This window comes from Cannabis sativa, chromosome 9 (assembly GCF_029168945.1).
Source record: "Cannabis sativa cultivar Pink pepper isolate KNU-18-1 chromosome 9, ASM2916894v1, whole genome shotgun sequence".
Lineage (NCBI taxonomy): Eukaryota > Viridiplantae > Streptophyta > Magnoliopsida > Rosales > Cannabaceae > Cannabis > Cannabis sativa.
In genome coordinates this window covers 33,217,306-33,289,394 of record NC_083609.1, presented here as the reverse complement: position 1 = coordinate 33,289,394, position 72,089 = coordinate 33,217,306, and the positions used below count along the sequence as shown (strand labels likewise).

Sequence of the window (72,089 nt, the reverse complement as noted above, 5' to 3'; positions counted from 1 at the left end):
CTCTAAGACTTTGTCTATGTAGGTTGTTTGAGAGAGAGCAAGAGATCTGTTCTTCCGGTTTCTGATAATCTGAATACCAAGAACATAGGCTGCTTCACCCAAATCTTTCATATCGAATTGAGTGTTGAGCCATTCCTTTATGTGAGTCATTTTCTTGACATTGTTTCCAATAATCAAAATGTCATCAACATAAAGGCCCAGGAATACTACTATTTGGTCTTCCTTGAGTTGGTAAACACAAGGTTCATCTTCATTCTGAAGAAAGCCATAGGTCTTGATGATCTCATCAAACCTTTTGTTCCATGAGCGAGAAGCTTGCTTAAGTCCATAGATAGACTTATTTAATTTGCAAACTTTCTTTTCCTGCCTAGGAAGAACATAACCTTCTGGTTGCTCCATATAGATGGTTTCTTCAAGTATCCCATTAAGGAAGGCAGTCTTGACATCCATTTGCTAGATTTCATAATCGAAAGCAGCAGCTATGGAGAGAAGAATTCGGATGGATTTGAGCATGGCAACGGGACTAAAAGTTTCCTCATAGTCCACGCCTTCTCTTTGGGTATAACCCTTGGCTACAAGTCTAGCTTTAAAAGTTTCGACTTCGCCTCCAGCTCCTCTTTTCTTCTTGTAAACCCACTTGCATCCTATCGGATGATAGTCGTCAGGTGCGTCTACATATTCCCAGACTTTGTTCTTTTTCATGGAATCCATTTCTGAATCCATGCCGGCCGACCATCGTTTCCGTTGCGGACTAGCCATTGCCTGTTTATAGGTTAATGGATCGTCATCAATACCGTCACCAACGACCATATTGATTTCACCATCCAAGCCATAACGAGCTGGTTTTCTTGAAACCCTCCCACTACGACGAGGTGTGGTGATCTTCTGAACAGAAACTTTAGTAGTAGATTTCTCAGTTGGTTCAACTGAGGGAGTGGGATTGTCCTCTTTACGTGTGGAGGAGGACGGAACATTGGAAGGACTTAAATCTGATAACAATTCCTCTAGAACAACTTTACTTTTCGGTTTGTTGTCTTTAATATAGTTCTCTTCAAGGAAAGTAGCATTTGTAGAAACAAACACTTTATTATCCTTGTGACTATAAAATAGTCCACCCCTAGTCTCTTTTGAATTTCCGACAAACATGCATACTTCAGTACGTGATTCAAGTTTGCCTTCTTTCTTTCTTAAGACATGAGCAGGGCAAACCCAAATTTTGTAGTGGCGTAAACTAGGTGTACGACCATTCCAAAGTTCGACGGGTGTCTTAGGGACTGCTTTAGATGGAACAACATTTAAAATGTCATTTGCCATTTGAATAGCATATCCCCAGAAGGACGTAGACAGAGTTGAGTAACTCAGCATAGACCTAACCATTTCCAAAAGAGTGCGATTTCTTCTTTCTGCAACTCCATTTTGTTGTGGAGTGCCTTGGGCAGTGTATTGGGATTCAATTCCAAGTTCAATTAAATGATCTTTGAACTGGATATCCATATATTCTCCACCCATATCAGTTCGCAATATCTTTAATGATTTACCTAATTGGTTTTGGGCCAAAGCATGAAACTCCTGAAACTTTTCAAACGTTTCAGATTTCTTTTGCATTAGGTAAAGAAAACTATATTTAGAGAAATCGTCAATGAAAGTGACAAAATACTCATAACCACCTCGAGCTTTGACATTCAAAGGTCCGCAGACATCGGAATGCACTAACCCTAGGCGTATTTTGGCACGCTCTCCCTTTGCAGAGAAAGAACGTTTAGTCATTTTTCCTTCTATGCAGGACTCGCATACTGGCAGTTCACCTAAGACGACATTTTTCAATGGACCGCCTTTGGTTAGCCTATTGAGTCTATCAAAGCCTATATGACCTAAACGTAAATCCCATAGATAAGTTTGATCATCATTATCAATATCTTTTCTTTTGAGGTTTCTAGGTCTAGCTGCATTGAAAAGTTCACTATTTAGTGAGATTTGAGTATTCGGTCTTAAAACATAGAGCCCTTGTTCCATAGTAGCAACACATATTTGAAATCCATTACGAGAAATTGTACAATTTGTACTCGAAAAATTCAATATATAAGATTGTGTTTGCAAACATGAGACACTAATCAAGTTTCTACTAAAGTTTGGAATAAATAAAACATTTTCTAAAATTAAAAATCTTTGTTGAAACTTGATGCGGGCTTTTCCTCTTGCTTTGACCGATACTAACTCGCCATTGCCAACTTTAAGCTTTAACTCTCCTAGAAGTAGATTTTCACAAGTTTCAAGCAACTGCAGTGAAGAACATACATGGTTAGTAGACCCAGAATCAACAATCCAGACGGATTTGTCGTTCTCTAAAACACATGATTCAAAGACAAAAGCATTACCTTCGTTTGAATTGTTTAGAAGCCTGGGACATCGTTCTTCATGATGTCCCTTTTCATTACAATTCGAACATAGAAGATTATGTCTGATAATTGTACTTGAAGAAGCAGCTTTGTTAGATCCTTCATACCTAGTCATTTTCCTTTGATTATGAATTACAAACCCAGGGAGACCTATTGCAATCAAATTCCGTTCATGGGCTCGTAATTCTGCTTCGAGCTTGTCCATGTCGGAGGAGTTGGAATTGTTGATCATGTAAGAGATTACAAATTCATTATACTCCGGAGGAAGACTATGAAGGATGAGTTGGACCCATTGTTCTCTTGATAAATCAATTCCTAATAGATTTGCCTTTTGGAACTTCAGATTCATCATCAACAGGTGCGAGTTTATGCAACTACCAGGATGCATTTTCACATTATAGAGTTCTTTTTCTAAGATATTAACTAGGAGAGGATCGGGGTGAGGGTTATTCATAATGACACTACAACACATCAATAAAACAGAAGTAAGGTTTTGGTTCATAAATTCATACACAGTTCAGAAAATAACAAGTAATGACATATGTTATAGAAATACTAAATCTAACATAGTTTATTTTCCAAGGTCTTTCAACAAACTGATACAGTGTCCCGTTTAGGCGAGAGTCAAAGCATCATCCATTGAATAGAGTTGTCAGCTCATCTAAAATGATAACCATTCTAGCAACCTTTTATTCGATCAAGATTGGAATTCAGCATTGTCCCGTTTAGGCGAGAGTCAAGGCAATTCTATCTTATGAGCTTCCACCATTGTTTCATAATTTGCAAGTCAAGTATGGTCGCCACCATTAGGGTGATCCATACCATAAAAAACACTTACAAACTACTTATCTTTCAAGATTAAACGGTGCGAAATTGCTAATGAACGTTCCTCCATTAGGGAGGATTACTCACTAAAACAAACGCGATGTAAAACCAACAATGGAGATCGAATGTCTCTTGATTAAAAGCTCATTATTTAAAAAATAATATATGTATTTTGTATAATCATTTATTCGATATTATAATAATGATAAATTACAAATTAAAGTCGGTTTAAATAAAAAAAATCAACTTTAATTAATTTTCAATTATTATTTAATTCGAAAAATAAATTCGAATAAATATCGAACAAGTTCCATATTATAATAATGAAAAATTACAAATCAAAGTTGGTTTAAATAAAAAATCAACATTAATTAAATTTCAATTATTATTTCAATTCGAAAAATAAATTCGAATTAAAAATGGAACAAATTTGAAAAAATCTTGTTTAAGTTGTTTTAGAATAATCTAAAAAATCAGCTTAAATATCTTTCAAATCAGATTTAATTAAATTAAAATTAAGTTGTCACCACTTAATTTGAAGATATTCCATTTTAAGTTAATATTCGAAAAAGATATTAACTTAAAAAATATCTATAATATTCTATTTTAAGTTAATATTCGAAAAGATATTAACTTAAAAAATATCTAAAGAATCTTAATAAGCAATGCCTAAAATTCCTCAACTTAATTTTGAAATTTTAAAACCAAAAGATATTCAGATTTAAGTTGGTTAGTTGTTGTTGCCCCTGATTTTTCCCAATATACGTGGACCAACCAAACAAGGACACGTGGATCAAGCAATGTACAATCCAAAATATTTGCTAAGTCTTTATGCTGTAAGGTAGCTTCCAGGACGTAGCTCCCGGAGAAAGCATATGGAACCCCATGTGCTCCCGGAAGCTCGAAGTAACGTTAAGGCATCTCCGTGACGTGTCAGGCTTCTCCTGAGCAATCAAGTCGCATTTAATGTCGCATGGGAGGAAGCGTGTTGGGACTGCTACACGCAATAAAGTCTGACGGCACAACCTCCAACCAGCAGCTACAAAGTAATGATCATTTAAGTCTAGCGACGGCTACACTGTGAAGAGTCACATCAGTCAAAAGACAATAAGGACATTCCACATAAAAACCCTACAGCACCTAGGGATTTGACCATGCATTACCCATGGTATATTCATTGAGAATGACCAACTTTATGGATACTTACAGATACACTTGTAAGGATAATTCTGGGGATCACCCGACCAAAAACACTATAAATACCCCCTCAAAGCTCATTAAATGGGATCGAGAAACTTGGGCTGCATATGAGCAAGTAGAGTAAATACTCACCAAGAACATTCTCTGTATTGATTAGAGTGAAACACTCCCCAAATACATTCTCTATATTAAATACATCCATAAATAACAAAGACTCGTGGACTAAGGCTCATTAACGCCCCAACCATGTAAAAATCCTTCTCTAATTTTCTTACAGCTCTCTAACTTTATAATATTTTATTAGTTGCCGAAAACCTCGGTCAACATTTTGGTGCTTTCATTGAGAGCTGTAGAAAGCCACTATAAACGAACTTCACAAGCATGGTGGAGACTAGAAGTACTCGTCAGCCTCGCCCTCTGGAAGATGCTCAAGACCCAAACGAGGAAGATGTAGCCTCAAGAGCAGCTGAGGGTTCCGAGGAAGAAGAAGGAATTCCAGATGATGACTACGAGGGAAACCTCGATGAGTATGCCTACGACGATGGTAGTTACTCGGAGTTGGTGCTTCTCAGACAAAAAGCTATCGATCACGAAGTCGAGATCGAAGCTCAGAAAGCACAAAACCAGAAAATGCAAGAAGTGATGCTGGCCAGGCAAAAAGCCATGGAGGTGGCTGGCATTCACATGCATCCCAAGGCAATGACTGCTGGACTTGGCAAGGAACCAGAGACGTCCTCGCCTAGTTCCCAACAGCAGAAGTCTAGGGAGCCTAGCCCTATAAGGTACCCTGCTGAAGGGAACTAAATAAAAAATCCTACCTCTACCCCAGGGCGAAAGAAAAAGGCGCAGGATCCGTGAAAGGTCCGCTCAGATTTCCCTAAGGGGAAAGGTCCGCAGAGGGGCAAGCCCCAAAAAGGGAGCCTTGGCCCTCAGGATCGAGAGGACTGAAAAAGCGTTTCCGTGCACCAAGAGCCCGGGGGTAGAGGAAGAAGAGGACAGAGGTGTTCTCCCGTTGATCTGAGAAATCAAATCAATGGGAACCAAGGTGATCTCCGGGATCACCTTGACCAAAAAAGATACGGACCCGCGGTCTCCACGAGTACGTTAAATGAAGGAATTATGGCAGAACTCGCCATACTTCGAAAAGACATTGCCCGAGTCTCCCGAAGGCAGAAAGGGGACGACTCCGACTCAGATAGCGAGGACCGGGAGCCATGTGCTAAGCACATCCTGGAGGCGGAACTCCCTGAGAACTTCAAGATGCCCGAAATGGCAGCTTATACCGGGAACTCCGATCCTAGCGACCACTTATCACGGTTCAACCGTGTTATGACGGTTATGAGAGTCAGCAATGACGCCAAATGCCTGTGCTTCCCACTTACTCTAAGTGGGTCCGCGGAGGAATGGTTCAAGAAGCTGGAACGAGGATCAGTGGGTTGTTGGAACAAGTTACAGACCAATTTCTGGAGACAGTTTGTCGCCGCAAGAAAGGTCAACCTAGAGGTCAGTGCCTTGACTAATATCAAGCAACTGCCCACCGAGACCTTGAAGAACTATATAAAGAGGTTCCGAGAGGAAGCCTCGAAAACCAAGAAAGTTGACGACGGACAACAGCTTGCGCTTCTCCAAGCAGGCATCCGTACGGGGACTCCTTTTTGGAATAAATTACAGCAAGAAGGAGCTGCTAGCCTTCAGGACTTCCAGAAGAGAGTCCAAAAATATATCAACCTCGAAGAAGCCCAAATAGTGGCTTATGGAGGATACTGTCCCACCGGGATAGCAGGGTACATGCCCGGAGTATCGCCCTCGGGTACTGCCCCGACCGCAACTCCACAAACAAGTGGCATACAATTCTCTGCTACCCCCGGATATAGTTAGGGCCAGGCCTTGGAGCCAGCATCATCCCATTTCGGTAATCCGTCCGGAATGAATGGGCAAACTCCTTCGCACTCTGCCCCGGCTGCTAGCCTGGCAGGCCCTTCCCAGGGCTCGAGGAGTAAAAGGTCCTCCAAGAGCAGCACCCGGACTGGGGAGAAGCGCCAGAAAAGGGGGTACACCCCCCAGTACACTCAATACACGGAGCTGTCGGACTCCCAAGAACGTGTGTACTTTGCTACTAGGCAAAATACACACTACCAGAGACCGCAACCGTTGTACAAGGATAGCTCTCGGAGAGATCCGAGCAAAAGATGCGAGTACCACACGACATTGGTCATAGCACCAATGAATGCAAGAATCTCAAGGACAAGATTGAGAACCTAATCCGGTTGGGCCACCTCTATGAGTGGATCAAAAATAGGTTGCCTCACCTTAATCCGAGCCAGGCGACTGTGGGTGTGCCTGAGGGAACACCGGGGAGTACAGCAGAAGTGCTAGCTCCAACGGCTCCGGCGGGCGACGCCCAGCACATCCCCGGTCTACCACCCAGACCTAACGGGAGGGTAGCCATGATCTTTGGAGGTCCCCATATCGGAGGAACTACTCGTAAGGAGCTCAAGCAATACGCAGGGGCCGTGAAACATAATGAGGTTTAGGAGGTTACTCAACTCCCAGCTCAAAGGCCCCGGCTGATGGACCAACCCATCACGTTCAAGAAGAAGACACCAAGACGGTGCGCTTCCCTCATCATGACCCATTGGTCATAGAGACCCCTATCACTAATAAAGTGGTGGCCAGAGTCTTAATTGACAATGGAAGCTCCGTGAACCTACTCTTCAAGGAAGCCTTCACCGCAATAGGCTTGACGGACCGAGACCTCTCGCCCAGTGGGTCCCAACTCACAGGGTTTAATGGGACGACACTTATCCCAATGGGAAAAGTAAGGCTCCCAGTCACCTTGTGCCCGGACACCCCCCAGAGCACATTTAAATACTGCACTTTCGTGGTAGTGGACTGTCCAACTGCTTACAACGCGATCCTCGGCCGACCGACCTTGGTAGATTTTGGCGCAGTCACATCCATTCGGCACCTGTGCCTGAAGTTCCCTACCCAGGAAGCTAGGAGCGGGACGGTGAGAGGAAACCAGGGGGAAGCAAGGCAATGTTACAATGTCGCAACCCACCTACCCGTACTGATGGTCCGGGAATCCATTGAGCCAGAAGTGGCCAAAGAAGATGAGTTAGACCCCCGTGTGGGGTCCGAAAGAATTGTGGAGCCGATGGAGGATGTCGAGGAATTATCAGTGTGCGACCTCGACTCCACCAAAGTACTCCGGCTGGGGAAGAACCTAGACCCGGAGGAAAAAGAGAAAATAATAAAAACACTGAAGGGCGCCATCGACATCTTTGCATGGCGCCAAGAAGACATGACTGACATAAGCCCTCATGTCATCACCCACGTACTCAACGTCAATCCAGACATGCTGCCCGTCCAGCAAAAGCGACGCCCGCTCGACTCGGTGAAAGCCGAGGCTCTGGAGAAAGAGGTGGATAAACTTTTGACTAACGGCATGATCCGCGACGTATACTATCTGGAGTGGCTAGCCAATCCGGTCCTGGTGCCCAAGCCGAACGGGACTTGGCGAGTTTGTATAGATTTCACAGATCTAAACAAAGCTTGTCCGAAGGACTGCTTCCCGCTGCTCAGGATCGACCAGATGGTAGACGCCACTTCTGGATTCAAACTACTATCCTTCATGGACGCCTATGCTGGGTACAATCAAATAAAGATGCATACGACAGACCAGGAGTGCACTAGCTTCAGGACCGATAAGGGGGTATACTGTTACCTAGTCATGCCCTTCGGACTGAAAAACGCCGGAGCAACCTACCAGAGAATGGTCAACCGGATGTTCAAAGGTCTCCTGGGACGAAATATGGAGGTTTATGTAGATGACATGCTCGTCAAGTCCAAAGCATGCAACAGCCATGCAAGCGACTTAGAGGAATGTTTCGAAGTAGTCCGGAGGTACGGTATGAAGCTCAACCCAAAGAAATGCACCTTTGGGGTCAAGTCAGGAATGTTCCTGGGCTTCATCGTCAGTCAAAGGGGGATTGAGGCAAACTCAGAAAAAATCCAGGCTCTTCTGAGCATGCCATCCCCCAGAAAGCATAAAGATGTGCAGAGCCTGACCGGAAAGGTAGCTGCCCTAAGTCGCTTCATCTCACGGTCCACGGACAAGTGCATACCCTTCTTCAACATATTGAAGAAGTGTCAAGAGTTTGAATGGTCGGACGAGTGCGAGGAGGCATTCAAAAAACTAAAAGAGCATATGGCGAAGCCTCCTATCCTGTCAAAACCCGTTCTCGGAGAAGACCTATTTCTATATTTGGCTGTCTCCGAACACGCGGTCAGCGCTGCCCTAGTTTGGGAAGAAGAGAAAACTCAGCATCCTGTGTACTATGTCAGTAAGCGCATGATAGGAGCCGAAACGAGGTACCTCATCATTGAAAAGCTGGTCTTTTGCCTCCTGATGGCCTCAAGGAAATTGAGGCCATACTTCCAAGCACATTCGATCAAGATACTGACCAACCACCCGCTCCGTCAGGTCCTCCAAAAACCTGAAGCATCCGGAAGGCTCCTCAAATGGGCAATGGAGCTAAGTCAATTTGACTTGCACTACATGCCTCGAATTTCTATAAAAGGCCAAGCCTTGGCGGACTTCATTACTGAATGCAACGAAGCCGAGGCAACCGCGAATATGCCGGTACCGCCAATCCCCACATGGAGAGTATTTGTGGACGGAGCCTCCAATGAAAATGGGTCCGGAACCGGAGTGGCGATGATATCACCAACCGGACTGCGACTCCAGGCGGCCCTACGGTTCAACTTCGCAGCTTCAAACAATGAGGCCGAATATGAAGCCCTAATAGCAGGGCTGAAATTAGCAAAAGCTGTAGGAGCCAAAAGAGTGGAAGTCTATAGTGATTCCCAACTGGTCGTAAACCATATATCAGGAGAATACCAAACACGCGGCGAGCGAATGGCCGCGTACGTAGCAATAGCCCGGGAGCTGCTCCACGAGTTCACGGACTACAAAATAGAAAGAATCCCCCGGGAAAAGAATGCTCACGCGGACTGTCTGGCTAAGTTAGCTTCAGATAACAAAATCGAAGAGTTGGGGGTAGTACCAGTGGAACGCTTGGCAGAGCAAGAATCAAAATAAAAGAGAGCACAATAACGGTTGGGCAAGAACCCAGCTGGATGGTCCCCATCATAAAATACATAACAAAAGGTGAGTTGCCCCAAGAAAGGGTACTGTCTCGGAAGATTCAGTATCAGGCTCATCGTTATGTAATGATGGATCAAATTCTCTACCGAAGAGGACTCAGCATGCCTTATTTAAGGTGTGTATCGGACCCTGAAGCTAGACAAATCATGCTAGAGGTCCACGAAGGGTTCTGTGGAGATCATACGTTAGGACCCAGTCTCTCAAAGAAAATATTGAGACAGGGATACTTCTGGCCAACAATGAAAAAAGATTGCATAGACTACGTCCAAAAGTGTGATTGTGTCAAAGGTTCGCGAACATACCGAGAGCCCCTCCAAATGAAATCACCCTGATGACTAGTCCCTGGCCCTTCGCGGTATGGGGAATAGATCTTATTGGGTCCCTGCCAACAGGAAAAGGAGGAGTAAAGTATGCAATAGTAGCAGTAGACTACTTCACCAAATGGATGGAGGCTGAGCCCATGAAGACCATAACTGCTAAAAAAGTACTAGACTTTGTTATCAAAAACATAGTGTGTCGATATGGCCTGCCTCACAAAATAGTCTCTGACAATGGAAAGCAATTCCATTGCGAGGAATTTACTGACTTCTGCAACCAACACGGAGTAGTGAAAAGCTTCTCCGCAGTGGCCAGACCTCAAATAAACAGTAAAGCGGAAGCAGTCAACAAAATCCTAAAGGTCACCATGAAGAAAAAGTTGCTCGCCTGCAAAAACAACTGGCCTGAAGAGTTGCCAAGAGTGTTATGGGCCTACCGGACGACCCCCAGAACCACGACCGGTCACTCGGCCTTCTCAATGGCGTACGGTTGTGAAGCGATGGTCCCGGTAGAAACGTTATTCCCGTCCCACAGGAGAACGACTTACGATCCAGTCACGAATCAAGCTCTGCTTCAAGAAGCCATGGATCAAGTTGAAGAACTCCAGGACGAGTCTCAAATACGGATGGCAACTTATCAAAAGAAGGTGACCAAGTATTTTAACTCTAAAGTTAAAAACAGAAAGTTTGCTATTGGGGATATGGTCTTAAGAAGAGTTTTCCCAGCCACCCAAGAACCCGGAGTGGGGGTACTTGGGCCAAATTGGGAAGGACCATATGAAATCGAGGACGAAATCGGCTCAGGCACTTACAAGCTAAAAAGAATGGATGGAACCATTGTGCCAAGGGCTTGGAATGCCGATCACCTTAGAAAATATTACCAATAGCCAAGAATGTAACTTAGACTTTGTTTAAAGAGTGTGTACCGTCTAAATGTATACAGCCTCCGCATGTTAAGTAAAACTGAGTGCCTTAAAAATAAAGTTTCTATGCCACTTAGGGGGGTACTAGGGTATACCGCACGGACAGACAAAAAACAAACTAAGTAAAATATCCTGACCCAAAGGGCAGGTCACTAAGTAAAATATCCTGACCCAAAGGGCAGGTCAAAAAGAGTATGCACAAAAATAAAAAGCATAAGTATAAACATCCTGATCCAAAGGACAGGTCTAAAAGAGAAATATGTGCATCAAAAAAGATCACGTATAAATCTCCTAGCCCTAAAGGGCAGGTCAAAATATATACAAATGGCCCGAGGACAGGCCTTAGAAATTATCTCCCCTTTAAATAAAAACAGCTATATAGATATTGTCTTAAATAAAACAAAAAATAGCTGTATATAAACAAATATATATAAAGAAAAAAAAAAGAAGTGAGTGAAATCCTGGTTCAATCTCGGAGCGGCCTAATCGATGCGCGGAGGGAGACGAGGTCCGATGCGTGCCTCCACCATGGCATCAAGATTTTTCTTCTTCTCCCGGAATTTGGCAATCATCTCCTCAGGTTTGTGGTAGAAGGTAAGCTTGATGTTCTGGTCGTTGGTAGACCAAGCCCTGAAAACACCATCGTCAAAACGCTTGGTGCACCGGCTGCAGGAGACGGGGGAAAGAAGCTCATCCCTTTTTTCCTTCTTCGAGGCTTGTTCCTTGAAGTCCTTAAGCTCCTTCAACTCCGCAGCCAGGGTGGCCTTGGATTCTAAGTTCTGGTGAGTTTCCTCTAAGGACCTCACCTTGGCAGCCATCTCATCCAAGGCTTCCCTGGCCTCCCGAAGCTCCCGCCTGGCCTTTGCAGTGGCCTCGCCTTCCGCCCTCAGCTCCTCTTGGTGCCTGGCCTCCAGCCTATCTCTCCGCAGGGCCTCCTCCCGGATCATCGCCTCTGCCTGGGCTTCCCTCCGCTTAGCCTCTTCCTCATTAGCTTTGGCAGCAGCCTCCCGGCACTCAGCAGCCTCCTGATAAAGCCGCCTCTCAACAGTAAGATCCTGAAGAATCTTCCTGACTTCGTCCATGTCCCCAAAATCAGACAGGACGAAGCCATGGTTGATTATGTTCTTGGAGAGACGGCCGGCTTCAGCGGCAAGATAAAAAATAATGCAAGTATAAGTAAGAATCTCCAAAAAAGAAAACACTAAGGGGAAAAGCAAACCACAAAACACTTACCACAGTGAGGGAATGGCTGAGATCCTGGACTTGGTAGATGGAGTTCAAGGATGCACAAGCGGCGAACCACTTAGGTGCACACCAGGTAAGCTGAGACGCAAACTTGCCAGTCATCTCCGCAGTAAAGGGAGCTAAGGTGGGCCCAAGGAAGCGACCGAACCAGTCCGACAGGGGGTCCAAATTTAGGTCCCACGGATTTTGGTATTCCGGGTTGTTGAGAGTGTTTTGCATCTCAACTCGCAAGACCCTCCTAAGGGCTTCCACCTCAGCATACCCCCGAGAGTATTCGTCCATGGCATAGTTGTGTTTAGCTATCCGGAGCTCCTGTCTCGCCTCGTCTCTAGGAACCGGAGTTAGCACAATATTGGGAGGGGCAGTATGCTCTTCCATGGGAGAGACCCCACCATCGAGACCGTGGGCCGGAGTATCAGCTCTGCGAGGCCGCTTGGGCTCCTCCTGGGCAATCATTTTGCCCTTACGTTTGTGAATCAGAGCAATTTCTTGCCCTTCTTCACCTTCTTCAGCTTCCTCAGGAAGAGCCCGGTGCCCTCCTGCACCTTCTTCAACTTCCTCAGAAAAGCCCCATTGCTTTTCTTGACCTTCTCCCGGGAGCACCTCCTCATCATCCACTAAGTCAATAGTGTCTGGAGGAGCACTGGAAGAGATCTTTAGAGGGGGGCCATCGGGGAAGAAGTAAAGGGAGGAGGAGCCTCAGGAGTGTGAACCCCGGCAAAAATGGCATCCATGGAAGCACCTGCTACAACAAAACAAATGAAAAGAAAGTGTTAGAACATCCGTGGGAAACCACCAACACAAAGATATGACAAGCAAGCTAGTGCTACCCTGACTCTCTAATTCGGCCCTAGCAAAGTTCCGAATTTTGATGCTGGCAGCATCATCTCTCAGATAGCTATCCGAAGGCCGGAACCAGTTGGATGTAATATAAGCTGAAGGGCCTAAGGGAACGGGCTCCGGAGGACCAGAACCCATCCAGGACCGACCAAGGAAATCTCCTAAGTTGGAAAAATAAAACTCCTTCAAATGGTCTCCCCACAGGGTCGAGGGCATCCTAAACCTATAAAGACGCTCGTCAAACCCTACGGGCCTAAGACTGGCATACTCGCCAACAGAAGGGACATAATGAACTGCTAAAGGAGACTTACCACCGGAGCCAGAAGTGCTGGCACCAGGAGCCCCAGTGTTCGGCTCCTGAGCTGAAGGCTGTGGCCTGGGAGCCCTTCTCTCCGTTGAGTCCCCAATGTGAAGGGGCTTCCTGGCGATCGCCTGGCTTCTTCTCTCGACCGGGCTCCCCACGCGAAGTGGCCTCCCGGAAGCTGCCTGGGCCTTAGAGTATGCCTTCTCCTGAGCCTTCCGGTAGAGATATTCCTGGTACTTCTTCTCGGCAGTGGCGATGATCTCATCCCGGAAGGTCTTCTCCGCGACCGGCGCCCTCACGTTGGGACAGATAACCCGAGAAAGGTTAGAGTCCTCCACGGATTGGTGCGGAAGGATGAGTTTTGCCTTCCTGCAGTTCTCCGTAGTGACCAGGCCCCTGACGTCAAGATCAGCCTGGTCATAAGAGGCAAAGGCATGGGCTCTCCGAAGAAAGACCTGAGTAGGTGCAGTCCGTTCATAAGGAGGAATCCTAACCCACTCAGTGAGGAGCTCCGGATGGTCCACTGCCCGGAACCCGGAGGAGAAGAAAAAACGATGGTGATACTCCTTAACATGAGTTTGCCTGTTGTACGGGACCACCCCTTCATTAGCAGGGTGGGCCCGGAACCCGTAAAAACCGTCCTTAAGTTTGTCCCCCTTCTTGGGGACGGAAAAAAGTTCGTAAAAATACAATATTTCCGTCGGGCGGGGAGAGCCCCATCCCCGGGCGGAATAAAAAATAAATAAGCTTGAAAGCAGGCGGTATGGTTGGGGAATAAGTTGGTATGGCGCAAGGCCGACAAAAACTAAGAAATTAACAAAATAATCTTGAAGAGGAAGCATGGCCCCGGCCATCAAATGCGTCTGGCTCCAGGCCCCAAAGCCGCCGTAGTTGTGATTGGGCGTCTCCGCATCGCGAGGTGGCCGGTGGTAGGTCCCTGACGTGGAAGGCTTGATTCCAGCTACCTCCACGATGTTCTCCAACTGATGGGGACAGGTTAGAGTGGAGTGAAGCTCGGCCGCCTCCCATCCGGTCGCTCGAGACTTGTACCCCTCCTGGGCAACAGGACCCAGGGAGACCTCCTCGAGGGTAGCCAGGCGCTTACCGCTCTTCTTAGATGATTTTGAGCCAGAAGCAGACATTTTTCGATTCTGTAAAAAGAGTTAAGATTCTAGCAGTTAGGCCCCATACCAAACCATAAACCAAGAAAAAGGGAATGGGGGTCCCCTAACCGCTGGAAAGAGGCCCCCTCCGGACACCTGTCATACAGGGTACCCTAGGAGGATTCCCTGGACAAGAGTCGGGTGCAATAAATTCATAGAAGACGGCATTGCGCACTAAAGAAAAAGAAAAGGCAGAAAATAGAAAGAAAACAGTCTATCCTATGCCCTAAGCGACCATTATACAAAGAACGTATGGTCTTCTACAAAAAATAACAACAAATGCGTGACAACAGTAATCCTATCACTAGAGCAGTAAACTCAAACCGATTATATGAAGGATCTAAACATTTGCATTCCCAGAAACTTCGAATACAAACCCAGAAAAGAACAAACAGATAAGTAACAGCATGCCATGCATATTAATAATGAAGCAAAGGGTGCAAAGAACTTACAATGAAGTGTTGAGACTGGGGGTCCTGCTGTGAATCGAATGAAGACAAGAAGGACTAACAGTAACAAACGAAGAAGAACTGGAGAAAACTGCAAAGAGTTTAAAGGTGTTTTTCTGGGTCTGAGAATTTTTCTCTCTGGGATATTTGAGCAAAGTTGGCAAGAAATGGGAAGTAACCGAAGTGAAGGAAAGGTGGTGGCTTTTATAGGCAAAGCTGCATGAGGAACAGGCGTCATCACCTACCAATCGAACGGTGGGGGAGGCGCACGATTCGAATTCTAAGAAACCAACGAACCAGATTGGTTTGCAATAAAGGCGGTGGAAACGTTTGAGTATCCCTCTGACACCATTAATGTGCTGTATCAATCAATGGGCGTGAAACGAATCGACCTCTGTAAAAAGTGAATTGCTGCATTAAAGGCCATCATTAAATACACCCTCATGCGCTCAAAGCTCGTGCCAGGAAACCGAGGAGTCAACCGGAAGCACTTGAGCAAGCCTTGTCTTATTTTTTTCAAATAAACAAGGCTTGGGGGGTAAATGTTGCCCCTGATTTTTCCCAATATACGTGGACCAACCAAACAAGGACACGTGGATCAAGCAATGTACAATCCAAAATATTTGCTAAGTCTTTATGGTGTAAGGTAGCTTCCAGGACGTAGCTCCCGGAGAAAGTATATGGAACCCCATGTGCTCCCGGAAGCTCGAAGTAACGGTAAGGCATCTCCGTGACGTGTCAGGCTTCTCCTGAGCAATCAAGTCGCATTTAATGCCGCATGGGAGGAAGCGTGTTGGGACTGCTACACGCAATAAAGTCTGACAGCACAACCTCCAACCAGCAGCTACAAAGTAATGATCATTTAAGTCTAGCGACAGCTACACTGTGAAGAGTCACATCAGTCAAAAGACAATAAGGACATTCCACATAAAAACCCTACAGCACCTAGGGATTTGACCATGCATTACCCATGGTATATTCATTGGGAATGACCAACTTTATGGATACTTACAGATACACTTGTAAGGATAATTCTTGGGATCACCCCACCAAAAACACTATAAATACCCCCTCAAAGCTCATTAAATGGGATCGAGAATCTTGGGCTGCATATGAGCAAATAGAGTAAATACTCACCAAGAACATTCTCTGTATTTATTAGAGTGAAACACTCCCCAAATACATTCTCTGTATTAAATACATCCATAAATAACAAAGACTTGTGGACTAAGGCTCATTAACGCCCCAACCACGTAAAAATCCTTCTCTAATTTTCTTACAGCTCTCTAACTTTATAATATTTTATTAGTTGCCGAAAACCTCGGTCAACAGTTGTAGATAACTAAATATCAACTTAAATAGGAATATTTAATGAAAAATTCAAATTAAGCTTCAGAAAGAATCTAGTTATAATTCTATATTTAATTAAATACAAGAAAATACATATCGTTTAGCTTAGAATATAAAATTCTTTAAACTATGGTTTTCTTAAATTAATTTCAAAATAAATGAAATTAATTATGTTGCTAATCAATTTTATTAGGTTAAAGTAATTTAATTAACCTAGTACAGTTGTTCAAATCAGGCAAATGGGCCTTCACAATTGGGGTGGTTCATGTGAGGGGGTGCTGGGTTCAGTATGTCGTACCCACTTCTATGGCTCCAAACTCTCACACAAGGCCCAAAAGAGAGGAATTTGACCTTAAAATGAACAACTGTTATTAATTGAATATGCCCAATAACTAAATGGGCCTAAATAAAATCTATCAAGGACTATGACATTTTATTTAGCAACAACAACCTATATGCATCTATAATGAAATTAAACACATAGGCTCACACAGGCACACTTTGGATGGGTCCTATCATGTTGCTAGGTCATACACAGATGAAAGAAGATTGTAAATATACCTGTTACAAATTATTTATTTGACCAAGGGAGCCATCAGATCATTAGATCTGGCAAAAAGGTAACCATGGGTATTTGTAATCAAGCAATAATAGGTTTTGAAAACTTACAAACAAGCTAAAACACACATACTCCAGCAACAAGGTTAGTTGGATAGTTGGATGTAGGATTTATTTAATTTTAAATAAATAATTTCGAAAAAAATAAATAATTAATTAAATAATAAAAAAAAATTATTTTTGAAAAATTAAAAATTTAAAAAAAAATCGAAATTTTAAAATTAATATTTAAAATTAAACCTACAATTTTGAAAAATTAGGTTTCAACCAACCTAAATATCATTTCAAAATTTGCTAACTACTTTTAAAAATTTAATGTTATTTTATAAATAAAAATTAAATAAAAAATTAAAAAAGATAAATGAATATCTTTTTCAGATTTTAAATGTAATTTAAATAAATAAAATAACAAATTTTAAAAGTTAGCAAAATATCTTACATCTATTTAAAATTACATGATTATAGTTATCTTATTTTAAATTTAAATAAGGTCAAATTATTTAAAAAAAAATTATTTTAAATTTAATTTCTGACCTTAAATTTAAAAATAAGATAAGATATAATCAAATTTAAAAATAAGATAGATAATTAAGCAAAAAAGATAGATACTAACTATTTTTAAATTCAAATTACACTAATATCATGAATTAAAAAAAAATTAATAAATTTAATTATGATAATTAGAATGGAATTAGGAATAGTAAATGTATAAATACAGAACTACACAAAAAATCGGAAGTTAATTCCATGAAAAAGCATGAAAAAACGAAGAAAAACGAAAAAAAATTGTGAGTTGTACGGACGGTATGCGTTGCATACACGTCCGCGCGCGCACAGATGGGTGCTGGCCGAGAAACCTATTGGGAACACACAGGATTTCCGCGTGCGGGGAAGGGTGTCTTCAGACACCCGTGCGTGTTGCTTCGGACAGGAAGCTATCCAAACACGCGTGTGACTGAGATGCACTCGGCTCCGCGCGTGCGTGTGTGTGTCAGCATCCTTATCTTTTTTTCGAATCTTCAAAAAATCATAACTAATTCAAATTAAATCGAAATTGAGTTCTGTAAAAAAGGAACTTGCTTAATTTTTTCCATACTATCCAATAAAAATAATTCCAAAAACAAATATTCAATTATTTTTCACGAAAATTCACAAACATCAATCAATCATCAAATAACAATCAATACAATATGATACCATCCAAAACATCAAACAATCGTTTTAAAGTCCAAATTTCTTGCAAGCAAATCAATTACCATGGCTCTGATACCAGTTTTTGGAAATTATTTTACTAGGATCTTAGATCTACTCACAAGTATGTTGATTAACACCCTAAATATGAACTTTCTAAAACGATGAAATAAACACATATAAAGTTTAGGAAACCTTACATTGGGTGCAGCGAAATTAAATGACCCCTTCCGTTCAGATCTCTAACCCTTGTATCCTTTCTGTCACAGAGTATTATCAAGATCTGAACCTGGATCTCTTTCTCTGAATCTTTGATGCTGAAACTCCTTTTGCTGAAAATCTTTCTTCACGATCTTCCTCACTATGATTGAGGTATTGCTTGCTGTGTGTGGGCACTACTCTAATCACTAAGGGGTTTCGAAATTATCAAGGAAGAAGAGAGAGATAGAGTGGCGGCCAAGGTAGAGAGAGAGGCTTAGGTTTTTCTGAATGAAAAGTGTAATTTTCCTAAAGCCTTCACTACATATTTATAGCATTCCACTAGGGTTAAGTTTGAATTATTTGGCATTAAAATAATGAAAATATCAGAGGTAAAACTCCTATAAAAGTGGCCGGCCATGGCTTATTGGGTTTGGGCCTCACTTTTTGCAATTTTGCAGTTTTATCACTTTTGTATCTGATTTTCTCAAAAATGCCAATTTTCTAATTCAACCATTTAAATGCCAATTCTTACTTTTTAATAACTATAAATAATTATTAAATAATATTATCATTTATCATATTTATTAATTGAACCATACAAAGTATCATAATTAACAAATATGCCCCTAATAACTCTTTCTTTACAATTTCGCCCTTACTTAGTGAAAATTTCACAAATAGACATAGTCTAATTTGAGAATTATAATTGATTAATCAAAACCAATTACATGAGTCTTACAAACAATATTATCTCAACTAGTGCGGGGACCATGGCTCTATTTAACCGAGCTTCCAATAAGTAGATCAAGAATTTATCACTAAAATTCACTAACTTATTAATTCTTCGTTGAATCCACGCATAGAACTTAGAATTGCACTCTCAGTATATAGAATGCTCTATATGTTCCACCATATAGACGCATCATTAGTTATCCATTGTTATAATCCTAATTTGATCAATGATCCTCTATATGAATGATCTACACTGTAAAGGGATTAGATTACCGTAACACCCTACTATGTATTTTATCCTTAAAACACTTGACCCCGTATAAATGATATTTCAGCTTATGTAAAATGAGTACTCCACCATTTATGTTCGTTTGGTCAAGCTCGAAGGAGATCATCCTTTGCTTACTATTCGCCAGATAGAAGCTATAGATTCCATGTTTATGTTAGCGCTCCCACTCAATTGCACTACCGTGTTCCCAAAATGTACGTATCACCCTGACCTAAAAGTAGGCTTAACTAATAAATCAAAGAACACGAATAGCCTTTCAAGATTGAGCCTAATCATAACAGGATTAAGAACATTTGATCTAGGATCAACTAGGTGATATTGACTTGAATAGATTTTACAGTAAGTTTAATTAAATCTAAGTCAAAGTTCAATATCGGTCCCTTTCGATGCATACTCCATGCATCCAACCTGAGCTTTACTTTAACCAATGTTCTGGAAAGAACATAGCATTTCTCCAAATGCAAGTAAACTCTTGTTGTAGATTATCATATCAGTAAAACCCTGTGTCTGATAAATTTAGGAAACTTTATTCACATAGTCATGTTTACTTTCCAATGTGATGACAACACAATAAACAGGATCAAGTATGTGAAAAGGGTTTAAGATGAATTTATAAATCAAATAGACAAGCAATTGATAAAGTTGAACCAAAACATACACAAATGAATGAAAAATACTTCTGTTTCTTTATTGATGTTAAATAAAATAGATTACATTGAAATGGGGTTTTATTTAGGGCATAAAATCCAACAACCTCGACAACCACCCCTGAAACCCCAAAAACTTCAATTTTTCATGCCTTTGATTTTACCCAAAACTCAAACCAAATCTCAACCAAAATCATGCACAAACTAAACTTTTAATCAAAACCAACCCAATTTAACATTAGTATGGAATTGAGCACAATAGAAAGCTCAAGATCAAAACCTAAAATACACATAAGGCATGCTACACAAAAATTAATATTGTACAAAAATCCACAAGCTTTGAAAATCAAAGCTTCAAAGCACAAACCCAGAAAATTCAAGGTCAAACCCAGAATTCAAACATCAAAAACCAAATCAAAAACTACCCTAAACATCAAGAAGATTCTAGCATGAACCTAATAACAAAATCATACTATAAGCACCAAAAATTCTCTCAATTGCAATAACATGCAACATTAAATATTCAAGCAAGAAAAAGGAGATCAAGATAGTACCTAATGCTCTCCAAGTTTCAAGCAAGAGAACCCACACAATTGTACACCGAAATTCAAGCTTTCTTCCACAAAATAAATTTGAAATCACAAATGGAGAAGGTGTAAGAGAGAGAGATGGTTTGGGGTTTCCAAAACCCAGAAATGAAATTCTATTTTGTTAAAATCTGATTTTTTTTTGTTAAAAATAGATTATTTGGTCAAATGACTAAATTTCCCCTAAAGCACACATATAGGCATAAATACATAAAAGGGGTAAGTTTGTCAATTCAACTCATACACATATATCACATAAATCATATTATCTCATTTACACACATATAAGCCATAACAAAATCCTAAAAATGTATTTTGGCTCCCGAACCCGGTTCGGCCCAAAATACCCGGTTGTGACTATACTATGCCGACCTGTCAAAAATCACCTATAAAAAGACATAATAAACATACTATATAGTAATATAGTTCATAAACACAATATACCATAAAATTACAATTTTACCCTTCTTAGGTCAAAATTACAAAAATGCCCTTAAAACACCAACGGGGTCATAAAATGCAATAAATCATAATAATTCCACATATTAAATCATATAATAATATAATTCCTCATCAATACTTAATTAATTTAGTTAGGTTTGCTAATCCGGTTATTAAACTTTAGGGTATTATAGTCTTATTGCCAAGGGTTATGCTCAAACCTATAGAGTGGACTATTGTAATACTTTTCTCCTGTTGCTAAATTCACATCTATTCGACTGTTAATTTCTATGGCAGCTACTCATCATTGGCCTTTGCATCAGCTTGATATTAAAAAAAAATCTTCATGGAGATCTTGAGGAAGAAGTGTATATGGAGCAACCTCCTGGGTTTGTTGCTCAGGGGGAGTTAGCGCGAGTTTTTCGTCTTCATAAATCTTTATATGGATTGAAACAAAACCCTCGTGCTTGGTTTAGTAAATTTAGTCAGGATGTTGAGAAATTTAGTTTGTTGAAAAGTAAGTTAGATCATTCTATGTTCTATAAAAGATCATCTGCGGGTATCATTTTGTTAGTAGTGTATGTTGATGACATTGTTATTACTGTTGTTGCCCCTGATTTTGCCCACTATACGTGGACCAACCAGATAAGGACACGTGGATCAAGCAATTTACAATATTTGCTAAGTCTTTATGCCATAAGGTAGCGTCCAGGACGTAGCTCCCGGAAAAGGCATATGGAACTCCATATGCTCTCGGAAGCTAGAGTAACGCTAAGGCATCTCCGCGAGGTGTCAGGTTTCTCTTGAGCAATCAAGTCGCATTAAATGCCGCATGGGAGGAAGCGTGTTGGGACTGCTACACGCAATAAAGTCTGACGGCACAACCTCCAACAAACAGCTGCACAGTAATGATCATTTAAGTCTAGCGACGGCTACACTGTGAAGAGTCACATAAGTCAAAAGGCAATAAGGACATTCCACATAAAAACCCTACAGCACCTAGGGATTTGACCATGCATTACCCATGGTATATTCATTAGGAATGCCCAACTTTATGGATACTTACAGATACACTTGTAAGGATAATTCTGGGGATCACCCCACCAAAAACACTATAAATACCCCCCTCAAAGCTCATTAAAGGGGATCGAGAATTTGGGGCTGCATATGAGCAAGTAGAGAAAATACTCACCAAGAACATTCTTTGTATTTATAAGAGTGAAACACTCCCCAAATACATTCTCTGTATTAAAGACATCCATAAATAACAAAGACTCGTGGACTAAGGCTCATTAACGCCCCAACCACGTAAAAATCCTTCTCTCAATTTCTTACAGCTCACTAACTTTATAATATTTTATTAGTTGCCGAAAACCTCGGTCAACATTTTGGTGCTTTCATTGAGAGCTGAAGAAAGCTACTGTAAACGAACACTTGACTTCACAAACATGGTGGAGACTAGAAGTACTCGTCAGCCTCGCCCTCTAGAAGATGCTCAAGACCCGAACGAGGAAGATGTAGCCTCAAGAGCAGCAGAGGGTTCCGAGGAAGAAGAAGGAATTCCAAATGATGACTACGAGGGAAACCTCGATGAGTATACCTACGACGAAGGTAGTTACTCAGAGTTGGTGCTTCTCAGACAAAAAGCTATCAATCACGAAGCCGAGATCGAAGCTCAGAAAGCGCAAAACCAGAAAATGCAAGAAGTGATGCTGGCCATGCAAAAAGCCATGGAGGCGGCTGGCATTCACGTGCACCCCAAGGCAATGACCGCTGGACTTGGCAAGGAACCAGCGACGTCCTCGCCTAGTTCCCAACAGCAGAAATCTAGGGAGCCTAGCCCTATAAGGTACCCTGCTGAAGGGAACCAAACAAAAAACCCTACCTCTACCCCAGGGCGAAAGAAAAAGGCGCAGGATCCGCGAAAGGTCCGCTCAGATTTCCCTAAAGGGAAAGGTCCGCAGAGGGGCAAGCCCCAAAAAGGGAGCTTTGGCCCTCAGGATCGAGAGGACCGAAAAAGCGTTTCCGTGCACCAAGAGCCCGGGGGTAGAGGGAGAAGAGGACAGAGGTGTCCTCCCGTTGATCTGAGAAATCAAATCAATGGGAACCAAGGTGATCTCCGAGATCACCTTGACCAAAAAAGATACGGACCCGCGGTCTCCACGGGTACGTTAAATGAAGGAATTATGGCGGAACTCGCCATACTTCGAAAAGACATTGCCCGAGTCTCCCGGAGACAGAAAGGAGACGACTTCGACTTAGACAGCGAGGATCGGGAGCCATGTGCTAAGCACATTTTAGAGGCGGAACTCCCTAAGAACTTCAAGATGGCCGAAATGGCAGCTTATACCGGGAACTCCGATCCTAGCGGCCACTTGTCACGGTTCAACCATGTCATGACGGTCATGAGGGTCAGCAATGACGCCAAATGTCTGTGCTTCCCGCTTACTCTAAGTGGGTCCACGGAGGAATGGTTCAAAAAATTGGAACTGGGATCCGTGGGCTGTTGGAACAAGCTACAAACCAACTTCCGGAGACAGTTTGTCGCCGCAAGAAAGGTCAACCTGGAGGTCAGTGCCTTGACTAATATCAAGCAACTGCCCACCGAGACCTTGAAGAATTATATAAAGACGTTCCGAGAGGAAGCCTCGAAAACCAAGAAAGTTGACGACGGACAACAGCTTGCGCTACTCCAAGCAGGCATCCGCACTGGGACTCCTTTCTGGAATGAACTACAGCAAGAAGGAGTCGCTAGCCTTCAGGACTTCCAGAAGAGAGTCCAAAAATATATCAACCTCAAAGAAGCCCAAATCGTGGCTTACGGAGGATACTATCCCACCGGGATAGCAGGGTATACGCCCGGAGTATCGCCCTCGGGTATTATCCCGACCGCAACTCCACAAGCAAGTGGCATACAATTCTCTGCTACCCCCGGATATAGTCAGGGCCAGGCCTTGGCACCAGCATCATCCCATTTCGGCAACCCGTCCGGAATAAATGGACAAACTCCTTCGCACTCTGCTCCGGCTGCTAGCCTGGCAGGCCCTTCCCAGGGCTCGAGGAGTAAAAGGTCCTCCAAGGGTAGCACCCGGACGGGGGAGAAGTGCCAGAAAAGGGGGTACACCCCCCAGTACACTCAATACACGGAGCTGTCGGACTCCCAAGAGCGTGTGTACTTTGTTACTAGGCAAAATACACACTACCGAAGGCCACAACCGTTGTACAAGGATAGCTCCCGGAGAGATCCGAGCAAAAGGTGCGAGTACCACAACGACATCGGTCATAGCACCAATGAATGCAAGAATCTCAAGGACGAGATTGAAAACCTAATCCGGTTAGGCCACCTCTACGAGTGGATCAAAAATAGGTTGCCCCACCTTAATCCGGGCCAGGCGACTGTGGGTATGCCTCAGGGAACACCGGGGGGTACAGCAGGGGCATTAGCTCCAGCTGCTCCCACGGGCGACGCCCAGCACATCCCCGGTCTGCCGCCCAGGCCTAATGGGAGGGTAGCCATGATCTCCGGAGGTCCCCATATCGGAGGAACTACTCGCAAGGAGCTTAAACGATACGCAGGGGCCGTGAAACACAATGAGGTTTGGGAGGTTACTCAACTCCCAGCTCAAAGGCCCCGGCTGATGGACCAACCCATCACGTTCACGGAAGAAGACGCCAAGACAGTGTGCTTCCCTCATCATGACCCATTGGTCATAGAGACCCCCATCGCGAATAAAGTGGTGGCCAGAGTCTTAATTGACAATGGAAGTTCCGTGAACCTACTCTTCAAGGAAGCCTTCACCGCAATAGGCTTGACGGACCGGGACCTCTCGCCTAGTGGGTCCCAGCTCACAGGGTTTAACGGGACGACACTTATCCCAATGGGAAAAGTAAGGCTCCCAGTCACCTTGTGCCCGGACACCCCCAGAGCACATTTAAATACTGCACTTTCGTAGTGGTGGACTGTCCGACTGCTTACAACGCGATCCTCGGCCGACCGGCCTTGGTAGACTTTGGCGCAGTCACATCGATTCGGCACCTGTGCCTGAAGTTCCCTATCCGGGAAGCCGGGATCGGAACAATGAGGGGAAACCAGGGGGAAGCAAGACAATGTTACAATGTCGCAACCCACCTGCCCGTACTAATGGTCCGGGAATCAGTTGAGCCAGAAGTGGCTGAAAAAGATGAGTTAGACCCCCGTGTGGAGTTCGAAAGAATTGTGGAACCAATGGAAGATGTTGAGGAATTATCAGTGTGCGAACTCGACTCCACCAAAGTGCTCCGGCTGGGGAAGAACCTAGATCCGGAGGAAAAAGAAAAAATAATAAAAACATGGAAGGGCGCCATCGATATCTTTGCATGGCGCCAAGAAGACATGACTGGCATAATCCCTCATGTCATCACCCACGTACTCAACGTCAATCCGGACATGCCCCCGTCCAGCAAAAGCGACGCCCGCTCGACTCGGTGAAAGCCGAGGCTCTGGAGAAAGAGGTGGACAAACTTTTGACTAACGGCATGATCCGCGACGTATACTATCCGGAGTGGCTAGCCAATCCGGTCCTGGTGCCCAAGCCGAACGGAACTTGGCGAGTTTGTATAGATTTCACTGATCTAAACAAAGCTTGTCCGAAGGACTGCTTCCCGCTGCCCAGGATCGACCATATCGTAGACGCCACTTTAGGGTTCAAACTACTATCCTTCATGGACGCCTATGCTGGGTACAATCAAATAAAGATGCATACGGCAGACCAGGAGTGCACTAGCTTCAGGACCGATAAGGGGGTATACTTTTACTTAGTCATGCCCTTCGGACAGAAAAACGCCGGAGCAACCTACCAGAGAATGGTCAACCGGATGTTCAAAGGCCTCCTGGGGCGAAATATGGAGGTTTATGTAGATGACATGCTCGTCAAGTCCAAAGCATGCAACAGCCATGCAAGAGACTTAGAGGAATGCTTCGAAGTGGTCCGAAGATATGGCATGAAGCTCAACCCAAAGAAATGCACCTTTGGGGTCAAGTCAGGAAAGTTTCTGGGCTTCATCGTCAGTCAAAGGGGGATTGAGGCTAATCCAGAAAAAATCCAGGCCCTCCTTAGCATGCCATCCCCGAAAAAGCATAAAGATGTGCAGAGCCTGACTGGAAAGGTAGCTGCCTTAAGCCGCTTCATCTCACGGTCCACGTACAAGTGCATACCCTTCTTCAACATATTGAAGAAGTGTCAAAAGTTTGAATGGTCGGACGAGTGCGAGGAGGAATTCAAAAAACTAAAAGAGCATATGGCCAAGCCTCCTATCCTATCAAAACCCGTTCTCAGAGAAGACCTATTTCTATATTTGGCTGTCTCCGAACACGCGGTCAGTGCTGCCCTAGTCCGGGAAGAAGAGAAAACTCAACATCCTGTGTACTATGTCAGTAAGCGCATGATAGGAGCCGAAGCAAGGTACCCAATCATTGAAAAGCTGGTTTTTTGCCTCCTGATGGCATCAAGGAAATTGAGGCCATATTTCCAAGCACATCCGATCAAGATACTGACCAACCACCCACTCCGGCAAGTCCTCCAAAAACCTGAAGCATCCGGAAGGCTCCTCAAGTGGGCGATGGAGCTAAGTCAATTTGACTTGCACTACATACCCCAAATTTCTATAAAAGGCCAAGCCTTGGCGGACTTCATTACTGAATGCAACGAAGCCGAGGCGACCGCAAATATGCCGGTACCGCCAATCCCCACATGGAGAGTATTTGTGGACGGAGCCTCCAATGAAAATGGTTCCGGGGCCGGAGTGGCGATGATATCACCAACCGGATTGCGGCTCCAAGCGGCCCTATGGTTCAACTTCGCAGCTTCAAACAATGAGGCCGAATATGAAGCCCTAATAGCAGGGCTAAAATTAGCAAAAGTTGTAGGAGCCAAAAGAGTGGAAGTCTACAGTGATTCCCAACTGGTCGTAAACCAGATATCGGGAGAATACCAAACACGGGGCGAGCGAATGGTCGCGTACGTAACAATAGTCTGGGAGCTACTCCACAAGTTCATGGACTACAAAATAGAAAGAATCCGCCGGGAAAAGAACGCTCACGCGGACTGTCTGGCTAAGTTAGCCTCAGATAGCGAAATCGAAGAGTTGGGGGTAGTACCAGTGGAACGCTTGGCAGAGCCAAGCATCAAAATAAAAGAGACCACAATAATGGTTGGGCAAGAACCCAGCTGGATGGTCCCCATCATAAAATACATAACAAAAGGTGAGTTGCCCCAAGAAAGGGCACTGTCTCGGAAGATTCAGTACAGGCTCATCGTTATGTAATGATGGATCAAATTCTCTACCGAAGAGGACTCAGCATGCCTTATTTAAGGTGTGTATCGGACCCTGAAGCTAGACAAATCATGCTAGAGGTCCACGAAGGGTTCTGTGGAGATCATACGGGAGGACCCAGTCTCTCAAAGAAAATATTGAGACAGGGATACTTCTGGCCAACAATGAAAAAAGATTGCCTAGACTACGTCCAAAAGTGTGATTCGTGTCAAAGGTTCGCGAACATACCGAGAGCTCCTCCAAATGAAATCACCCTGATGACTAGTCCCTGGCCCTTCGCGGTATGGGGAATAGATCTTATTGGGTCCCTGCCAACAGGTTAAGGAGGAGTAAAGTATGCAATAGTAGCAGTAGACTACTTTACCAAATGGACGGAGGCTAAGCCCATGAAGACCATAACTGCTAAAAAAGCACTAGACTTTGTTATCAAAAACATAGTGTGTCGATATGGCTTGCCTCACGAAATAGTCTCTGACAATGGAAAGCAATTCGATTGCGAGGAATTTACTGACTTCTGCAACCAACACGGAGTAGTGAAAAGCTTCTCCGCGGTGGCCAGACCTCAAACAAACGGTCAAGCGGAAGCAGTCAACAAAATCCTAAAGGTCACCTTGAAGAAAAAGCTGCTGGCCTGCAAAAACAACTGGCCTGAAGAGTTGCCAAGAGTGTTATGGGCCTACCGGACGACCCCCAGAACCACGACCGGTCACTCGCCTCTTTCAATGGCGTACGGTTGTGAAGCGATGGTCCCGGTAGAAACGTTATTCCCGTCCCACAGGAGAACGACTTACGATCCAGCCACGAATTAGGCTTTGCTTCAAGAAGCCTTGGATCAAGTTGAAGAACTCCGGGACGAGTCTCAAATACGGATGGCAGCTTATCAAAAGAAGGTGACCAAGTATTTTAACTCTAAAGTTAAAAATAGAAAATTTGCTATTGGGGATATGGTCTTAAGAAGAGTCTTCCCAGCCACCCAGGAACCCGGAGTGGGGGTACTTGGGCCAAATTGGGAAGGACCATATGAAATCGAGGACAAAATCAGCTCAGGCACTTACAAGCTAAAAAGAATGGATGGAACCATTGTGCCAAGAGCTTGGAATGCCGATCACCTCAGAAAATATTACCAATAGCCAAAAATGTAACTTAGACTTTGTTTAAATAGTTTGTACCGTCTAAATGTATATATCTTCCACATATTGACTAAAACTAAGTGCCTTAAAAATAAAGTTTCTATGCCACTCAGGGGGTACTAGGGTATACCGCACGGACATACAGAAAACAAACTAAGTAAAAAATCCTGATCCAAAGGACAGGTCAAAAAGAGAAATATGTGCATCAAAAAAGATCACGTATTAATATCCTAGCCCTAAAGGGCAGGTCAAAATATATACAAATGGCCCGGGGACAGGCCTTAGAAATTGTCTCCCCTCTAAATAAAAACAGCTATATAAATATTGTCTCAAAATAGCTGTATATAAACAAATATATATATATAAAAAATGAGAAGTGGGTGAAATCCTGGTTGTGCTGGGTTAATCTCGAGCGGCCTAATCAATGCGCGGAGGGAGACGAGGTCCGATGCGTGCCTCCACCATGGCATCAAGCTTTTTCTTCTTCTCCCGAAATTTGGCGATCATCTCCTCAGGTTTGGGGTAGAAGGTAAGCTTGATATTCTGGTCATTGGTAGACCAAGCCATGAAGACACCGTCGTCAAAGCGCTTAGTGCACCGGCTGCAGGAAATGGGAGAAAGAAGCTCAGCCCTTTTTGCCTTCTTTGAGGCTTGTTCCTTGAAGTCCCTGAGCTCCTTCAACTCCGCGGCCAGAGTGGCCCTGGATTCTAAGTTTGCCTGGTGAGTTTCCTCTAAGGCTTCCCTGGCCTCCCGAAGCTCCCGCCTTGCCTTTGCAGTGGCCTCGCCTTCCGCCCTCAGCTCCTCTTGGTGCCTGGCCTCCAGTCTGTCTCTCCGCAGGGCCTCCTCCCGGATCATCGCCTCTGCCTGGGCTTCCCTCCGCTTAGCCTCTTCCTCATTAGCTTTGGCAGCGGCCTCCCGGCGCTCAGCAGCCTCTTGGTAAAGCCGCCTCTCAGCAGTAAGATCCTGAAGAATCTTCCTGACTTCGTCCATGTCCCCAAAATCAGACAGGACGAAGCCATGGTTGATTATGTTCTTGGAGAGACGGCCGGCTTCAGCAGCAAGCTAAAAAACAATACAAGTATAAGAAAGAATATCCAAAAAAAAAAAAAAGGGGAAAAGCAAATTACAAAACACTTACCATAGTGAGGGAGTGGCTGAGATCCTGGACTTGGAAGATGGAGTTCAAGGATGCACAAGCAGCGAACCGCTTAGGTGCGCACCGGGTAAGCTGAGACGCAAACTCGCCAGTCATCTCCGCAGCAAAGGGAGCTAAGGTGGGCCCAAGGAAGCGACCGAACCAGTCCGACAGGGGGTCCAAATTTAGGTCCCACGGATTCTGGTATTCCGGGTTGTTGATGGTGTTTTGCATCTCAACCCGCAAAACCCTCCTAAGGGCTTCCACCTCAGCATACCCCCGGGAGTATTCATCCATGGCGTAGTTGTGTTTAGCTATCCGGAGCTCCTGTCTCACCTCATCTCCAGGAACCGGAGTCAGCACAATGTTGGGAGGGGCAGTATGTTCTTCCATGGGAGAGACCGCACCATCAAGACCATGGGCCAGAGTATCAGCCCTCCGAGGCTGCTTGCGCTCCTCCTGGGCAATCATTTTGCCTTTACGTTTGCGAATCATAGCAATTTCTTGCTGTTCTTCACCTTCTTCAGCTTCCTCAGGAAGAGCCAGGAGCCCTCCTGCACCTTCTTCAACTTCCTCAGAAAAGCCCCATTGCTTTTCTTGACCTTCTCCCGGCAGCACCTCCTCGTCATCCACTAAATCAATAGTGTCTGGAGGAGCACTGGAAGAAATCTTTAAAGCGGGGGCCATCGGGGAAGAAGTAAAGGGAGGAGGAGCCTCAGGAGTGTGAACCCCGGCAAGTTCGGCCATAATGGCGTCCATAGAAGCACCTGCTACAACAAAAGAAAGCAAGTGTTAGAACATCCGTGGGAAACCACCAACACAAGATATGACAAGCAAGCTAGTCCTACCCTGACTCTCTAATTCGGCCCTAGCAAAGTTCCGAATTTTGATGCTGGCAGCATCATCTCCGAGATAGCTGTCCGAAGGCCGGAACCAGCTGGATGTAATGTAAGCTGAAGGGCCTAAGGGAACGGGCTCCGGAGGACCAGAACCCATCCGGGACCGACCTAGGAAATCTCCTAAGTTTGAAAAATAAAATTCCTTCAAATGGTCTCCCCACCGGGTCGAGGGCATCCTAAACCTATAAAGACGCTCGTCGAACCCTACGGGCCTAAGACTGGCATACTCGCCAACAGAAGGGACATAATGAACTACTAAAGGAGACTTACCGCCGGCGCCGGAAGTGCTGGCACCAGGAGCCCCAGTGTTCGGCTCCTGAGCCGAAGGCTGCGGCCTGGGAGCCCTTCTCTCCGCCGAGTCCCCAATATGAAGGGACTTCCCGGCGATTGTCTGGCTTCTTCTCTCAACCGGGCTCCCCATGCAAAGTGACCTCCCGAAAATTGCCTGGGCCTTAGAGTACGCCTTCTCCTGAGCCTTCCGGTAGAGATACTCCTGGTACTTCTTCTCTGCAGTGGCAATGATCTCGTCCCGGAAGGTCTTCTCCGCGACCGGCGCCCTCACGTTGGGACAGATAACCCGGGAAAGGTTAGAGTCCTCCACGGATTGGTGCGGAAGGATGAGTTTTGCCTTCCTGCAGTTCTCCGTAGTGACCAGGCCCCCGACGTCAAGATCAGCCCGGTCGTAAGAGGCAAAGGCCTGGGCTCTCCGAAGAAAGACCTGAGTAGGTGCAGTCCGTTCATAGGGAGGAATCCTGACCCACTCAGTAAGGAGATCCGGATGGTCCACCGCCCGGAACCCGGAGGAGAAGAAAAAACGATGGCGATACTCCTTAACGTGAGTTTGCCTATTATACGGGACCACCCCTTCATTAGCAGGGTGGGCCTGGAACCCGTAAAAACCATCCTTAAGTTTGTCCCCCTTCTTGGGGACGGAAACAAGTTCGTAAAAATACAATATTTCTGCCGGGCGGGGAGATCCCCATCCCCGGGCGGAATAAAAAATAAATAAGCCTGAAAGCAGGCGGTATGCTTGGGGAATAAGTTGGTATGGCGCAAGGCCGACAAAAACTAAAAAATTAACAAAATAATCTTGAAGAGGAAGCATGGCCCCAGCCATCAGATGCGTCTGGCTCCAGGCCCCGAAGCCGCCGTAATTGTGATTGGGCGTCTCCGCGTCGCGAGGTGGCCGATGGTAGGTCCCTGATGTGGAAGGCTTGATTCCAGCTACCTCCACGATGTTCTCCAACTGATGGGGACAGGTCAGAGTGGAGTGAAGCTCGGCCGCCTCCCATCCGGTCGCCCGAGACTTGTACCCCTCCTGGGCAACGGGACCCAGGGAGACCTCCTCGACGGTAGCCAGGCGCTAACCGCTCTTCTTCGATGATTTTGAGCCAGAAGCAGACATTTTTTGATTCTGTAAAAAGAGTGAGATTCCAGCAGTTAGGCCCCATACCAAACCCCAAATCAAGAAAAAGGGAATGGGGGTCCCCTAACCGCTGGAAAGAGGCCCCCTCCTGACACCGGTCATACAGGAAACCCTAGGAGGATTCCCTGGACAAGAGTCGGGTGCAATAAATTCACAAAAGACGGCCTTACACGCTAAAGAAAAAGAAAAGGTAGAAAACAGAAAGAAAAAGTACGTCCAAAGGCCTTAAGCAACCATTATACGAAGAACGTATGGTCTTCTACAGAAAACAACAACAGATGCGTGACAACAGTAATCCTATCACTAGAGCAGTAAACTCAAACCGATTATATGAAGGATTTAAACACTTGCATGCCCAGAAACTTCGAATGCAAACCCAGAAAAGAACAAACAGATAAGTAACAGCATGCCATTCAATAATAAAGCAAAGGGTGCAAAGAACTTACGATGAAGTGTTGAAACTGGGGGTCCTGCTGTGAATCGAATAGAGACAAGAAGGACTGATAGTAACAAACGAAGAGGAACTGGAGAAAATTGCAAAGTGTTTAAAGGCGTTGTTTTGGGTCTGAGAATTTTCTCTCTGGGAAATTTGAGCAAAGTTGGCAAGAAATGGGAAGTAACCGAAATGAAGAAAAGGTGGTGGCTTTTATAGGCAAAGCTGCATGAGGAACAGGCGTCATCACCTACCAATCAAACGGTGGGGGAAGCGCACGATTCGAATGCTCAAAGATCAACGGACCAGATTGATTTGCAATAAAGGCGGTGGGAACGTTTGAGTATCCGTCTGACACCATTAATGCGCCGTATCAATCAATGGGCGCGAAACGAATCGACCCCTGCAAAAAGTGAATCGCTGCATTAAAAGCCATCATTAAATACACCCTCACGCCCTCAAAGCTCGTGCCAGGTTACGGAGGAGTCAACCGGAAGTACTTGAACAAGCCTTGTTTTATTTTTCAAATAAACAAGGCTTGGGGGGTAAATGTTGCCCCTGATTTTGCCCAATATACGTGGACCAACCAGATAAGGACACGTGGATCAAGCAATTTACAATATTTGCTAAGTCTTTATGCCATAAGGTAGCGTCCAGGACGTAGCTCCCGGAGAAGGCATATGGAACTCCATATGCTCCCGGAAGCTCGAGTAACGCTAAGGCATCTTCGCGAGGTGTCAGGTTTCTCCTGAGCAATCAAGTCGCATTAAATGTCGCATGGGAGGAAGCGTGTTGGGACTGCTACAAGCAATAAAGTCTGACGGCACAACCTCCAACCAACAGCTGCACAGTAATGATCATTTAAGTCTAGCAACGGCTACACTGTGAAGAGTCACATCAGTCAAAAGGCAATAAGGACATTCCACATAAAAACCCTACAGCACCTAGGGATTTGACCATGCATTACCCATGGTATATTCATTGGGAATGCCCAATTTTATGGATACTTACAGATACACTTGTAAGGATAATTCTGGGGATCACCCCACCAAAAACACTATAAATACCCCCCTCAAAGCTCATTAAAGGGGATCGAGAATCTGGGGCTGCATATGAGCAAGTAGAGAAAATACTCACCAAGAACATTCTCTGTATTTATAAGAGTGAAACACTCCCCAAATACATTCTCTGTATTAAAGACATCCATAAATAACAAAGACTCGTGGACTAAGGCTCATTAACGCCCCAACCACGTAAAAATCCTTCTCTCAATTTCTTACAGCTCACTAACTTTATAATATTTTATTAGTTGCTAAAAACCTCGGTCAACAACTGTAAATGATACTGAAGGCATCTCATCCCTTAAGTCTTTCATTCATACCCAGTTTCACATGAAGGATTTAGGGAGCTCAAGTATTTCTTGGGTATTGAAGTTACTCGGAGTAAACAAGGTATTTTTCTGTCTCAAAGGAAGTATGCACTTGATTTGTTACTGAGATAGGAAAATTGGGAGCAAAACCTTGTAATGCTCCAATGAATCCAGCTGTGCATCTTACACGTGACGGGGAACCATTTGAAGATCCTAAGAAATATCGCAGATTAGTTGGAAAGTTGAATTATCTAACTGTGACTCGTCTAGATATTGCATTCTCAGTTAGTGTTATTAGTCAGTTTATGTCTTCTCCAACAATTCATCATTGGGCAGCACTAAAACAAATTTTTGTTACTTGAAAAGAGCACTAGGAGTATCAAGGTGAATGCTAGTAGTACAAAGTTTGGCTGTAAAAATTTGACTAAGAGATTGGTACAATGTTTGTATAAAGTGAAAGTTTGAGTTTGTAAATTGTGAGCTTGTAATTAATTATTAGTAGTTGAGTGACCGAATCCTTTGGAATCTTGGAAGAAAGGTACATAAAAAAATAAATATAAAATAGCCTGAGTTGTATATTAATATAGCCTTTGGATAATTTTTTCTTTTATTTTACTTTTCTTTCTACCTATGGTCATTGACTAGTCGTATGAAAAAAAAATTCCCCAACTTGTAAAAAATTATGACATCTCATCAATTACATAATTTTTCGAGAAAGTCTATTTTTATCAAAAAAGCAATGTTAATAAATAGTACTGACTGTACGAAAAGTCGATCAAGGAAAAGCGATGAGAATAAAAATCAAATGGCTTTTGATTTAAAAATGGGTAGCTGTAATGCAAAGTTAGCAACAGCAAATACAACAATGGAGAGAGCAAAGAGTTCTCCTTCCCCAAAACTAAATGAACGAACAAGTTTAAACCAGACGACAACGAAAAAGATTGACAAATGTAACCAACAAAGTACTAACACTACGTGGATGCAGCCACAGAAACTGTTTGAAGCCCTTTGGCGCTGGAGCCAAGCCTGCCACGTCCAATGCCACCACTGTTCGGTTGAACAGCGTATGAATCTCTCTTGCTCCACTCATTGAGTCTCTTCCTTCCCTCTGCTTCTTCATCATTCGATCTCCAAGTCCGGTAGTCTGTCGAATCTGCCGAAGAGGATGAGAAAATCCCGGACCCCCGCTGCTGCTGCTGCTGCATATAGCTGTTGCTGCCAGAAGACTCTTGATCCTCTGATGCAGCATCTCCACCTCCTCCTCCCCTTCTTACTGTCACGTACTTATGGAAGCTTGGCTCCGTCAAGTCGTCACAGCCAATTACTACCTCTGATTCCACAAAAGGGTCCTTGCTTTTAGGGGTTGAAGTTGAACCCATCAAAGAGTTGAAGTGATCTTCGGACAAGTTGGAACCAGTTGTCGAGTTGAGGTCTGCCACGGCTTCCATGATGGAGCAGGCCTTGCTGACACAGGAAGGGAGTGATACCACTGTGGTTGTGGTAGTATTTGTGTTCTTCTGGTGAAAATTCTGGATGTCCTCCAACAGCAGTCTGGTGTAAGAAGGAGTTGCATCAGAATTTGAATTCGAATTTTGATGCAACAGAGCTTCGGGATTGAAATCAAGGTCTCGAGATCGTCTAGCAGACCTGCTTCTTGTTATTGTCTGTGGCTGTGTTTGAGAAGAAGATTTATGAGGGCCAGAGATAACCACTGTAGTCTCCACCATTGCTTGTTGCTCCTTTGTGGATGAAACTCTGCTGCCGTTTCTGTAATTAGTCACCACATTTGTTTTCTGAACCTAAAAGTTGCAGAGTACGACCATATATTTTATTAGTCCACATTGTAAAACCAAATATCATGTTTTAGCATTTGAAATGTAACAAGCACTTCTTCCAAATAAAAATTGTAAATAAATTTCATGTTGAAATTAATAATAAGATGTGTTTCAACTCAACCAAATCAACTAATTATATTCAATATTTTGGGTTGATCAATACATTTCTGTAGAGGTCTTTACCATCATTACAAGTTTCCCATTTATCATGTAAAAAAAGGATCTTGAAACGAAAGGAGAGAACTAAAAAGAAGTTTACCTGATTTGGGTCATCAGTTATTCCATCAGTTTCTCTGGGTCTGGTTTTGGTTTGTGGCCTGCTGTTATTGGTAGTGTGTGGATATGCCAAGGAATTGGGATCAATCTCACTCAAAGGATTTCTTCTGTAAGGCGAGTGTTCTGCCTTCCTCGAAGAGTTGCGGCTCAAAGAAGGTTGCTGCTGGTCGTTGGAAGCTGAAGCTTTAGCAGCATTGCCATTAGCTCTTGCCGGAGACTGAGACCGAGGTGATGCAGCGCCCCTTGAGGCAGCACCAGCGTCGGTTACATTTCTCTTCACTGAAATTCTCTTCACAGTAGCAGCAGCAGAAGAGTCCAAATTGTTGCTCTTGTCCATCACCAAAGATGAAACGGTGGCTGGAACCGATACCATCTTCCCAGGTCTATTAGAATTAACAACATTGACATTATTAGTATTAGAACAAGAACCGCCGCCGCCACTGGTCTCTGATGAACGCCTCCCTGGAGACCTACTCACACGCCTCTCTCGACTTGCAGACCGTTGCTGCTGGTCTCCCCTTTCTCTGCTGGGAGTTCTTCTCCTTCCCTGAGGAGAAGGAGAAGCCCTTGTCCTCGACCTACGCCGCTCGCGGTGGCGGCGACTGCTCTCCTCTGTCGCTGCAACCACCCCATCATCCCCATCGCCACCATTGTTGGCTGCAATGGCTGCATCGTTGTTGTCGAAGTCGTAGCTCCGCTTGGAACCAGAGTACTTTCTGGAGGCGGAAGAGGAAGAAGCTGCTTTTCCAGAGGAGCTACGACTGAGTCTTCCACACTGTATGAGAATGGCGTCCACCTCTTCCTTAGTACAGCTGGAAGTCCTCACACCCGCGGCTGCGGAGGAGGAGGAGCCCGCCGAAAACTGATGAACCGGAGGGGGAGAAGCCGCAGTCTCATTATCATATTCATCGGATGGTGCTGCTACTGCTGGCAATGGTTGATTATGGTTCTTGGGATTTGGCTCTGTTGCTCTGTCGTCGTGACTCCGGCGGTGTTTGATTATGAATATCTCTTTCTTCACTTGGGTTATTGGCTGCTCTTCTTCTTCTTTGACCTCTTCTTGTTCTTTATCCTTTTTCGGTAGCTCTACAGCTTTCTTGACTGACAGTGGAACTGAGGGATAAGAAGAAACGCCATTAATAGTAGAACCACTATTAACGACAGCAGTTGAAGAAGATGAAGAAGGTTTCTTCTTGCTAAGACAAGTACCCATTTGGGAAACGACCAAAGACAATGGAGTAGAGTGCTTTAGAGATGTAAAATAGTTAGAATGAGATTCGCGAATTTGAATTTTCAGAAGGGATAAGGAACTGTGCTGTGCCCGAGGCAGTGAAACATTTCAAAATGGTGAAGAGAGAAAGTGTGTTTGTTTGAGTGGGAGAGCCGTTTAGGGTCCCATCCCATTTTTATTTCTGTTTTCAATTTTCAAATTTGTGAGAAAATAGAGCCGTTAGATTTGTCTAAGTGTTTAAGATCTGACCATTGTTCTCAGTCCGACCCACTATAAGTCACCCACCTCAATTTCTTAACTCTTATTAATTTATTTATTTTTATATTAATAAACCAAAATTACCACATTTTATATGTAATTTTGTAATATTCTGTCTGTACCCAGTGACATTATCGAATGCAGGCATCTTTTATTATTAATTATACTAATAACCTTTTTAAATTTCCTTAACGGCTATTTTCGCCTCTTATCCATGTTGCTTTTTCGGTATTTTTAATCGTAATTTTATGTGTACATAATACAGATATTGTGTTATGTGATACAGTACAAAACAATGACTGCCTTGTTGGATTAAAAATCCTATGTGAGCACATATGTATAATGTATATGCTATTATAAAGTGTGATACAAAATTAAGTGACCAATTATGTTATGGGTATCAAAAAGGTATTAAATTGTCATGGAAATAATGTGTAGATACCATAAGTTAATTTATAATTTGTTGAGGGGCCAAATTATAAATACCCAAAACTCATTCTAAGATGAGTCTATAAATAGGTAGTGGTCCCCAAGAAACACTAGGGTTTCTGTATTCTCTCCTTCGCCATCAGAGAAAATACTCTAGAAAATAGTGTATTCTTGGAAGATCAAAACCTTCTCTGTAATCTCCAACAATGGCTTCAGGTTAGTGCTTCCGCTCATATTTTATCATCTTCTTTAATTTAGCAAAGGCTTTATAGATTTATGATTTAGGGTTTTCTATATTAAAGCACTTTTAGGAATATGTTTGGATCTGTGATTTATATATTTCTTAAGTGTTTTATAAACCCTAACAAGTGGTATCAGGACCACCTTTGTTGAATTAATTGAAGATCTGATGATTTTGTTTATAAAATTGGGAATTTTTAAATTATATTTTTGATCTTTGAATACTATTGTCGTCAGACTTTGTTTTTTTTTTATTATTCGGTTTATAAAGAATGCAATTTATATGTATAAGGTATGGATTTGTTTTCTGAAATCGAATATTGATATGATAGATATTAATGACAATTTCTTTTATACTGACGGCAATTTCGTTTGGTGATTAATCTTTGGTATATGATTATTTACTGTTATATACAATATGTCGTTTTTGTTGTTGATGTGGCTTCAGAATTAAGTGGATTCATATAAATATATATATATTTGTCTTATATATTGTACTATATATACGTATATATATTTCGGATTAAATATATTGTTTCATCTATCTCGGCATGGAATTTTCTTTCACGTTTCCATTCCTGTCGTATATATTTGGCTTTCGGTTTTCCAGATTTGTAGATTTCTGTTAATATATATATATATATATAGTTTCAATTTTTTTTAACAGAGAAATATGTGTTCAATGTTTCTTTCTTTTATTTATTAATGGTTAGGAATTGATTCATGTAATATAATATATATTTTAGTATAAACAATTAAATTCAAATTTTGGTGTTGGTTTATGACTAATATTTTGAGTAAATTAATTGAAACAATATGTCGCCAAAGTGATCTCTTTTGTGTAGATTAATTTATTTAAATATTAGGATGGTTGTGTGTTTGTAATTGATGCTTATATTGACTAGCCCAAAGGTAAGTGAATATTTTGCTAGATTTTAAACATACATGTGGCAATAAATGTGTGACAATTATAAGGTATTTTGTGTGAGCAATACGTTAGTCCAAAGATTGATCTATTGTTTGACACAGTTTTATTGTCAATATTTGATTGCTACACCAAGAGTACCGCTTACAGTTAATATTACTGTCCAAAGACTTGATATTAATGTGTGTTTGGTATCTTGAGATGGGATTAACCAATTTTTGAATTTATTGTTTTATTATGCATATTAATGTGAGCTTGTTTTATTTGTTCTATATTCAGCTAGTTCATCTTCTGCTGCCTCAATATCTGCTAATATTAATTCTATTCCTATGCTTAATGGGACCAATTTTAAGGATTGGAAAAGGAACCTACTTATAGTTCTGGGATGTATGGATTTGGACCATGCACTAAGGAATGAACAACCTACACCTCTCACTAAGGAAAGTTCCCATGATGATAAAAGGGAATTTGAGAGGTGGGATCGTTCAAATCGCATGAGTCTAATGATTATGAAACACAGCATTCCAGAAGCCTTTTGGGGCACAGAATCCGAAGGGGTTACTATGGCTAAGAATTTCCTTGAACAAATTGAGGAACGTTTTGCTAAAAACGATAAGGTTGAAATGACAACACTTCTTGGTTCTTTAATGAACATGAAGTATAAGGGTCAAGGAAATGTAAGGGAATACATTATGGAAATGCATCATATTGTCTCAAGATTAAGGACACTTAAGATTGAGCTTTCAGATGATGTACTTGTACTAATGGTTTTGTTAACACTTCCTCCACAGTTTAACCAATTTAAAATTAGTTACAACTGTCAAAAGGAGAAATGGACTCTCAACGAGCTTATTTCTCATTGTGTGCAAGAGGAAGAAAGGTTGAAAAAGGACAAAACCGAAAGTGCTCATTTGGCCACTACCCCTAAGGATAAGGGCAAGAAAAGGAAATTTGAGAATGAAGCTGCTAAGGGTCCAGTTCAAAAGAAACAACAACAGGATTCTAAGGGTTGTTTCTTTTGTGACCAACCTGGACATGTGAAGAAAGATTGTGCCAAATATCACGCATGGCGTGTAAAGAAAGGTATTAATCTTGCTTTGGTCTGTTCTGAGGTTAATTTAGTTTCAGTACCTAGAAACACTTGGTGGATAGATTCTGGTGCTACTACTCACATAAGTGTTTCTATGCAGGGTTGCCTGAGCTACCGAAAGCCAAGTGATGGTGAAAGATACATCTTTGTGGGCGATGGTCAATCGGTGGAAGTGGAAGCAATTGGGCATTTCAGATTGTTATTAGGAACTGGTTCTTATTTGGATTGGAAAGACACTTTTGTTGTGCCGTCTTTTAGGCGGAATTTAGTTTCTGTTTCTTTGTTGGACAAATTTGGATATTGTTGTTCATTTGGAAACAATCAGTTTACTTTGTCTTTAAATTCAAATATTATTGGAACTGGTTATTTGAATACTTATGACAATCTTTATTTGTTAGAAACAATGGCATCCTATAATGAAACCTTGCATGTGGAATCACGAGGTACTAAACGCAAATTAAATAAAGAAAATTCAGCGTCATTATGGCATAAACGCTTAGGTCATATCTCAAGAGGTAGAATTGAGCGTCTTGTGTCTGATGACATTTTAGAGTCTCTTGACTTCACAGATTTCAATGTCTGTGTAGATTGTATCAAGGGAAAACAGACCAAAACTAAGAGATTAGGTGCCAATAGAGCTTCAGAAGTCTTAGAATTGATTCACACAGATATTTGTGGGCCATTCCCTACGGCATCTTGGAATGGTCAACAATATTTTATATCATTCATAGACGATTACTCACGTTATGGGTACCGATATCTCATTCATGAAAAATCTCAGTCTGTAGACGTGTTCAAAGCTTACAAAGCTGAAGTTGAGAATCAACTCAACAAAAGGATTAAGAACGTCAAATCTGATTGTGGTGGTGAGTACTACGGTAGATATGATGGCTCAGGTGAACAACGTCCAGGACCATTTGCTAAATTCCTAGAGGAATGTGGTATTGTCCCACAGTACACCATGCCAGGATCACCTAGCATGAATGGTGTTGCTGAGAGACGAAATAGGACTCTTAAGGATATGGTAAGGAGCATGATCGCTCATTCTACCTTACCTGAGTCCCTCTGGGGAGAAGCATTAAAGACAGCAGCTTACATTCTGAATAGAGTACCAAGTAAAGCAGTTGCAAAAACACCTTATGAGCTTTGGACAGGTCGAAAGCCTAGTCTAAAGCATTTTCACATTTGGGGATGTCCAGCTGAGGAGGTCCACAAGAGAGAGAAGAAATGCTATTTCAGATGACTATTTTGTATTTCTTCAAGAACATGAGGATGAAATTGGAATGATGGAAGATGATCCAATCAACTTGCATCAGGCCATGAAGTTCTAACTCTCAAAAGTGGATTGATGCCATGGATGGAGAGAATAAGTCTATGCAAGACAATAAAGTTTGGGAAGTTGTCCCATTACCAGAAGGTGTAAAACCAATTGGTTGTAAGTGGATACTTAAAACCAAGAAGGATGAATATGGTAATGTGGTGAGATTTAAGGCATGTCTTGTAGCAAAAGGCTATACTCAAAAACAAGGCATTGATTATACAGAGACTTTCCCTCCGGTTTCATCGAAAGACTCTTTAGGATAATATTGGCACTTGTTGCTCATTTTGACCTTGAGTTACATCAGATGGATGTTAAAACAACGTTTCTCAATGGCGACATTGATGAGACAATTTATATGGAGCAACCAGAAAACTTTGTGGTTGGTGACCCAAAGAATATGGTTTGCAAATTAAAAAAATCCATCTATGGACTCAAGCAAGCTTCTCGTCAGTGGTATCACAAGTTTCATCAAGTAATTATCACTTTTGGTTTTGAGATGAATATTATTGATGATTGTGTATATCACAAGTTCAGTGGGAGTAAATACATATTTCTGGTTCTATATGTCGATGACATATTGCTTGCCACTAATGATATAGGCTTATTGCACGAAACCAAGAGATTTTTATCTAAGCAATTTGAGATGAAAGATCTTGGTGACGCCTCTTTTGTATTAGGAATTCAAATACGTCGAGATCGTTCTCGGGGTATTCTTGGATTATCACAAAAGAGCTATATCGATAAAGTACTCAAAAGATTTGGCATGCAAGATTGTAGACCAAGTGATACCCCTGTTGCTAAAGGAGACAAATTCAGTCTTAGACAATGCCCTAAAAGCAGCCTTGAAATTCAGGAAATGAAAAAGATTCCCTATGCATCAGTTATAGGGAGTCTAATGTATCTTCAGGTATGTACGCGTCCAGATATTGCGTACATTGTTGGGATGTTAGGCAGATATTTAAGCAACCCTGGTATGGACCAATGGATAGCAGCCAAGAGGGTTATGAGGTATCTTCAGAGAACAAAAGATTACATGCTCACATACAGGAAATCAGATCATTTGGAGGTCATAGGATATTCTGATTCTGATTTCGCTGGATGCCAAGATAGCAGAAGGTCTACATCAAGCTACATTTTCTTGTTAGCTGGAGGAGCTATATCCTGGAAAAGTGTCAAACAGACACTTGTAGCTTCTTCCACTATGGTAGCTGAATTCGTAGCGTATTATGAGGCATCAAATCAGGGAATATGGCTGAGAAACTTTGTCACCAGGCTGCGTATTTTGGAGAATGTTGAAAGACCACTTAAGATATTTTGTGACAATAAATCGGCGGTCCGTATTCCAATAACAATAGGAGCTCATCCAAGTCAAAGCATATTGACATAAAGTTCCTAGTTGTGAAAGAAAGAGTGCAGAGTGGACAGATTTCCATAGAGCATATTGGGACAAACTCCATGATAGCGGATCCTCTCACAAAAGGATTACCACCCAAGGTCTTTCATGAGCACACTGCTCATATGGGTATAGTATTACTTGAGGATATCATGATTTAGTGGGAGTTTGTATTCTCTTTGCTTTATGTTTGTTTAAGACATTTATGTATTTGGTTATTTTCTGATCAGAAATAAAGTTTTCAGTTTATTCACTCTGTTTTGTTATGTTTAAGTTTGACCTCACTTTGGTTTAAGGAGGACCAGTTGGAAATAGGCATGTTCGGTTCACATTGCATGTAATTTCCATGCTACACATCCATGATTGATCTATGTCATTTGGCTATATTTGTATATGTGACCATTGATGGGTTTAGTCATGATTGATATGACGAAAATCGCTTTGATCCTATATGGGTATAGTTGATGGACGAGATTGTTGTGAATACCTTTACATAATAGCAAATTTTGAGCTCATAAGGTTATACATTTATCAGGTAACATATGTTGCCCAAGTGGGAGATTGTTGGATTAAAAATCCTATGTGGGCACATATGTATAATGTATATGCTATTATAAAGTGTGATACAAAATTAAGTGACCAATTATGTTATGGGTATCAAAAAGGTATTAAATTGTCATGGAAATAATGTGTAGATACCATAAGTTAATTTATAATTTGTTGAGGGGCCAAATTATAAATACCCAAAACTCATTCTAAGATGAGTCTATAAATAGGTAGTGGTCCCCAAGAAACACTAGGGTTTCTGTATTCTCTCCTTCGCCATCAGAGAAAATACTCTAGAAAATAGTGTATTCTTGGAAGATCAAAACCTTCTCTATAATCTCCAACAATGGCTTCAGGTTAGTGCTTCCGCTCATATTTTATCATCTTCTTTAATTTAGCAAAGGCTTTATAGATTTATGATTTAGGGTTTTCTATATTAAAGTACTTTTAGGAATATGTTTGGATCTGTGATTTATATATTTCTTAAGTGTTTTATAAACCCTAACATGACTAATAAGAACAGCTATAATATCTTTCAGTTTTAACTTTATTGATGTCTTTACAACAATAATTTTTATTACAAATAATAGTAAATATTAAAATTTACTCCTTTTTTTTTTTTTACTTTTTTAAATCTGTAAATTTCAAATAGATTGGAAACATGATTACCATTCCAGACAATTACACTATACTCCTAAATACCATTTTGGCAAAGATTTTAAGCTAGTGTTTTGAGGCCATGGTTCTTAACATACAATCACTAAAGAAGATAATAAGTCCTTAATTTCTTATTTCCCCAACTATATGACTTTTGGTGGGAGTCTATGAGTAATAACCAGCACATAATCATTGGAAGAAATGGTCTCTTTTGTGTAAATCTAAATTCTTTGGGGTTAAGGTTTTTGAGTTATTGTACATTATAATCAAGCTATGTTGGCTAAGTAAGCTTGTCGAATTTTTACTAATCCTGATTTCCTTCTTGCTTTTCTTCTAAAAGCAAAATATTTCAAGAACAATAACTTTCTCCATGCATCTTTAGGTCATTATCCTTTTTTTTTTTGAAGAAGTCTTCACTACTACAATTTTACTTTTTAGTGGCACTATTTAGTGACATGTAAGTTTGTGCATGTCACTCTAGAGTTGGGAATAATTTTTAGTGACATACAGAATTAGACTCTAATCAATCTTTGTTAATCTCCTACAATGTGGGTCACTAAATATTTTAAGTGTCACTAAAGAATGAAATCTATTTTTTTTTTAATTTTTATTAAATGAAAAATACTGACTTATAGAGACGCGCCACGCGGGACTGCAAAAACATATCCCAACATACATGGGGTGTCACTAAAGTCAATTTATAAATTTAATAATAGTTTTTTTTATTTATTTATATTAATAACAATTAAATTAATTTTTTTTCTCTAACAATATAAAATGCTTTTTATTTTTTTAAAAAGATAAAATACTTTTATTAAAAACCCTTTCAAAATCTTTTATTTTTATTTAGGTTTATTTTTTCTTCTTCTTCAAACACAAATAGGCGCCGCCTCTCTCTGTGCACAATCGTCCACAATCACCTATCTCCGGCCAGAACCGTCGTCTCTCCTCTCTCTTATCTCTACGCACGACAGACCAGGCAAGACCTTCTCTCTCAGTCTCTTTGTTCTCACTACGCGCGCGGTGGACTCCATGCCAAACATTAACGAGATGCACTTGTTATCCCCCTACGGCCGAAGGCCAAAATGAAGACCAGATCTGTGATCTCCGCACCTTGAAGCGTCCTGGTATTATTTTCACTAATGGCCATTCTCTATTTATTATATTTTCATTTTATCGTCAATGTTTATGGACTGAGTTGTTGGAGCTCGTTCACTGTTAGTATGATATAGTGACGAGCTCGTTATTTTTCTATGCTCGATTTTTATTCTTGTTCTCTCAGTCTATTTGTTCTTTGTTTAATTATTTTATTTTTATTTCTGGATTTTTGTTGAAATATTGTTGGTATTTTTAATTTTGGCTTCCAAATCTTATATATTATTGGTAGCCGAACTTGTTCTTTTTGTATATGCAGAGATTGAAATTAGAATAAGAGGCTAATTTGGGGTCTTATGTTGTTATTTTCTTGAGTGTTATATAAATATATGTGTATATAAATTGATTTTTGGTTGTTCTTCTAACTCTTCATTGAACAGGTATGGCGGAGCGATCGACCTAGGTGAGGGTTTGTTGTCAGCGACCAACGACTTCAACAAAGCATGCATTTGTTTTTGACAGCCAACGACTTTAGGTACCTGCCTCTTCTTTTTCTTCTTATTCTTTTTTAATCAGATTTTCTTTTTGTCTTCTCAACTCTCCTTAAATTTCTCTGTGTATAGATCTTTGTTATATGGTATTACCTCTGACTCTCTTGTTGAATCTGGGTTTGAATATTTTCTCTACAGATCGGTGGAAGATCTGTATCGATGGGGCTCAAAAATGGTTGGGCTCGAGTTAGTTTCAGGGCACAGTTAGTCAGGGACAGAGATCGGAGCTAGAATCTGTGGGATTCAATTATTTTTCTAACTATTTTATTTGATTCAAGTGTTCATACTCATAATTTTGGATTTTCATTGTTAATATGTAACACCCTAACTAGCAAAGGCGTATTACGTGATTTTTTAAACATATTGTGCAGCTCGTTGCTAATCAACGAGGTTTATTGAAATCGTGATTAATTAAAATTTTTGCTTTTTAATTAAACTTATAAAATATTTATACAAAATACTCGGGATCCCGATTACAAAACATTTTACAAAAGTTCACTGACTATACAAAATACTTGTCGCCTAGCGACTAATTACAAAAATAGCCTTGCTGTCTCGAGGATCGTACGCTCCAGGCCTAACCGCCCGACATGTACAATCTTCACCGGCTCGCTCTCACGGTCCTTCAGCCTTAGCCTTGTCCTTACCTACACATAAACATAGCACTGTGAGTCGACAGACTTAGTAAGAAAAGCATAATCAAATATCACACATAAATCCCGGGTTATGATCAGACGCCCATACCCCTGACAATAACCCTAACTGTCGTGTCCCACACGATACTGAGTCCAGAACGTTCATAAGACGGTACTATTGACAAGTAACAGCCTATACTCGGTACACTGGTCATACTCAAGCTGCTAGTCATACTCTAGCCTGTACCGATGTGTTACAGTATCAGCCTATACTCGGCACACTGGTCATACTCCAGCTACTAGTCCTACTCTAGCCTGTGCCGATGTGATACGTCAAATAGTACAGAACCACCAACCCTAGTATCAGCGTATACTCGGTACACTGGTCATACTCCAGCTGCTAGTCATACTCTAGCATGTACCGATGTGATACAGTCGGATGGTTCGAAGCCAACATACATATCTAATGTAATCTAACAGGCTTCCTAACATGCACGCTAAACATGTAATATATATGCATACTGTTATACTAATCTTACCTCAATTCCGAATTCAGGTGTGCCGGTCAACCTGACTGGAACGAACTGCGCGGTGGTTTACAGGCTCCTAAACCACAATCACAACACTATAAGTGATACGCTAAATCACTTCCCAGTGACTTAAACTAGGAACTAAAAGTTTTCCTATCGATAAAAAGCATGGCAATATCCCAAATAACATAAAAACGAGGAAATCTAGGGTTTCTTAAAATCACCCAACCGGCAGACCGGTTGCCCAACCGGAATTCCGGTTCTGGGAATTTCAGAACCCCATCCGGAATTCCGGATGCACAACCGGAATTCCGGTTCCTCGCAGACCACTTTCAAAAATTCGTAACTCATTCAATTCAAACCCAATTTAACCCAAACCTTCCAGACCTGTTCTAAACATCCCATAGAACATTTCTAAAGCAACAAAACCACCCAGAATTCACAGGATCAAAAATCACCATTAAAGCTCCAAGCTTTGAGTTTCAAACTCAAACTTGGTTAAGCAACATCATCATGCATTCAAATCAGTCCAAAACTACTTAAACATGCATACTAAAGCTGCAGAAAACAAACACAAACTCATGCAACAATCACAGCAACAAATTTCAAAATTTCTCTTTGAAAACTTACGCTTTTGAACTAAAAATCCCACAACTCTAAATAACCTAACTATCATGCATCACAAGCAGCTTAATTATCCGCAATTAATCATGCTTAAACCTCTGCAAACAACAACAAAATCACAGCAACAACAACAACCTAAACTAAGCATGCAAACATCATATTTTCATCAAAATTAAAGAAACTAAAAGAAGAGAAGCTATAGAAATCATACCAACAACTTGTGAACACCAAATCTGAACAAAATGAGCTTGAATCACAAAGGAAAATTCACAAACTCTTGCTGCACAAAGAGGCCGAAAGAGAGAGAGAGGCTAGAGAGAAAATGTTTGATTTTTCTTTTTCTAAATGTTTCTAACTTTGAAAATAAAAGGTGAATGAACATACCAACACTATATTCAGCCAAAAATAAATACAATAACACTTAATTTTCCAATTTCTAAGTCCACTAAAGGACAAAACATAAATGGAGCAAAATGACCATTTTGCCCCTTCACACTAAAATAGCATAAAGAGCACTAAATGGGTATTTTGGGAAATTCTAAATTCCCGGCCAATCCCGACATTCCCAATGTCTAATAAACTGTCCCACAATACTAACATACTAAGTTGTGATTTTACTGAGCCAAACACCGAGTTCCATGTTACTGGGCACCGGAAATGTAAAATTATGAAAATTACTAAATGACAAATAATGCATTTAAGAATTCGATAATAACAGCATAATAATTATTTAAATAGCTATAAATAATTTTCCATAATTAAACATAATTAACTGTTAATTTCCAAATTAAACTAAGCGGTCTTTACATAATAGATTTGTATTTTCTTTTTAACACTTATTTATTCTTTTGCATATTTTGAGAAAACTCTTCTTGACGAGCTAGCTTTTGTTGGGTCTCCAACAAGTCATTGGATACTCGAACCAAATTTGGATCTTGCTCATGATGGTATCGTCTTTATAGTAGCCATCTTTGACGTGTCCTTAATCCTCTTCCTCCTTGTCTTTGACGTCAGGGTCTTTGCCTTCGACTTGCTTGCAACGTCGAGCTGGGTCGTCCCCTCTGTTGTCAACTTCAGATGTATCCCCCTTCCATCACATGACTCGTCTGAGCGTGCGTGGAAGGTCGTAGGGTTACATCCTCCATGACAATGTTAGGGTTCACTTGAGGAGCTTTCTCTATCTTTGTCTTGCATGTAGCCACCATGATGTAGAAACGCAGTGGCTCAAATCTTTCCTGAACTCTCAATGAAAGTACTAAAATGTTTACCGAGGTTTCCGAAAACTAATTAAATGAAAGCTTTAGAAAATAAATAACTATTAAGTAAATGAGACAAAGGATTTTACATGGTTCGAGCATTAATTCTCCCTAGTCTACGAGTTAGTATATTGGCCTTGTAGGCTTTTACAAATGTATTACAAGTGATGTTTACAGAGTAAAACCCCAACTCTGCTTCTCTAGGTTTCTTCTGATGAAGAAGAGAGCTTAGAGGATATTTTGGCAGAGCTTCGGCTATCCTTTTTTCGATTCCCCCTACATGAAGAAATGAAGGAGTTTATATAGGCTAAAGTTTGGGTCCAGGCCCGATTAAGGTATTTGAACAAAGTCTACCCACTATTAGGGTAAAATACATTATATAAATGACTATTGGGCCCCTTAGAAGAATTCCTCTCGTGGGTCGACAATTCTGTACAACTGGGACCACTATTGGTGCAAGACACGTGTCGGGCAAAGGTCACGTCTGGCAGACAAATTGCTTAGAGGAGCTTTTGGACAAAACGGGGTATTCAGAAGAGGTGCACGCACTACCATGCGCGGACACAGGGGACAAGATCTGATCTTGTGTCAAGAAAGTGAACACGTCGGGGAGGATGTCCGGTTTCCATTTCGTAGTAGGCTTCCAGTATTCCTTGTGCATGCAACAACCGTCTTGGACTCTTCAGATAGCCTCTAGGCATTATCCTGTTAGCTTAATGGGTTCGATCTTCTTCGAGTCTCGGAAGGCCGAGAAAGCTTCTAAGTTCCAGACAGTTACTTTGTCTTGTGGCAAGGTGCTGAACCTTTCCTATTCCTAAGCCTCCTTTGAGTTAGCCCAATCTTTTTGCGAGTTTCTGCAATTAAAGAGATTTAAGAAATTACTTAGATCACCATCTTCTATCTTTCGTCACGTGTCCTTATTCCAGAAACACGAATAACAATATACATATAAATTAAATGTGTAATACTAATCATGTTAATCAATATGTATTCATTGTATTGTAAGATAAGTATAGTTGACACGTGAATACAGCAGGTCAAGTTAGGATTAAAGTTTCTTGACACGAAATATATATAAGTCAGATTAAAGTTAATCAATTAGGCATAACATGAACACAAATATGGCACGACAACACGAATTGCCACCCCTACATCTAGGATCCTTATAGAGTAAATCTCAGCCTCAGTAAAAACATTGCCAAGTCATGGAGGGTGAGTACCCAATTTGAACTTCCATAAAAGAATTTTGAGAAAAATATCTACTTTTCAGCAATATATTCAGTTTTGCCATTGAAAGAAACATAAAATAAAAATAAAGCTTGTTGAGGATGTTTGGAGTAGCAATTTGGATAGCCATGTGTTGGAAAAAATAAAGTTTTGTAGTGAGGCTTTGCTTATTTGGGGGAAGGATTATTCGGGCAACTTTCAGGAAAGGTTACATAAGTGTAAAGCCGAGATGAAAAAATGGAAGAGGGGACGTGATCCTTTGGCGGTCCAACAGTTCAAAGCGGCTGAGCTTGAGTTCAATAATGTCCTACTTCAAAAGGAGGTTTTTTGGAAGCAAAGAAGTAAACAACTTTGGTTGAGAGAAGGCGACCAGAATTCAAAATACTTCCATGCTATGGCTTCGTCTCGTAGAAGAAACAATCTCATTCATAAGCTTCGGAATGCTGATGGTGGCTGGGTAACGTGGGATGATGGCCTTCCAAACTTGATGTCTACTTACTTTGGGCAACTTTTTACTCCGGGTTTGGTGGAAGATCACGAGGTGGTGGGTACGGTGTCAGGTGTTGTGTCACAAGCTCAGAACTCGATGTTGCTTGAGCCGGTTTCTGATGAGGAGATAAGGAGAGCGTTGTTTCAGATGCATCCCGATAAGTCCCCGGGACCAGATGGTATGACACCAGGATTTTTCCAAAAATTGTGGCCGGTTGTAGGAAATGATGTAAGGGTGTTGGTGCGGTCGTTCTTTGACTCAGGTTATTTTCTTCCTTCTTTGAATGAAACTAATATTGTTCTTATCCCTAAAAAGAAGAATGCGGAGTTTATGACTGATCTGAGGCCTATATCACTTTGTAATGTCCTGTACAAAGTGATTTCCAAGGTTCTAGCTAATCGTTTGAAAGTAGTCTTGCCTGATGTTATCTCAGAATCTCAAAGTGCTTTTTTGCCAGGTCGATTGATCTCAGATAATATAATGGTTTCTTTTGAGATAATGCATTATCTAAAAAGGAAAAGATTGGGAAAGGATGGCTTTATGGCGCTCAAACTTGATATGAGTAAGGCGTATGACAGAGTTGAGTGGCCATTCATTGAATCTGTGCTTGTTCGAATGGGTTTTGATAGAAGGGTGATTGCATTGATCATGTTCTGTGTTAGCACGGTTCGTTACAAGATTACTCATGGTGGGAATACGTTGGGGCCTATTATTCCTGGGAGAGGATTGAGACAAGGGGATCCCTTATCCCCTTATCTTTTTCTTATCTGTGCAGAAGGCTTTTCTTCTCTGTTGAAGGACTACGAGCGACGCCATCAAATATCTGGTGTTAGAGTGGCGAGGGGGGCTCCAATTGTTTCTCATATGCTCTTCGCCGACGACAGTTATGTGTACTGTAAGGCCAATGTGGAGGAGGCGTCTAGTATTCTACAGCTGCTACATGTTTATGAGTTGGCTTCGGGACAACAGGTGAATTTCTCTAAGTCATCAATTTTTTTCAGCAAGAATACTTCCGCTGATACTCGTGCTCAGTTATGCAATATGCTTCAAATGACCGAAGCTTCTGATAATAGCTTCTATCTTGGGTTACCTTGCATAATGGGTCGAAAGAAGAATGCGATTCTTGGCTTTCTTAAAGAAAAGATGAAAAAGAAAATATTCAATTGGGAGAGCCGGTTTCTATCAAAGGCCGGAAAAGAAGTTTTGATTCGCTCAGTTGCACAAGCTCTTCCTAGCTATGCTATGAGTGTTTTCTTACTTACCAAGGAGATTTGTGCCGAGTTGGAGGGCTTAATGGCTAAATTTTGGTGGAAGTCGCAGTCTAATTCCACCTCTAAAGGAGTGAGTTGGATGAGTTGGAAAAGATTGACTAAGCACAAGCATGCTGGTGGTCTTGGCTTCAGGGATCTTAGAGATTATAATTTATCTTTTCTTGCTAAACAAGGATGGCGTTTGTTAACTAATGAGTCATCTTTGGTTAGTAGGATGTATAGAGCTCGATATTATCCTAATGGTAGTTTCTTAACAGCTACATTAGGACAAAATCCAAGCTTTATATGGAGAAGCATTTTCGAAGCAAAAGATGTGGTTAAGTATGGAGCTAGAAGATCAATTGGGACTGGGCAAACAGTTAGTATCTTGAATGACCCGTGGCTACCTGATTCTTCTAATCCGTATGTTCAATCTACACACCCTGCGCTGGTCGATCAACAGGTGAACTCTCTTATGTGTATGGAGGGTCATTCGTGGGATTTAGAGGTGCTTGATGACCTGTTTGTGGCTAGGGATAGGGACTTAATCATCTCTATTCAGCTTAGTGAGCATAGCTATGTTGATAGGTGGTCTTGGAGCTTGGAAACTTCAGGCCTATTCTCCGTGAAAAGTGCGTATAAATATTTACAAACTGCTCATGGAAACTGGTCTGTAATGGATGATATTGATGGGTGGAAAAGGTTATGGAAATTGGAGATTCCTTCGAAAGTGTTGTATTTTTTGTGGCGTGCCATTTCGGGCTGTTTGCCTACTAAAGTACAATTGCAGACTAAACATGTTCATGTGGATCTTCTTTGTCCTTTTTGCCTTAATTCGGTTGAGACTATCTCCCATGTGCTGATGGAATGTCGGTTTGCTCAATCTTGCTGGAACTTGGCAAGTCCGACTGTGATTTATGGCAGTCCTATCGATTTTGGCAGCTGGTTTATGGGCGTTCTTGACACTCAATCTAGTGCAGTTAGTGTTGATGCTGCTATGGTTAGCTGGTCTATTTGGAATGCTCGTAATGATGTTCTTTGGAAGCAAAAAAATAGCACTGCAGCAGGTGTTTTAGCCTCAGCCCGAAATGTTCTGCAACAGTGGACTGCTGCTCATGTTCACAAATCGGGGCCCCTGCTGGTTTTTGGTCCGTTTTCTGGTGTTGAGCAGTGGCAAAGACCGGTCTCTAACTACATTAAAATCAATGTAGATGGTGCTATCTTTGAGGCGGAGCATAAATATGGTTTTGGTTGTGTGGCTAGGGATGCAAATGGGAGGTTGCTTGAAGGGATCTAGGGTAGCCGATTGGGAGATGTAGGCCCTGAAATCGCTGAAGTGATCGGAGTGAAAGAAGCGTTGAGTTGGATCAAGCGTAATGGGTGGTCTGAGGTGGAGATTGAGTCGGATGCGCTCGTGGTGGTCCAGGCTGTTCTTGGCTCAGTTTCAATGCCATCTCAATTTGGATACTTGGTTCAAGATTGTCGTACTTTACTTTCTTCTCTCAATAGTGTGTCTTTGAATTTTGTTAAACGGTCTGCAAATAGGGCTGCTCATTGTGTTGCTAGAGCGTCTTGTTTAAGTTCAGATCGTATTTTTAAGGAGCATAATGCTCCGATTGATCTTTTGTCTATTGTTGATGCGGAACGTTATTGAATAAATTAAATCAACTTTTGCTCAAAAAAAAAAAATAAAATAAAAATAAAGCTACGCAAATAGTTTGTTGTGTATAGTATCATCGTCATCATATCATAATAAGAGGGTAAAGCTTTATAAAATGACAAATGAGAAGAAATCAATCTACATTAAGATTTACTTAGATCATGCTATATACTATATATGATTCAACATAAGTAACACCAGTTAAGCAATGTAAACTAGTGTATACAATTCAAATTCGTAATCCAATTTTATATTAGGAGGCCAAACAATTCTTCATGAAATCAGTTTCCTGTGCCCTGCAAATTGCAAAATTTTAACACACGATTATTGTTTACCACCCGTTAAAACCGTTGTGTAATGAAGATAAATGAGATAAAAAAAAATGCAGTAAATTATGTTACCTTCTAATACTTAATTTTCCAGATTAAAGAGGAATGAGAAGGATCAACTGCGTAACTAAGACATGGGGAGAAATTATTTGATAATTTATGCATTAACAACTTAGATGTCAGTAAAGACAGCAGTTCCTTTTGCTTGGGCTTTTTCCTCTTCAGAACTTGGACATAAGCATTCAGTCCAAGCCACTCAACTTCACAGTTTTTCAGATGTAGAACCGGGCGGAGGTTAGAGCCAAGGCGCCCACCCCTGGAATGCATCCTTCTCTTTATCAGAGAACTCGTATACCTATAGAATAAACAACATAGTTGCTCAACAATAGCACAAGAACAAAACAAGAAAAGTTATTATACTTTTCACTTCAAATTTTAAGGAATTGATATGCCTAATAAGAAATCCAGCCAATGTGTATATAATTAGTCCAGACTTCGTTTAAACCTCATGAAGAAAGATAATAAAATTGTCAGAGGTGAGGGTGGTGGTATAATAAGGTGAGATGCATACCTGAATGATTTCTTAATAATTTTCCAATAGAAGGCAGTGCGAAATCTACAGATGTATGATAAGTCACAGAAGTAGCAGTGAAACTTCATTGCACAGACCAAAAATGCTTGAAATATATTTAATCTGACAACACCCGCAGAGTTGATTTTGGAATCATAGAATAATGGATGACATTTCGGCCTCATATAGCTGCACAACTTCGATTCTAAACGTGAACCAGGTTTGTCATGCCAAGAGACAGTCAGGCTTGAACTCAAATGGTTTTTCAAATGCCTGAAAGTTTTGATGAAATGAGTTACTCCAGTCGCAAACTTGTGACGCAGAAAACACAGGGAATTATCATAAGAAATCTTTCTTCCCTAAGTAAGATGAGTGTGCCTTAAGTACAATGACAATGTTTTCTTTGCAAGCAGCACAGTAATAAATTTCTTACCTAAAATAACCATATTTAATAAGTATTATGCTTACTATTCTTCTTTAAATGGAGCTTGCAGTAGAAGTCTTAACTAAACTCAAAGATCAATGAGTAATCAAGTAATAATTGTGGTAGCACAAGCTCTCCTTGTCACATGATAAATTAGGATTATTATTATGGTAAACCATGACTTAAGGGGAAAAAGTACATAGCTGTATACAGAAATTTAGTAACCTGGTGTAGTCTGCTTGGACTTCTAATGTGCAACAATTGATAAGCAAGCCACTCCAACGTATGAATGAGACACCATCTTCACCAATACACAGCCTGTTTGATGGAAGCTTGGATATGTGGCCAACATCAAAATTAACAGAAAATTTATCCGCATTCATGTAGCAGTTATAATCCTGAAATCCTCTTGATAACCTTGAGAAGAAGCCTTCAGCCTGCTGTTTTGAGGTCGATACGAAAAGGAAGTCATCAATGAATCTAAGTAGCATATAACTTGTGTTTGATGTGTGGATCTGAGCACCAGAAGCATAAGAAAAGTTATATTGTTCTGATCCATCTTGAATAGCAGTTTGACTTATCCTTTCAAGAAATGGAAAGATGACCTTCCTGTCCATGTCTCCATAGTATAATGAGCAAAGTAAAGTAGATAGGACACTTCCTTGAGAAATACCTACACGTTGCAAATAAAACTTTTTATCCAACTGCAGCACATTGCGCTTTATATGCTCATTTAAATCAAATAAGAGCTCATTCTTCGTCACAGTCTTGCTGCACTCCTGTGAGAAGAAATAAAAAATCAAATAAAATGAGCTTTCCAGGACTAGAAAATAACTTCAAAACTACAGAGTTTGAATATCAAAAAACAAGGAATGAGAATTTCAAGTAAGTTTACAGCAATACAAATAAATTTATGAAGCATCCATAGAATTCTCTCCACTTTATTTCAAGATCCAAGCAGAACCTTGCAAGAGTGTATTCACTTTTGATACCCTCAATGAGATATCAAACTGTGTGGATGAGAAGTTAGGAATAATGCAAAGGATTGTATTATTGAAACATAGAAATAAGAAACATTTATTTCGTTCTCTCCAAGGGCAAAGCTCAAAACAGAACAAATTCCTACATAACCCCCTGACAGCATAACCTAAAGGAATAATAAGACCTGGACTTTTTCCTTAATACACGTCTAGAAATATTTGAGATTGGTAAAATCTGATGTATATTTCCTTGAGTGAAATGATACATTATATAGCCTTTGCAAGAAGAGTCTAACTAAATACAAAGATATACAGATTTAATTCAATTCCTAAATAAGAGTGTAAATACTAAATACTAAGGACAGCTATGACCAATTCAGGTAAGCTGTGATTTCCTTTCTATCAATAACAAAATAAATTAAAATTACCTGATTAACAAGAACGCTATTAGTTGCTTGGAATGGGATAAGAGATGTTGCACTTGATTTGATATTTTGATCCAGTAATATATAATGGTCTTGAACCCACAAGGAACTCTTTGTACAGCGAACTTCACAAGACTGTTTAACTGTATATTTCTCATCCCTGATGACATCTTTTATTACAGAAAGCAGCATCTTCTGTTCGACAGAATCAAAGGCTTTTGCTACATCTGAAACAATAATATAGACGCCAGGAATGTTTGATGATCCATTTTTCAGCTGAATCAGAAACGGACATAACCTTCTATAGACATCATTGTAATCAAACACAGATGATCCTAACCTCTCAGGCTCTTTCAACTGGATACCTTTCAGAACAGAATGTGTATCTCGAAGAATAGTATTAACAGACTTGAAATTGTGAAAACTAATTGTCTTTTGAACCAACTGCTTTTTACCAATTCTGGAAGATTTATTTTTCCAATAAGACTCTTGCAGTGGCATTCTTGACGGTGCTTTTAGATTTGCAAGCAACCTTATTCTATTTTCTTTGGGAAGAAATCTAAGCTTTGAGAAACCAAATCTTCTACACTTTACAATTTCTCTAGTTGTTGCATTATCCAAGCCAACATAGCTCTGATCTTTCAAACAATTAGTGGCCATCTTTTTCACCTTCTCCCAAACTGACTTCTTGTAGTAAAACACATCATGTTTCCCACATTCACTTTCAGTGACATAGAAATTAGCTTGCAACAACGGCACAACTACATATGAAAAGAACCAATAAATCCAATTTTCTAGAAGTCTTTTTCTAATCCTGTAAGTAGCTTCATTCAATTCACCGGATCTACTAGTCTTTAAAATTTGGCCCTCTTCATGTCGTAGCACCTGATTACTCAAAAGGCATAAAGAATGATCACTGAAAAAATAAGGAAAAGCTGACGTTTTCAGTTTATGCATACATTGTTTAAGAGAAAATCTTTCAAATTTCCGAAGCTGAATAAACTTCGATATGTTTCTCCTTAATATTCTCCAATTAGTTGGAGTTCCTAGCAATTCAGGAGGTATGATACTCCTACAAGCAGCCCATACAAATGAAACCACCTGACTTTTCAGGCAATAAGATTTAATTGCATTGGAATCATTGGCTTGCAGAGAATTTTTGCTCTGATCATGAGATTTCTTCAGTATCTTGTTCTTATACTCACTCTCCTGAAACAAAAAGTCATAATTACGTTTTTTTTCCCTCTTGGGGCAGAGCAGTGGCAATTAAATAATAAGAACTAAATCAAGAGTAAAATATTTTCCACGTGATGAGATTCTTGCCATCTGCAAGGATACACCTTTTTTTTTTCTTTTTCTATAACACTAAATTTAACACTTTAATCTAATCAAAAGAATAAAAAGTGGTAATGGAAGAAAATAGTTATCAGGTCCCTTGTATCTTGTATCAGTAATGGAAGAAAATAGTTATCAGGGCCTCTAACAAAATCATGTGCCTCTAACCTTAAATGAGACTTCCGAACTCTCTATCTCATTTTGATCATATGCTGAATCAACACAATGCTTATTCAATAAATTCAAGTGCTGGCAATTCTGAGCTCTGCGAATGAGAATCTTGAGCAACTTCATTAGTGAGTGATACCTGGAAATTAGAGACGAACAAAATGAGAACTATAACAGCGGGGAGAAAAAACTCATCCTTTTATGATCCAAAGAAAATAAAAAGGGAAAAGAGCCAGAATCAAGATATACAGATCCTGATAACATCCTGTCGAGCAGCAAGCCTCAATTACCCCATAATAGAAATCAAGAAGAATGCTTATGATTAGTGAACAGAACAAAAAAAAGCAACTAAGTAGCAGATATCTTTAATAACCAGCCAAAAGGTAGAATATGCTACAATAAAATCATTACAGGTAAAATGCATGATTAAGTTGAGATCCAAAGTATTCTATGCTTACAGGCATACAGAAGCAGCATCTGAGGGAGAAGAACCAATATTTTGATAGCAGGGTTCTCTGTTAGAGTCAGCCATTATACCAGATAAGCCAAAGATACTCTCAAGAAGGAGGACTGAATCAGAAGTGTTAGGTTTCAAAGAATTTAGCACATCTGATAACATTAAGGCAACACAAGCTTAAAAACCCATGAAAAGAAGAAGAACCGTCATCAATATTGTAAAACTCTATAAGCCCCAAGTAGTCGTTAGGAAAGACAAATATGGACGAGTATACAACTGCCTGATCTTTAAAGACTCGCCATCAACAAGTTCATAAAAACCAAAAAATATTAAAGACTATATTGGTGCAGATAAAACAGTCGAAATACATATGGGAAATGAGCATACATGCTGTATTTACATGAGCACAAAAGGATACGTTTCCTTGGGAAAACAGATGAGGAGGTTTCCGAATTATAGAATAGGAGCTTTCTATCTATTTGAGCCTCTTTGGTGGTTTTCTTTGGAACTTCTCTCACCATATAACAGCATTTCCACAAATTCTGCCAGAGAATAATGTGAGGCAGAAAAATGATCCTAAGAAACATGATGCAATATAATGGAACCCTTTTTTTGTTAGAATGTTTTACTGACAATCTCAAATAATATGATCAGGGAATCCAGTTACTAACTTTGGAATGAAACTTTGACAACTACGGAACACTCCAATGATTTTCAAAAAAATAGTAGCAATGTTTGACAATACAAGCAAGTATTAAATGATGCAAACATAAAACATGTTTAGATGATTATCTGGGAGAGTGTAATTATAGAAGGAAACCAAAAGAAAAAAAAAAGCAAGTAAAACCCTGAAGTAGCAATACGCTTTTATGAATTGGCAAACTCCAACACAAGAATTGGCATTCGGAACTAATTAGAGTAAACTGTCAATCAAACAAAATATAATAGACCATAAAAATTAACAGTTAACAAATCTGTAGATCGTCAAGAAGTTAAAAATGAACACAGATAGATAGAAATGTCTGCACTCCATCAAATGAAACACCTTTTCATGGTAGGAGCAAGCACTGTAGTCTGAGTCACATTTTTCAGGAAGCCTATGTTTATGCTCCATAACTTCTGTACAAGGAGCTATAGCTGTTCCTTGAAATTGTTTGCGTTTTCTACTACGCTGCCAACGAAATGGTCTTGAACGCTTTCCTAATAGTTCTAGACTCTGATTTGAGTATTGTTGGACAGACTGGCTGGAATTATCTCCACCATTTACCATTGAATCTAATTTCATTTCCATAGCCGCTTCAGATGAACTCATTTGGCTATGTTTTTCCGCATCATTACTTCTCTTTTTATAGAAACAAACACAAGTATAAGAGCTTAAAAGTCCATCACTACTTGACGTAGTAAATTGTCCCTGATTCTTTGACAATGGAATGACATCATCTTCTCCTTTTATCTTCTTTTTGGGGCCTGAGATATTATTTGTTGCGTTATTATACTTTACAAGCGATAACAGACCATACAAATGTAGACAGAAATCTTAGGTATTTGAGCCAATCATAGTAAAACAACAAACATTGCAATTTCCAAACATAGAATCATATTATCAATAACAGTAACAGTAATCACAGTAATAATGAAGAATAAACCAACCCCACATTCAAACGAACCTCAATATATTTATTTGTTATTTATTTATTTTTTTTTTTTTTGAAAATTAACAAACCTCAATATTAATTTGAAGCATAATAATAGAGTTTAACGACTGTGACAAAATCGAAATGGACAAAGTTCAAAGTTGTTACCGCTTTGAGATTCTAACTTGTGCTTCTTCATTGAAAAGAATAGTTTACTGATAGGAGAACCAGCTACCTGATGGTATCTATTGTAAACTAGTGGCAAAAATATCGATGCATTTTTCAGTAAGTAAACCATGATTTCCTCCCCAACCTGTCATATTGGAAGATTTACATTTACACTTATTTTGTTGTTATTATTATTATTATTCCTTTTTGTGTGGGCGTGTTGGATATATAGACAATGACATACCCTCTGTAGCAAAAGACACCAAGCCGGAGCAGTTAGAAGCTCCACCAATGGACTTGACTGAGTATACTGTCAAATGTATACGCTCAAATTCATACGTACTACGTATATATATAATTGTTACAAATACACACATAAACAGGAACAAAATGTGAAAAAAAGGAAGAACAGTTGAGAGTACCTTATCGTAACCGCTGCAAATTACGTTTGAAGTCACAGAATGGCCAAAGATGATCATTTCAATGGTTCTTGCAACAATCTGATGCTGGGGCCAGTGCGACACAGGGGAGAAACGAGAGATTGTAATCTTAGGCGTATTCTCCGAAATGACCACGAAGCATCGGTCTAGCAGCTTTCGATAATCGGAGGAATCTCCCGGTCGAAGGAGGAACGACATGTCGTCGGAGAGCGTGGGAGTAGATGCAGGAAGTAAGGAAACGATGGTATTGGAAAGCGTGCGCGCGCGGCTCCCGAACAATCTCCATATAACATCCGGAACCCTAGTACGTTTCTTGGGCATTTTCTCGGGAAAGTTACGGGGGAAATGGAAATGTAAATGGAAGTGGAGATGTTTGCAGGGAATTTTGAGGGACTCCTCCTGACTTCCCCAGCACGCAGTCAGCAGTGAAGTGACCTGGAAAGTCAACATTTTAAACTCTCTCTCTCTCCCTAATACTACTCTCCCGCGCAAAACAATATGTTTTCTTTTAGAAAATCATTCCAAATTTATTTATTTATTTTTATTTTCAAGGGGAAAATAGTACATATGTAAAAAAAATATATATATGTGGCATTTTATATAAATTTTATTTTATTTTTACTCATTTATAAGATTTCTCATTTTGGAAGAAAGATTTGATAATACACTTTTGTTTTAAAAATAGTCTCACATTGTTCAAGAATGTGTGTTACACTAGAGAGTAATTTGCGGCATAACCTGCTTAAGTGGTCAGGTGTTTACAACTAACACTCAATTCTAAAGTTTTAGTGGTAAAACACCTAAACTCAAGTTCTGGTAGCAGTTAGCCATTTCCGTCCATTTTTTAGTATTAAGTGACAGGTTGGAATGTCTACGTGTACACAATGTACATGTGGCACAGTTTAATTAGTCCACGTAATAAATATTTAAAATTAAAATAAAAATAAAAAAAATATTTCTTTAAAAATTAAAAAAAAAAATTATATTTTTTTTTTCTTTTCTTTCTCTTTTCTTTCTTCACGCCTCCTTCTTCTTCTCTCTCTATCTTCTTCATCTTTGAAACCCTAGCCCCCAAAATCAGCCCCATCAAACCCCAACCGACTCCCCATTCCCAGCTCCACGCACAACCAACCGGTCTCTGCCCAATTTAAAAATTTCCCTTTTTACATAAATTTATGATTTCTATTTGGATTTACAATTGTAGGAAGAAGGAAAAGACTCTCATCCATTGTCATGGAAGCCTGCTATTTAGCTCAACCTGAAATTACAAGGTACTATTCTTTCTGTACGACCCACTCTCTTCTTCCTTAAACCAAACCAAACCAAAAGAAACTCCTTTTGTTCTTCTCAGTTAGTGTAAATGCTTTAACTCAATCTCAGATGCCATCTAACTCCTCACTCCTCACCCTCAATCGTAAGCTTGCTCACCTCACTCGTGCAAACCGTTACTCAGACACCCTCCAATTTTTTACCCAATCTCAATCTCAATCTCCCAAACTAGATCTGAGAAGACGTGGAGCTGGGAATGGGGAGTCGGCTCCTTCGCCACTCTGTATGAAGACGTGTGCAGCGTCGTTTCATAAGCACCAGAGGATCGACGGGAAAGAGAGCCACACCGGAGAGGGAAGGCTTGAGTGGACTAACGGAGAGGGAAGGCTCCGATCTGAGAAGAGGGAGGCGCGATAGAAGGAGAGAGGAGAGATCGGTTGGCTGTGCGTGGAGTTGGGAATGGGGAGTCGGCTGGGGTTTGATGGGGCTGATTGTAATATCAAGATTAAAATAGTGTTTAATTTTTTTTTTGGATATTAATGGTGCGAGGATAATTATCTCATTTATTTGTGTTGTTAGTGAGTAGAGACTATTGCTTAGAGTAGTTGTACCAATTTTCTAAAGAGAGTTAAAGTTGTATTAACTACGAAAATAAAATATTATGGTATTTTCATAAGTACATAATCGTTTAATTAAAGCCCGATATGAAAGTCCATTAGGCTTTCTTTATAATATATTTATGTTGGGTTTTATGCCCTAAATAAAACTCATTTCAATATAATCAAATTTACTTATTAATACAGATCAGAAATAACATTTAATGTTGCATGGTTCACATGATTTATTTCATGATTATATGTACATAATGTATGAATTTATCTGAAACCCTTTTCACATACTTGATCCTGTTTATTATGCTGTCAACACATTGGAAAGTAAACATGACTATGTGAATAAAGTTTCCTAGATTTATCAGACATAGGGTTTTACTGATATGATAATCTACAACAGAGTTTACTTGCATTTGGAGAAGTGCTATGTTCTTTCCAGAGCATTGGTTAAAGTAAAGCTCAGGTTGGATGCATGGAGTATGCATCGGAAGGGACCGATATTGAACTTTGACTTAGATTTATTAAACTTACTGTAATATCTATTCAAGTAAATATCGCCTAGTTGATCCTAGATCAAATGATCTTAATCCTGATATGATTAGGCTCAATCTCGAGAGGCTATTCGTATTCTTTGATTTGTTAGTTAAGTCTACTTTTAGGTCAGGGTGAAACGTACATTTTGGGAACACGGTAGTGCAATTGAGTGGGAGTGCTATCATAAACATGGAATCTATAGCTTCTATCTGGCGAATAGTAAGCAAAGGATGATCTCCTTCGAGCTTGACCAAACGAACATAAATGGTGGAGTACTCATTTCACATAAGCTGAAATATCATTTATACGGGGTCAAGTGTTTTAAGGAATAAATACATTGTAGGGTGTAACGGTAATTTAATCCCTTTACAGTGTAGATCATTCATATAGAGGATCATTGATCAAATTAGGATTATAACAATGGATAACTAATGATGTGTCTATATGGTGGAACATATAGAGCATTCTATATAACTGAGAGTGCGATTCTAAGTTCTATGCGTGGATTCAACGAAGAATTAATAAGTTAGTGAATTTTAGTGCTAAATTCTTGATCTACTTATTGGAAGCTCGGTTATATAGACCATTGGTCCCCGCACTAGTTGAGATAATATTGCTTGTAAGACTCATATAATTGGTTTTGATTAATCAATTATAATTCTCAAATTAGACTATGTCTATTTGTGAATTTTTCACTAAGTAAGGGCGAAATTGTAAAGAAAGAGTTTATAGGGGCATATTTGTTAATTATGATACTTTGTATGGTTCAATTAATAAATATGATGAATGACAATATTATTTAATAATTATTTATAGTTATTAAATAGTTAGAATTGACATTAAAATGGTTGAATTATAAAATTGGCGTTTTTGAGAAAATCAGATGCAGAAAAGATAAAACTGCAAAATTGCAAAAAGTGAGGCCCAAATCCACTATGTAGGGCCGGCCACTTTTGTAGGGTTTTTCCCTCTGATATTTTAATTATTTTAATGCCAAATAATTCAAACCTAACCCTAGTGGAATGCTATAAATAGATAGTGAAGGCTTCAGGAAAATTACACACTTTTCTTCTGACACTTCTGATTCAGAAAAAACTGAGCCTCTCTCTCTCCCTATCTTTGGCCGAACCCACTCTCTCTTTCTTCTTCCTTAAATTTCGGAATTCTTTGTGTATGAGTAGTGCCCGCACACAGCAAGTGATACCTCAATCATAGTGAGGAAGATCGTGAAGAAAGACTTTCAGCAAGAAGGAGTTTCAGCACCAAAGATTCAGAGAAAGAGATCCAGGTTCAGATATTGATAATGCTCTGCTACAGAAAGGAATCAAGGGCTAGATATCTGAACGGAAGGAGTCATATTATTCCGCTGCACCCAATGTAAGGTTTCTTAAACTTTATATGTGTTTAATTTATCGTTTTAGAAAGTTCTTATTTAGGATGTTAACAAACATACTTGTGAGTAGATCTAAGATCCTGGTAAAATAATTTCCAACAACTGGCCTCAGAGCCATGGTAATTGATTTACTTGCAAGAAATTTGGACTTTAAAACGATTGTTTGTTTGTTTTTGGATGGTATCATGTTGTATTGAGTGTTATTTGATGATTGATTGGTGTTTGTGAATTTTCGTTAAAAATAATTGAATATCTGTTTCCGGAATTATTTTTATTGGATAGTATGGAAAAAATTAAGCAAGTTACTTTTTTACAGAACTCAATTTCGATTTAATTTGAATTAGTTATGATTTTTTGAAGATTCAAAAAAATCGGAGTTGTGCTGAAATTTTCCTGCGATCGCGAAAACTGTCCGTACAGCTCACAATTTTTTCGTTTTTCTTCGAATTTTCATGCTTTTTCATGGAATTAACTTCTGATTTTTTGTGTAGTTCTATATTTATACTATTACTATTCCTAATTCAATTCTAATTATCATTATGAATTAATTTAATATTTTTTTAAAATTTAATTCAAGATATTAGTGTAATTTGAATTTAAAATAGTTAGTATCTATCTTATTTGCTTAATAATCTATCTTACTTTTAAATTTGATTATTGTTGGAAATTATTTTACCAGGATCTTAGATCTACTCACAAGTATGTTTATTAACATCCTAAATAAGAACTTTCTAAAACGATAAATTAAACACATATAAAGTTTAAGAAACCTTACATTGGGTGCAGCAGAATAATATGACTCCTTCCGTTCAGATATCTAGTCCTTGATTCCTTTCTGTAGCAGAGCATTATCAATATCTGAACCTGGATCTCTTTCTCTGAATCTTTGATGCTGAAACTTCTTTGCTGATGATCTTTCTTCACGATCTTCCTCACTATGATTGAGGTATCACTTGATGTGTGTGGGCACTACTCTAATCACTAAGGATTTCGAAATATTGAAGAAGAAGAGAGGGAGTGGTCAGCCAGATAGGGAGAGAGAAGGCTCAGTTTTTCTGATTCACAAAGTGTCAGGAAAAAGTCTAATTTTCCTGAAGCCTTCACTATCTATTTATAGCATTCCACTAGGGTTAGATTTGAATTATATGGCATTAAAATAATGAAAAAATCAACTTAAAAAACTTACTAAGGTGGCTGGCCATACACTTAGTGGATTGGGCCTTGTTTTTGCAATTTTGCAATTTTAACACCTTTTGTATCTGATTTTCTCAAAAATGCCAATTTCCTAATTCAACCATTTAAATACCAATTCTAACTATTTAATAACTATAAATAATTATTAAATAATATTGTCATTTATCATATTTATTAATTGAACCATACAAAGTATCATAATTAGCAAATATGCCCCTATAAACTCTTTCTTTACAATTTCGCCCTTACTTAGTGAAAAATTCACAAATAAACATAGTCTAATTTGAGAATTATAATTGATTAATCAAAACCAATTACACGAGTCTTACAAGCAATATTATCTCAACTAGTGGGGGGACCATGGGTCTATATAACCGAGCTTCCAATAAGTAGATCAAGAATTTAGCACTAAAATTCACTAACTTATTAATTCTTCGTTGAATCCACGCATAGAACTTAGAATTGCACTCTCAGTATATAGAATGCTCTATATGTTCCACCATATAGACACATCATTAGTTATCCATTGTTATAATCCTAATTTGATCAATTATCCTCTATATGAATGATCTACACAGTAAAGGGATTAAATTACCGTAACACCGTACTATGTATTTTATCCTTAAAACACTTGACCCTGTATAAATGATATTTCAGCTTATGTGAAATGAGATCTCCACCATTTATTTTCGTTTGGTCAAGCTCGAAGGTGATCATCCTTTGCTTACTATTCGCCAGATAGAAGCTATAGATTCCATGTTTATGCTAGCGCTCCCACTCAATTGCACTACCGTGTTCCCAAAAAGTACGTATCACCCTGACCTAAAAGTAGGCTTAACTAACAATTCAAGGAACACGAATAGCCTTTCAAGATTGAGCCTAATCATAACAGGTTTAAGATCATTTGATCTAGGATCAACTAGGCGATATTGACTTGAATAGATTTTACGGTAAGTTTAATTAAATCTAAGTCAAAGTTCAATATCGGTCCCTTCCGATGCATACTCCATGCATCCAACCTGAGCTTTACTTTAACCAATGTTCTGGAAAGAACATAGTATTTCTCCAAATACAAGTAAACTCTTGTTGTAGATTATCATATCAGTAAAACCCTGTGTCTGATAAATCTAGGAAACTTTATTCACATAGTCATGTTTACTTTCCAATGTGTTGACGGCTTAATAAACAGGATCAAGTATGTGAAAAGGGTTTCAGATGAATTTATACATTATGTACATATAATCATGAAATAAATCATGTGAACCATGCAACATTAAATGTTATTTCTGATCTATATTAATAAGTAAATCTGATTATATTGAAATGAGTTTTATTTAGGGCATAAAACCCAACAAACTCCCACTTGCACTAATATAAAACAAAAAGTGCGTTTCAAATAATCTCAACACCTTGATATGCAAATCAAGTGTAGTAGTAGTAAACTCCTCGTAATAGGATCTGAAAGGTTGAATTAACCACAACCTTTTCTCCACTATTACTCTTCCTTTAATCACAAAATCATTGATAATGTGAAATTCCTCTCTACATGTCTACTCTCTTGGGATACTGGATTCTATATCTTTGGCAACTACTTTTGGTTAATCAGGAAATTAACACTAGTAGTTTAAGGCAATTTGGAATGGTGCCAAAGATGTATAGAACTTTCCTTAGACTGAATAAGTACCTTTCCTGCAGCTTTAACATTCAGTCTCTCTCTGGTAGACCTAGAGACTTTAGATAGGTTTTTACACTTCTCCAAAATCACTATTCCACCCCCAGAGTAACCACCATCTTATCAGAAAGATTTACTAGCACAAAGGCAAATTTCGATATCTGATATGGTGTAGTCTAAGAGTTTTAAGCACACCCTTATAGACTAACATATAGTTCCTCTTCTTTATCTTAAGATTTACTTGATTGTCTTCCAATGTTCTTCTCCTGGATTAATCTGATACCTACTCATTACTCCCACTCAACAGCAGGTGTCTGGTCTAAGGCATACAAAAGCATATCTAAGACCTCTCACTGTTGATATAAGAAATTCTTTCATGGCTTTATCTTTTCTGGAATAGTTAAGACTTTTCCTTAGATAAATAAAATCTATACCTAAGAAGTTGTGAAGCTTCTATGGATTGCCATTAGAAAGAAAATGCTTCAGCATCTTACTAAAGTAAGTTGCTTGCATTAGAGTAAGTAATTACCAGGTATACCACAAGCCATAGGTTTAGATAAACTCAAACCTATAATACTAGGAACAGGAAGTTTTGTTAAGTCCATTGAATAGACTTATAAACGAAATTTCCTTTTATGTCCTTGTAATAGAAAACTATAGGTTATTCCATGTGAATGGATTAAACCATAGTTCTATTGGCTTTTCTTCTTAGTTTCTCATCTTGACAATCCATTACTTGTTTAAACTCACAATGGATTTTAATCACTAGTGTCTCCCAAGTCATAAGAAGTGAAGTTCCTAGAAACTCTCCCACTACGACAAGGTACCGTGAATTATGTCTAAGAAAATGGTATTGACCTCTTCGGTTGTGACAAGACAACAGAGGCAGTGGGATCATCATATGTTATATAAGATGATAGAACACTTTTGGAATCAAGAAAAATATCTCCTTTATTTGCTACTTGTTTTTCAGACTTAGTCATTTTCTTAGAAAAGTAGTATTTGTTTGAACAAACACTTTCTTATCTATTGACAATGGGATGGTCCACCCCTAATCACTTAGAACAGCTAACAAACCATGGTTAACAGTTCTAGCTTTTCTTAAGATTTTGACTAGGTCATCCATGAATCTAGTAATGATTTACATTAAGTATACAACCATTACATCATTCTGAAATTGTATTACCATAGAAGGATTTAGGCAACGACTAGTAACTAATCATCAACATGCAACTCGAAATTTCTGGGGAGGTAAGTTTGGATATAATTCAAAAATCAATTTAATGATCTTTGAACTGCATATCTACTAACTATTTCTCCACCCCTATCAGTTCGCAAGATCTTTAACCACTTACCTTAATGGTTTTAACCATTGCTAGAAATTAATGAAATTTTTCAAACATTTCAAATTTCTTGCTAAAAGGTATAATCTAGAGTTATCGTTTGAAGAATACAACGAAAAACTCATATCCACCCCTGAATGTACATCCATCTGCGAATGAGATGAACTACTTTCAGTGGATATAGGCATATTAACTCTTTGCAGAGATTGATCTTGTCAAATCCACTATGAACAAGATACAAATGCCATAGTTTAAAAAAAATGGTAGTGTTTTTTGATGACATATGTTTATAGAAGAATTCTTAGAATAGTGCAAGTGGATCCTGGTCACAGAATACCTAACTCATATTCCATACAGTTTGAATCCATAAATAAAAGATGGATATTAAACACTTGAGAAAGTGTAACTGTATTGTATCTGGAATTAGAAATAATTTGACCTTATTTAAATTTAAAATAAGATAACTATAATCATGTAATTTTAAATAGATGTAAGATATTTTGCTAACTTTTAAATTTTGTTATTTTATTTATTTAAATTACATTTAAAATCTGAAAAAGATATTCATTTATCTTTTTTAATTTCTTATTTAATTTTTATTTATAAAATAACATTTAAATTTTAAAAGTAGTTAGCAAATTTTGAAATGATATTTAGGTTGGTTGAAACCTAATTTTTCAAAATTGTAGGTTTAATTTTAAATTTAAATATTTAATTAAATTTCGAATTTTTTTTATTTTTCAAATTTTTTTTTTAAAATTTTCGAATTTTTTTTTATTTAATTAATTATTTTCGAAATTAATTATTTAATTTAAAATTAAATAAAATCCTACATCCAACTATCCAACTAACCTTGTTGCAGGAGTATGTGTTTTAGCTTGTGTGTAAGTTTTCAAAACCTATTATTACTTGATTGCAAATAGCCATGGTTACTTTTTGCCAGATCTAATGATCTGATGGCTCCCTTGGTCAAGATAATAATTTGTAACATGTATATTTACAAACTTCTTTCATCTGTGTATGACCTAGCAACATGATAGGACCCATCCAAAGTGTGCCTGTGTGAGCCTATCTGTTTAATTTTATTATAGATGCATATAGGTTGTTGTTGCTAAAATAAATTATCATAGTTCTTGATAGAATTTATTTAGGCCCATTTAGTTTTTGGGCCTATTCAATTAATAACAGTTGTTCTTATTAAGGTTAAATTCCTCTCCCTTTGGGCCTTGTGTGAGAGTTGGGAGCCATAGTAGTGGGTACGACATACTGAACCCAGCACCCCCTCACATGAACCACCCCAATTGTGAAGGCCCATTTGCCTGATTTGAATAACTGTACTAGGTTAATTAAACTAGTTTAACCTAATAAAATTGATTAGCAACATAATTAATTTCATTTATTTTGAAATTAATTTAAGAAAATTATAGTTTAAAGAATTCTTTATTCTAAGCTAAACTATATGTATTTTCTTGTATTTAATTAAATATAGAATTATAACCATCTAGATTCTTTCTGGAGCTTAATTTAAATTTTTCATTAAATATTCCTATTTAAGTTGATATTTAGTTATCTACAACTAACCAACTTAAATCTGAATATCTTTTGGATTTAAAATTTCAAAATTAAGTTGAGGAATTTTAGGTATTGGTTATTAAGATTCTTTAGATATTTTTTAGGTTAATATCTTTTCGAATATTAACTTAAAATGGAATATTTTTTGAATTAAGTGGTTACAACTTAATTTTTGATATTTAATTAAATTTAAATTTGAAAATATTTAAGTTCTAGAATTTTTCTAATACAACTTAAATTAGATATTTTTTCAAATTTTGTGGAAAAGATACTTAGTCAAATAAGATATTTTCTAGATAGTTATTTCTAGACTACTTATTATTTCTAATATTAAATAGGAAAATATTATAAATTGTGAAATTAATTGTTTAAATAATTAATTTTGGTACAATTTATTTTTTCCTAGTATTAAACTAGAGATTAATAATTAAGCCTTCTCTACACTTAATTATTTATTTCTTGAATTTAATACATTTAATTAATTTGAAAATTAAATATCTAAGTTGATTTTCATCATGATACTTAAATATTTCTTTTTCATGACACTTAATTAAATAAAAAATTATTTTTAGTTGAAATTTATTTATTTTTTTTCAACTAAATTTAAATAATTTTCAAAATATATTTTTTCTTTATTTTATTAATCAAATTTCGAAATTGCATTTCTTAAATGCTGGAATTTCGAATTTTATTTGAAAAATAGATTAAGTTGTAAATTAATTATTTATTTTAATTAATTCTTGGATCAACTTAAATCAATGATTTTTTCATTTATTGATTAATTTAAAATAAATTGAATTAAAGTATATTATTAGAAATTGAATTAATTAGTCAAAGGAAAATCTAGATAGATAATATTTTTGCTTGAAGTATTTTTCTAGTGTATTTAATTAAATAGAAAATTAATATTTAAGTTGATTTTCATCATCATACTTAAATATTTAAAAATTTTCTTATATATTTAATTAAATAGGAAAATTATATTTTTTGTTGTAAATTAATTTTATTAATTAATTTTGGGCCAACATTAAATTAGAATAATTTTTCCAGGATTAATTTTTTTTATTTTAACATGCATTTTCGAAAATTGTATTCTTAAATACTTCAATTTTTCGAAATGCAATATATATTTATATATAAAATAAAATTTGAGTTGTAAATTAATTTAAATTAATTTTGCAACAACTTAAATTGAATATTTTTCTAAATATTTATTGAAAATTATTACTAAGATGGAAATAATTCATGTTATTTTCATATCCATCTAAGTAAAATTTATAAATATTAAATTAAAATTTATATTTAGAATTTTTCATTCTAAATTGGAAATTTTAAATAAATATATATTTAAAATAAATAAATTAAATCAAGAGAATCAAAGAAAATAGAACTCACTTTAAATAATGAGCTTTTAATCAAAAGACATTCGATCTCCATTGTGAGTTTTACACCGCATTTGTTTTAGTGAGTAATCATCCCTAATGGAGGAACGTTTATTAGCAATTTCGCACCGTTTAATCTCGAATGATAAGTAGTTTGTAAGTGTTTTGTATGGTATAGATCACCCTAATGGTGGCGACCATACTTGACTTGCAAATTATGAAACAATGGTGGAAGCTCATAAGATAGAATTGCCTTGACTCTCGCCTAAACGGGACAACGCTGAATTCCAATGTTGATCGAATAAAAGGTTGCTAGAATGGTTATCATTTTAGATGAGCTGACAACTCTATTCAATGGATGATGCTTTGACTCTCGCCTAAACGGGACACTGTATCAGTTTGTTGAAAAACCTTGGAAATTATTTAGGATTGTAAGTTTTAGTATTTTCACTTGTCATTCCTACTTGCTATATGTTCATAATTTCTGAATTGTGTATGAATTTATATTGAACCATGTTATTTTTTGTTATTAAGTTGTAGTTTAATTTCGAATCTTCATTGTTGGTCTAACATGTTTGTTTTTCTAATGAGATAAATCCCTAATGGATTTTCACCATTAGACATACATAATAGTGTAAGATCTCGAAAGATAAATATTGTATATGCAACATCTAGTTGTTCATCAATTGATGACACCTTAGACTAGTATTTTTACAATATGAAACAAGAAGATTACATAAATAAGATTACTTTGTCTTTCGCTAATCGAAGCATCGTTGGATTCTTATTTATAAACGAAATTATCCTAATTCCTCTTAGCTTATTCATTTCGAATTAGCTCAATAACATATCATTGGATGAATGGTCTATAAATCATTTCATGTCATTCTATATTTTCTCTTAAGAAATTAAATGACGCATATGATTATAATCCCGAAATTCTATTCCCAATTGATATAAATCCTCAATCTTAGAAATCTCCTACTTGTATGGGCAAATCAGACTTAGAGTTAAATTAATAGTGGTGGTCCAAGATAGAATTACTCATAATATTTGATATAAATTTAAGTCTTTGAC

At 39.3% G+C, this 72,089-nt stretch overlaps 2 protein-coding genes and 1 long non-coding RNA gene across 3 annotated transcripts; 1 reads left to right on the top strand and 2 right to left on the bottom strand.

The window, feature by feature from the left end:
• Positions 1–34,381: 34,381 nt before the first annotated feature.
• Positions 34,382–37,119, bottom strand: LOC115723243 (uncharacterized protein At1g65710). Its single transcript, XM_030652684.2, has 2 exons — positions 35,687–37,119; positions 34,382–35,391 (listed from the first exon to the last, which is right to left on the bottom strand). The coding sequence occupies exons 1-2, from the start codon at positions 36,914–36,916 to the stop codon at positions 34,564–34,566; spliced, it is 2,058 nt and encodes a 685-aa protein (XP_030508544.2). The 5' UTR covers positions 36,917–37,119; the 3' UTR covers positions 34,382–34,563.
• Positions 37,120–44,596: 7,477 nt separating this feature from the next.
• Positions 44,597–48,493, top strand: LOC115721773 (uncharacterized). The gene is made up of 4 exons (XR_009684374.1): positions 44,597–44,920; positions 45,329–45,423; positions 45,578–45,755; positions 48,043–48,493. It is a non-coding gene; the product is annotated as an uncharacterized LOC115721773 (long non-coding RNA).
• Positions 48,494–53,198: 4,705 nt separating this feature from the next.
• Positions 53,199–60,536, bottom strand: LOC115721772 (telomerase reverse transcriptase). The gene is made up of 12 exons (XM_030650846.2): positions 60,025–60,536; positions 59,847–59,912; positions 59,603–59,747; positions 58,846–59,267; positions 58,219–58,342; positions 57,802–57,952; positions 57,344–57,482; positions 55,844–57,049; positions 54,661–55,214; positions 54,012–54,284; positions 53,513–53,795; positions 53,199–53,407 (listed from the first exon to the last, which is right to left on the bottom strand). Exons 1-11 carry the CDS (start codon positions 60,490–60,492, stop codon positions 53,516–53,518), a joined length of 3,828 nt encoding a protein of 1,275 aa, XP_030506706.2. The 5' UTR covers positions 60,493–60,536; the 3' UTR covers positions 53,199–53,407; positions 53,513–53,515.
• Positions 60,537–72,089: the final 11,553 nt, after the last annotated feature.

What these genes read in the sequence shown, in the direction of transcription:
- LOC115721772 (XM_030650846.2), bottom strand. Translation starts at nt 60,492, where the DNA reads ATGTTGACTTTCCAGGTCACTTCACTGCTGACTGCGTGCTGGGGAAGT. An exon ending in GTTCGGAAGTCTCATTTAAG is followed by an intron (nt 57,050 to 57,343) that starts GTTAGAGGCACA and finishes TTTTTGTTTCAG; the next exon opens with GAGAGTGAGTATAAGAACAA. An exon ending in ATAGCGTTCTTGTTAATCAG is followed by an intron (nt 55,215 to 55,843) that starts GTAATTTTAATT and finishes TTCTTCTCACAG; the next exon opens with GAGTGCAGCAAGACTGTGAC.
- LOC115723243 (XM_030652684.2), bottom strand. Translation starts at nt 36,916, where the DNA reads ATGGGTACTTGTCTTAGCAAGAAGAAACCTTCTTCATCTTCTTCAACT. An exon ending in TAACTGATGACCCAAATCAG is followed by an intron (nt 35,392 to 35,686) that starts GTAAACTTCTTT and finishes TGCAACTTTTAG; the next exon opens with GTTCAGAAAACAAATGTGGT.